Source organism: Xiphias gladius, chromosome 12 (assembly GCF_016859285.1).
Source record: "Xiphias gladius isolate SHS-SW01 ecotype Sanya breed wild chromosome 12, ASM1685928v1, whole genome shotgun sequence".
Lineage (NCBI taxonomy): Eukaryota > Metazoa > Chordata > Actinopteri > Istiophoriformes > Xiphiidae > Xiphias > Xiphias gladius.
The window spans coordinates 18,833,846-18,904,431 of NC_053411.1; the positions used below are offsets into that span (position 1 = coordinate 18,833,846).

Sequence of the window (70,586 nt, forward strand, 5' to 3'; positions counted from 1 at the left end):
TGCTCCATCACGTGCTTTCCATGGCAGGACATTGCTTTTGTCATTATGAAGTCCAACATAGCTTTGTCCATCGTGGGCATCCGTATGTGGGTACCTCTGTCGGCGAAGTCCCATTGTCCTTAACGACAAGTCAGTGTTGTAATGCAGCATGGACACAGGGTTTAAGGATCGGTCAACCAGACTCAAGGTCTTTCCATCGGAGAAGGCTGAATAGGTGACTGAAACAATCATCAGGTGACCACTGCACCACAGCGGTTGCCATAGTTACACAGGGACCTGAGAAGATCACTTTCCTCCTCAATGGTATTGCCTCTATATGCAGTTTCTTTACTTTCTAAAGCCCCATTCGGACTGGATTGACATCACAGGGGAGGTGGGGAACGAAATACTCGCTGTACTCTTTGGTAGTTTAACCCATCAATCCAGATGGCATTTTAACCATGGTGAAATTACAGAGTATGGTTTTTAATAGACAAAGACATGAAACACATGTTGATATCATTCAGTGTGACTTACACGTCGAGGATATCATCATCTCCGATGTCCACTGCAAATAAAAGGTCCATAAATCTGCTTAGAAATCATAAAAAAAAGATGCTCCTCATAAATGCAGAACCTGCCTGAGAATCTTCACGTTTTAAAGTTTCCTTCAGTATCACAGTGATCCAGTGACAGTTGTCTGTACATCCATGGCTACACTGCAGACAGGAGCTGCTAATATCTAATTAAGCGTACTTTTAGTGGTGCCAATTCGCCGAAAAATAAACAAATTTATGCTAAAAAATACTTGGCTCAAAATGTTTTCTGTCGTCATGTTGGTTCCCAGAGAGGCCTACAAGTTGGTGTTATCATGTTTCCATCTATCAGATAAGCATAAACATCTTTGACTTTCTGGATGGGGTTTAAATTAGAGTAGGACCAGCCAGTTCACAGATAAGCAGTAGGTATCTGTGGCCGTAATTTTTCCTGGAGTAGGGGTGAAATATTACCCACATACGTGCTGTGGACGGGATTCAAATCACTGACCAGAGCAGGTAATGTTGAAATCGCCCCCCCGAAGCATAATCCAGTCCGAATAAGACGTCATTTGAACATTCCCACTTTCAAGAGTTCTGGTTCAAGCAATTATCTGCTGGTACAATCTGACAAAATCACTGCACACTCTTTCTGTCATTGGCTACTCATTGGTTACTCTCTGGTGTCTTTTCCAACACACTTCAACATTTGGTTTGGATCAACACACATTTGTGAAACTTTCTAACACAGCTTACATGATAAGCTGCAGAAACAAGTGCACTATGTGGTAAGAGTTGTAAGAAAAGACAGGACACATCTCACCCTTACACTCGATTTTTACTCCCAGTGAGAGAGCATGGGAGTGCATCTTGCTTAAACCAAATACCTGACATCATGACATGGACAAAGATAACAAGATGACAAAACTATGTTTTCATTTCTAAAACCGACAGAATTAAAAAGTATTACAAATGTGTGATGGCATACCTCCGCCAAGCCTGTTGGAAATTACTCGTCTCTTTTAAAAACTACACCAGCCCTTACAATCATTATATTGTTGGTGTTGGGTAAAAACTTCAGATCTCCAACATGTCGACAAAAAGTCTGTTATCTTCCTGACCCTTATGCATTTTTTCAGTTTGTCTGCAGGGTTTTGGAGAGATTTTCAGCGGCCAAATTGTGTTGCAATTGCCCAAACCACAGAGCGGCGGTTCAAATTACAACATGACAGTGACCTAAAGTGGAGTAACAAGGTTTTCACCCAACAACGACAATGCCTTGCCTTGTTGTCAACCCTTCCTGAAGCAGTTGTCCTGAATTTTCTGGAGGGGGTTATTTACACACAGACTCTTGCTGATGAAAAATATTGCTCTTCACTAATTTCAGATTCTAAGGTGGTTAGAAATACACCAGCATGTACAATACAAATGTTACTATCTCTCTGTCATTGACAAAATATACTCTACCTTTATGTCTCTCCGTCATAAAATATCAATTTTGACATGCCTATCAATCTGACAGTGTACAAAACATTAATATGTTACAACAATGGCCTAAAAATAAATTGTACTCACTCAGCTTCCCTATTCTTTAACAGGATTGAGGTTACTGTCATTTTTAAAGGCCCTGAAAGACCTTGACTTGTTTGGTGATTTTTGTAGGATGATGTAAATTGAGTCTACAAATCAGTAGAATTAAGGATTCTGAATGATAAACAAGGAGAGGTGTATATATGAAGCGAGAGATGCACAAAGTGGAAAGTAATTTCAGAGTTTAGACAGGGACTGAAAGTAGCTTGGGTGGTGTCTAGGACGTGTTGTTGCATCTGACCTCAAATTCAGAGAAAGACACAAAGACTTGAATGATGACGTGTTCCCGTCTCTGTACTGTTTGGTGCTTTGTTTCTGTCTAACAGCGCCCATTGTTTATTCCCATTTATGCAAAAGCTTTTCTCTGCCGAAACGCCGACGCAGAGGAAACCAACTGATCCTTCCACCCCGAAACCTTCCTTATAGGATCAAGTTGCCACAAACACATCAAATCTGAGAAGCTGTCTCTCCTATTTCATAAACTACCCACCTAATTCTGCTTTCCTGACTGACTTCTTCATCAAAACATTCCCTCTAATGAATGAATCAGTCTCCCTCTACCAGAGTGAATCATCCTCTGACATCAGTCTCTTCATTTCAAAAACAGCCAGTTTGTCCATGTTTCCAACCCCCCGTCATCACCCAAGACGAGCAAGGTGTCTTCTGCTAAATGTTCAACTATTTATAGTTGTTCTTTTCTTTTTCATGACAGATATATAAGAAAGACAACGTAATTTCTGTCACAGGTATAATGCACCCTAAGGCAATCGTGTACACAGTCTTTATGCCATGTCCATGGGACGGAAGGCAGAGATGGTAATGATTCAGCTTGTGAGCGTTCACGTCAGTGGAAAACTCAACACATTAGTATGACTAAAGAACCGGTCGTGTGAGGGTTAAAAATCCTGTGAATGATCAATACAGCACTATATCCATATATTAGCATGTATGAATTGAATGACAAATTTCGGGTGTTGTGACATGTCCATGTCTGTTTGCTTTTTCAGTCACTTCTGCACTATCAAGTCCAAAATTAGATAAATTGGGAGTTTTCAGAAAGATCAGAGTCTCCCTGGTTTAATTTTGACTTGGATGTTGATGTGAACGCTATTTACAAGTTGGTAATTATGGTACTGCCAATCAGACAATAACAAATTGCGTTTGTATCTTTCAACAGACCTGAACAGTGAATGACTGATGGTCAATTTGTGTCTTATTCTGATTGGGACCTAATTGTGCCCTCCCTGATTTTGCATTCAGAAAGGTCAGCTAGTTAGCTAACCACAGTATCTTTTCAAATCTGCTGCCGGCTAGTTAGCAAGCTTATAATGACTAGCAGTTCAGGTTAAAAGTACCCTGTGGATTTTTGACCGCTAGTAATGGTATGGGACAATGTTTTTAGACTGCTAGCTGGTAATTATGAATGGAAACGATGCAGGTTAAAAGGGGGGGGTCCAGCAATTTAGTATCGCACTTCCATAAAGTTAAGGGACCTGCAAGAGACAGATTACAACAATAATGGTTATAAGCGATGCAGCAGTGGGCAAGATATCCTGATATTTAGTTTCTTGTATGGGTCAACTTAGAAAAACACTGGATTCCACACTTCCCATAATGCAACTTAAATGGCATCTTTCATTGTACGCTTCCTGCCTGGTGAACACCTATGTCTTCTAAACTCCACACCGCTAGTTCGTAACACAGGCTTTGTGCTGGAAATTTGAAGCCTGTATGTGTAAAACTGGTGGAGTGCACCTTTATAATAACACTGCAATCATTTTATCAGCAAGCGAATTGATTAAACATATTTTTAAAGCTTCAAGGATACACAGAATGTGCTGTACTGATGAAGAATGAATGTAATTCCACAGGGTACCTTTGTGTGACTCTTCTGAAGTGCCAACTCAGAGTATTTTGGAAACTAGAGCTAAAGATAAGACAGTTAACTGTGTCACCTTAACCTCCACAAACAAATCTATGTAATCAGAACGTTCACTCTGACTGAGAACATTACTGAATGGATCTACAGACACATCACAACAAGCTGTTTCAGCTAGCTCTCCGTTCGTAGCCTCTAGTAGGAATTTAGCTATTCTTCATAAAGAGACAAGTCTCCAGTGTTACTCTGTTAGGGTCAAAATGGGGAGCAGGGGTCCTAATTTTTCCTGACATTTTACAAATAGCTGACAACTGTGCTGTAGTGCAGAGGCCGTAAAACTTTATCAACCTTGGATGCAAACAACTCTCCTCCTATTAAAACACACCAGTACTCACCGTTAGAGAAGCCTGGAACCACGGCCAATTAAAATACCAACTCACAGTTGAATAAACAGTGTTGAGTTGAACTAATTCTTCCTGTTGCAATCTCTTCCTATGATACATCCGATACCTGTGCTGGTCTGACTAACAGCTGCTGAACAAGCAACATTTATTGATATGATGCAAGTCCTCAACATCTGCGTTCACAAACTCCCCGTTTAGAGAACGATCGCCAAAAACAGTTTTAAGGGTGGACGCCGTAATTTGCTTTCTCTTCGTCCCTTGTCTGGATGACGAATGGTTTGATTTGCCCTTTTCTGTCAATCACACTGTCTCCATGACAACGACGACTTCGCCACTGTCCTCCGATGTTGGCGTGGTGGTGGAGGCGGGGTTGCACAGTGTAAGTCCTTCCCCTGTGGTTATCTGACCCCTGGCAGGGCAGTCCAAACTATCATGGAAATCAGTGTTTCCACTTCCTTTTTTATCTCTCTCCCCTCCTCCTCTCCTACCATCTTCCTTCCTTTCCCCCTCCTTCTCTTCCTCCTCCTCTTCATCATCTTCCTCCTCTACTCGACACCTGCACACCTCAATCCCAGAGTCACCAGTCAGCCGTCGATGTCTATACTGGCTTTCGTCGGCTCCCATGTCATCATCGTCATCATCATCGTTGTCCTCCTCCTGCTCCTCCTCTCCTTCCTCCCAGCTGGGAGGTCCTGGTTCAAAGACATCCACACAGGGGGAGAAGAGAGTCTGTTTTGGAGGGGACTGAGTGGCACGAGGTGATGGGGAGAGCGAGGAAGCATGGCCAGAGGAAGATCCACCTTTGTCAGACTGGTGCGAAGCAGTGAGGGGGTCCAGGAGTAGAGCTGGGGCTGGGAGGGAGGTGGAAGGCAGAGCTGGAGGGGAGGGGAGAAAGGGAGGAGAGGGAAGGGATGGGGGTGAGGATGGGGAGAGGGCTGAATGGGGTGACTGAGAAGGAGCAAAAGAAGATTCGGACTCTATGGTTATAGCTGGGCAGGATGAGGAGGAAGAGGAGGATGCAGGTGTTGGGAGGGTGAGCACTGGGGCAGGGGGGGACAGTTTACCTGATCTGGAAGCAACGCCAGAGCATGATCCAGAACCAGAGCTAAAACCAGCCTGGATACCCAATGGTAATGGACCGATAATGTCTGACTCTGACAACTGAGACAGGCCGGCGGGTACTGCATCCGTATCGAGACAAGAGACAAGAACAGCTACAGCCCCTGGGTTTTGGCGCAAGTCTGACATTGGGTTGGGAGGAACCAGGGTTAGGCCTGACCCGGGTGACAGCTCTGGGTCAGGTCCAGGTGAAGAGGGTGCTGCATCTGTGGCTAGGGTAAGGGTTGAATGTGCAGGGGTTAGAACATGGTTAAGTGTGGAACCTGGAACAAGGGTCGTTTTAGTTTGTGGCTCTGGCACTGGGGTAAGGTTTGAAGGTACGGACTCTGGAGCTCGGTAAGGTTTGGCAATACTGGTTCTGCAAAGCGGGTATGGTTTGTTGGTACTACATCTGGAGATTGGGTAAAGTTTGTAGGTACTGTATCTGCAGCTTGGTTAAGGTTTGTAGGCACTGGATCTGGAGCTTGGGTAAGCTGTGAAGGTACTTGGATTGAAGTTTGGATAAGGTTTGAAGGTACCAGGTCTGAAGTTTGGGTAAGGTTTGAAGGTGCCGGGATTGGCACAAGGCTAGGATTGGGGTCCACAGTTGGGAGACCAGCAGAGTCTGTTATCATGGCCAAAGTTCTGTCAACATCTGGGGATGGTACTGAGGTTGGGCTACCAGGAACTTTGGTTGTATCAAAAGTTCTTCTTAGATCCAGGGTTTCTAGGGTTAGGTTGGCTGTAGGTCTGTCAGAAGTGCTATCTGTTGGGGTAGATGGGCCTGATATTGAAGGGATTTTTGGGGCAGGGGCAATTTCTGGGCCCTCAGGTGTGCCCTCAACGCTTATTATTTGGATGGAGGGGAGTGCTGTGTCAACAACACTTGGACTAGGGAGTGTTATTGAGCTACAAGTGCTAATTATCGTGGTACACTGTGTTTTATCACGCTGTTGCTTTATGGGAGATGTAGTTCCAATAGGAAGGGCCACCTCTGAACCAGGAGAGGGCGGAGGCTGAGGAGAGGCCGCCCTGGTAACAACGGCCACAGTAACAGTCTGGCTGGGAACCGATGAGTCTGTGGCAACAGGTTCCTGAACCCCCGGAGCATCTGCATCGCTGATGTCAATGGAGACCGTGGCAACCATCCTTTCAGAAGCAAATCGTGTTTCATTTACCTCTAGGCAGGTAGCCGCAGCAGTGATGGTTTCCATGGCAACATCAAGTGTGTGGGTCGCGGCCTCGCTGGGCGTGGAGGCGTGGCTTGTGTCAGTCTCATAAGTGATGGGTGCCGATAGGGAGGAGCTACATGGAGAGGAGGGGCAGCAGGAGTCACAGGAACAACTGGAGCTACAGGAAAGATGAACACTTATCATTCATCTAAATTTATGGACACATGAGCAAACAATCCCTTCTCACAGAGTTTGTGGGGCTTCGCACCCTAAAAAAACCAAAACAAAATATGTCAAAATGTTCTGCTCATGTCAAAGAAGCTTGCTGTCATCGATTTGAGGTATTATGGTTGTTTTTCAGTTCAGGTAAAAGCAGTATTTAAATGATAGCAGCAGTAGTTGTGACAATAGCAACAGTCTCAATTATATCACCAGTAGTCTTACTAGTAGTAGTAGCATCAGTATTAATAGTAGCAATGCCAGTAGTCACAGTAGTACTACCTGTAATCAGAAGTAGAAGCAGTAGTAGTGGGTCTTGCCATTGCAATAAATGAAGTAGTAGCAATAGTAGTAGTGGCCTCAGTAATGCCAGTATCTCTTTTCATCTTGCCAGTAGTATCAGTGAATTCAACAGCATTGCAGTGCCAGTATTACTAGTAGTACTGCCAATAGTGTTTAGAGCTCAGGAAGGGAGATCATCACTGGTACCAGAATTCCCAGTAGTAGGGCTACCAAGTGTTCCAGCGGTGTTAACTGTATTCCCTAGAGTGCTACCACCATTCCCAGTAATGTCATCAGTAATTCCGGAACAGCTAAAATAATTTCCAGAATTTCCATTACTACTTCATCTTTCCCTGTGGTGTTCCTACTGCTTGCAGTCGCATTTAAGCCAGTACTCCCAGCAGCGTTAGCATCATTATTACCTGTTATCGGAGCTGAGGGAGGAGGGACCATCGCTGAGCGGCCGGTGTAGCAGTGGACCATGCTGTGTGAGCAGGTGGGGGTCGACGGTGCGGGGGGGCTGCGGGTAGCGTGGGGTGGTGAACACTGAGCTGTAGGGTGGAGGAGGGGTGGAGGGCTGAGCTGCCACCTCTTCATAGGACGGAAGCTTCAGGGATGCCAGGAAACCTAATAACAGAAGGGGAGTGAGGTTAGAGCAAAGCAGTAGCTGCTCGCTTGGAATTCCCTTTTTTTGAATGACTTTTTTTTTTTTTTAGTATTTTTGGGCATTTTTGCCTTCATCACATAGCAGTCGGTAGCGAGGTGACGGGAAAGTAGTGGTACAGTCACATTACACTTCCGTTCAATGAAACTGCCCCACACTCGGCCCCTGAAGAAAGGATGTGATGTCGTGGTTGTGATAAATAAATATTGGTCAGAGCAATCACAAACTATAGACTAGAGTTTGAGAGCAACACTGCAGTTTGTAGTCTGGTAGTGTGATCATTTACAAAATATGGTGATGAAACACACTGGAATAATAACTTCTACGTTTCCAAACACAGTGTATCAGTGTTTCTACTGGTTGACCGAGCACAGAAGTGCAATGTGACCATACCTGACAGCAGCGCTTAGGTACTTTTAAATAACACAGTGACATCATGTCCCCATATTCCTAGCAGCTCCATAAATAAGATAGGAATGACTGAAATCATCAGCGGAATTTCCCTTTAAGACTGAAGCTGAACTGTAGAATTCCACTAGCTGACAAAACAACTGGCGGCACTGTGTGGATGATGGCTTTAATCCGTCCACACGAAAAATCAATTTCAGGAAATACGAGTTTTTTTAAAATCAATAAATAATGGGTGTAAGCCATCTTCAGCAAAATGCCTTGTAAAAAACTTCAAATCAGTGTAGTCAAGCACTGTTGCAGGACATAAGGGGAATGAAAAAGCTCCGCTCATAAACATCAGCAGAATTCCCCTTCAGACCAAACTCCACTGGCCTCCGAGCTGTAAATTTCCACTGAGCCATCAAGGCGACAGATTAGAAAACGGCATGTCACTTGACAGCCAAGCGTCAAAAACGTACAAAAAAAAGAAAAAGAACTGGCTTCATTGTCTTGTGTTGAAACAGGAGTTGAGCAGCGACAGACAGACAGACAGACGGTCTTACTGAGGTCCAGCATGGAGGAGGGGTAAGAGCTGGCTCCGTGGTACGCCAGCAGGCTGATCTCTCTCTGCCTCTGCTGCTGCTGGACTCTCAGTTTGGCTCGACGGTGTCGGTAGGCACAACAGCAGCTGAACAGGATGAGGACGGTCCACAGCAGCCAGAACCCTGAACACAATATTGCGGACAATATTAAGACAAAAACACTGTTGCTACTGGAACTGCTACAACTCTATCAGTCTAAAAAATGTATATGTGGATCCAGGGACAACGGGTGCAAGTTCAGCTATGGGTCAGGAAGTTCCTGTAGTGGAAAAACACTAAAAGATACCGAAGATGAGTCCCGGATGTGCGTCGGCGCTCTTGTTCCCCACGAAGACTCGAAAAATAGCATAATAACTGCTAACCATGCTAACAGGGAACATGAGTACTACCAGCCCACAGGACAGTACAACCAACTTACACCAGAGCTCGTAGTAGTAGGTGCAGCAGCCGGTCTCTCCGCAGCAGTGTCCAGTCTCACACAGGTATCCTCCGTTTGAGTTGGCCCCGGGGCAGTACCGCGGTCTCCCCAGCAGGGGCAGGCTGCCACCGGAGTGGTACTCCATCGCACCCCTGCTCTGTCCCGGACTTAGCCCCACGCCACCGCTACCTGCTCACCACTAGCCGCTAACTAGCCGTTAGCTGCTAAACACGCGATCCCGGTCAGAATCCAACTACATTTTTAGGTAATTTGTTCTCTAACCGAATTTTGCTTCTGGAGGGGGCAGGTGTTTGGTGCGCTAGCTCTTAGCTGCTAACCTCAAGTAGCTTCAAAATGAGGCTAATCTACATTTTCAGAGCCGGTGAAGTACTGGGTTTGATGGTGCCGCAGCTGAGAGGAGGTCACCGTGAAGCAGCTGTTAGCCCGGCAGTCTCAGTGTCATTTTTTCTGTCAACAAAATATTGAGCTCATCACCAGCAAGACTACAGCAAGGCAGGAACGATGCAGAGGCCTGCGGTTGTCATTCCAGGTCCGTTAGCATCAAAATGGGTACGCACACAAGTAAGAGTGTCCTCAAAGCCGCTGCACAAAGGTTATCGGAGCTGTTAAACCCCTCCTGCCTCAGAGGTCAGAGTAGCGCCCCCTACAGCTGCAGACTCTGTGATTACCACTGTGATGTCTCGCCGAATCTCAACTAGCAATCGCAGGTATTAGTACTGACTACTGCATCTAAATACTACGAGTACTGCGGCTGTAGTAGAGTACCGGCTGGTGGAGCGGGACAGGATGACGGCCAATAGGAGGGCCTGAACTGGAGAGAGAAGAAGAAAAAATACAATAGTTTATTGATGAACAGCACGATGGTACGTCACACACACACACAGCTGAAATGTCCACTACTACAGGCCTGTTTGATATTCATCACTGCACCGGCTCAAACCACAAGCCGACACAATGCTCCCTCTCTGTCCATGTCACACACACGCGCGTTTGTACCTCTATGCTTGTGAGGACCATCACTGACACAATACATTCTCTGGCCCCTAACCTTAAAGGACAAGTTCAAATTTTTTTTCCAAGTCTGTCTTAAAACGATACTCGCATGCCAGTATGAACATTGAAAGCCACGTCGGTCGCTTTAATCGTTCATCCTTATCCACACTGGCAGCAAAGCAAAAGCAATTTCAGTGTAAGTGATGTGGTACAAAGTCCACAGTCCTCGCTCTGTGCTAATGTGATGTATCAGCCACAGCCAATACGAGGCTTCAGCAGTAAGACCTCGCCAAACATAGTCTTGTTAGTGCCAAATTCCTTGTTTTTGTTGCTTTACACTTAAGTATTTCTGCAAATTTTCAATTCGCACATAAAGAAACTGAGATGTAAACTGGCTGAGATGTAAAATTTAGATGTATGTTTCACTGGAAACAGCTGCCTGCTGCATTTGAAAACGAGGCTACACCAGCTTTGACTGTTGAGTGTCGTCACACTGTTTTCACATTGTCATTATTATTAGATAAATACCCAATGTAGTTGTTTTAACTTAACCTTTCCCGTCGTGGTTTATAGTGGAGGCACCCTGCCAAGCCTTCGCTGACATCGAAAGTTATTATTACTTCTCTATGAAATATAATATTAAGCTTATTAGGCAACAATGCTATGTCACAAATACAATGAGCGAGTCGATTGTTTTAGAGCCTTGTCTACTAACTACATTTCGCCTGCAACTGACAATTATTTCATTACGGATTCATCTCCTGATTATTTTCCAAGCAATTACCCACCTACCTACCAAAAAACACTAACTGCAAATATTCACATTCGATAAAGAGTCACCAGAGTTAAATGACTAATAGATTTTCAAAATCGTTGTGTTATGTTTTGTCGATAAACCAGTGGATTAAACAACAAATCGTTTCAGCCCTAAACTACACTGATAGCAAGTTTAGATCTGTCCGGTTCAACGGATTTTAGACGATGACTGATCAATGACATCGTACATGTGCTTGGCGGGAAATGATCAGAGCAACACATCACGTTGGGCACAAAGAAAATCTTCTGACTTGTCTCAAGACTGGAAAAGTTGAGACAGCCAATCAACTAGTACACTGACAGAAAAATAACCTGCAACTATTTTGATAACCGATTAATCATTTCGGTCATTTTTCAAGCACAAATCCCAAAAACGAATAAAGACTTTTGGTCGGACAAAACAAGCAATTTGAAGAATTTCTCACCTAAGTTCACCAACTAACTAATCAATTAGCTGATCGACAGAAACTTAATCTCCAACTATTTTGATACCTGATAATCATTTAATTTGTTTTTCAAGCAAAAATGCCAAAAATGTGACAGTTCCAGGTTCTCAAATGTGATGGTCTGCTGCTTTTCTTGGTCTTATGTTACAGTACACTGAATATCTTTGGTCAGACAAAACGAGACATATGATGAAGTCACTTGGGCTTCATTTGTCACTGTTTTCGTATGTTATTCAGGCCAAGCTATTAATTAACTGGCAATGAAAATTACCAGTTAGTAGCATCCATATAATGAGATTCTTGGGTAAACCCTGACCCTAAATCCTAAAACCAAATCTTGACCCTCAAACAGCCATTTAAATGTCCAGCACAGAGTGAGGACCTGCCAAAACGTCTTCACTTTGCAGAAATGTCCTCACTCCGAAGATTTCATATTAGTCCTCACAATGATACAATTACATGTACACACACACACACACACACACACACACACACACACACACACACACACACACACACACACACACACAGCTGCAGAGTCAAAGCAGAGTTCAGCTGGACTCACAGGAAACGTTAGTGGCCTGTAAAGAGTTTCTCACAAGGCCAAGTTCTGCCTGCATGCTGCAGTGCTGCGCGCGCGCACACGCGCACACACACACACACACACACCGGGGAAACTGCTATGAAATGACTGCCTTTGCAGCGTGGTAAACATGATGGTTTATCATGATGGTCAGTGAACGCAACACACACACACACACACACACACACACACACACACACACACACACACACACACGAATTTATAGATAAACACCATCTGTGTGTGTGATATAATCTCAAGCTAAACACAGATACACACATCGTGGTTTTACTGTGGACCAGGAGCCTGTACACACTGACCGACCGCGGAAGTCCGCGGACGTGTGTTTTCAGCGTGTCTGTTCACAGCTACCCAGCCGCAGACGAGCCCCTCCAGCTGTCGTTAACGGAAAAATCCCCCGGTAGCCGATCAACAAAAACAACCGTACCGCTCCATCCATCCGTCCATCCTCCTCCGTGCTGGTCCGCGGGCCTCGCGGCTGTCGTCGCCGTGATTATTGTTCGTCTGTCGGTGCCACCGGGGCCTCCCGTCTCTGTCTCTCCGGTTCCCCGCCTCCTCGCTCTCCCTCCTCGGTGCGACCCTCCGCCAGCGCCGCCGCCATCAGCGACAGCGGCACGTCAAGTTTCCGCGGCAGGAGGCGGCGCACTTCCGCCTCGTCGCTTATGTGGGTTTCAAAATAAAAGCTGAACGCCGAACTGACAGATGCCTGCCCCCGTTTTCACGTCATGTATGAACATTTATATTAAATCACGGACTATTTATGTTTACATATGTGGGCAAATATTTTGTTTGGAGATCTGTTTTTCATAGCTCTGTGTGTTGATTGTAATTATAGTGTAGGCGTACGTATATTTTCCTAATGTATGTTGTTGGAATGCACGGTGTCGAATGTACCCATGTATTCAGCATAAATGTAAGTATCTGACATATGTGATTTGAATATGTTCATGCTGTGATTATGGCTATAGCTTATTTAATACAATTATGTAACATATGAACTGTAAATACCGAAGCGTCATACTTCATCTTTGTCATGTGCAGTTTTCCGAACGATTTGAAAATAAAATCTTATTATCTAAGATTTGCATTCTGTTACATGGAGGGAAACTGATTTGTTTCTGGCCCACACACATAATATAAATGTGCGTGCATCGAACTGTTCACCAAGTCGTTCAGGAGTGTGTGGGAATGGAAAGGATGCAGGAATAAATGTTGTACAGACACTCTAATGAGTTACTTTATTTACATACAGTATAAGGTTTATGTAGACATGAACATATATAGTACGTTTGATTTCAGTGTATACAGCCTGCTTAGATGGAGAATAATAGGTGATCCACAATCTTTACACTAAACTGTAATATGTATATCTACATTAGAGTTTAGTGTCTCATGTATATAGATATATAGACGAAAATGGAATGTAATAATCGTGACAAGCTTTTATTTTGTAAAGCCGAATCGACCCTTACTTAAACCGGATGTTCCGCGTGTGTCTGTTTTTTTTTTTTAACTCGACAGACCCGCCATTACAGCCGCCAGCCACCGACGGCACCGACGGCCCCGCGGTGAAGGCGCATCGGTCCGTCGGTGGAACCGGTGGAGAAAATAACGGAGCCGTTCAACTGCGTCTTTGTTCCGTTTCATTCGTCCGCTCTAACACTGACGCTGGTGGCAGTTTGTCGACGCCACAGCAACGAACCCGCATCTTTATATCGTGGAGGCGGAAGGAGACGAGACGAGACGAGACGCGGCACCAGTACGACGGGGACGAGCTGCACGAGCGGCCCACACGCTCACATTAACGTGTTATCGATAATAAATCGTAGTAGTGATGATGGAAAAAAGAAAAAAAGACAAGACGGACGATGGATACTCATGGCGGACGCACTGGCACCTGATTGGTCCGAGGTGGCGTTCTGCGGGCCAATCGCAGCGCACGCTGTGCTGGTAGCAACAAGAAGGAACTTTTATTTATTTATTTATTTATTAGTTAATTAATTAATTGTCAAAGCTGCAGGAAAAACAGTTTGAAAGCTCAGTTTCTACCATATACATATACACATATATATATATATATATATATATATATATATACATATCACACACACACACACACACACACACACATATATATACATGTGAGTTTATGTATATTCCATCTTTTTATTGAGGTTCTGAGGATTAACAATGACACGGATTGTTAAAAAAAAAAAAGATTCTTAGTCCGGCCGAGGGACGTCCCACTGTGTCCACTGTGTCCACGACCGGCCGCCGTATCCTGAAAAACCGCTTGATGTGGTCACGTAGGACGTAGCTGGCGAAGCCTGGTCTGTTCTTAACGCCTCCTCAGTTCACAGCGTTAACTGGAGGAAAAGTGGCACCAAAAGAGTGAGAGAATCCTCCATTTCTAGGAAAACGATCAATCTCTTCTGCTGTAAATATCAATTCGGGGATCCAGCACCTCTCCACATAAGACCCCAAACACTCCCGTCAACACACTGAACACAGAAACTAAGGGCGTGAGCTCCTGGATCTACACATCCATTCCCGAGCTGAACCTCCAGTCGGCGGGTGTATTCCGCTTCCGAACGAGGCTCGGAAAGCAAACCTCGAACTAGAACACGGCTCCTGCCCCTGGCGTACACATGGGCTCAGGCAGTTGAAGATTTGTTCACCGTGTCCGGTTACAACCCAAAATGTAAACCTTCATTTAGACCCCACACGTCACAGATGTGAATTGCCTCCTGCTGATTCGTGCCAGACTTCCACTTTAAACCTCTGCATTTGAACCAAATCCTTTACCAGCCGTTGTTATTGTAAGACCAGAGAACGTTGCCTGGTCTGCTAATATTTACATCAATGTCGCATTTACCTGCCTGTCAACCCGTCGTCTTAATTACATGGAAACATTCAAAAAAACCCTTCTCATTCCAGGTGGTTGAAAGACGGGATCTGAAAACTAGAAAGAACCTAATTTACCGTAGGAGGAACATCTACTTTTAGGGGAAAATATGGAAACGTGTTATATCCTTATTTTTCCCCTGTGGTCACTGGATTAAAACGTAAATGACTAATTGGGCTCATATCATTGGTTTTGTGTGTAAAAATGTTGTTCAGTAGCAACCTAGGTTAACACGAGTGTTTACGGAGGAGTCAGACGGAACGATGAGAACGTTTTCGGACCTTTTCATGAGGTGAAATCATCAGAGACAACTTCAAAACGTTCCAGGACTTTCCAGAACCGGTAAAGGAGACGTAAGGCAGGAGTTCTGGAGGAAGAAAAACAGCATGAATGTCGCAGTGGGGGAAAACCACGAAGCCCCGACTGTCCCAGTTTGGCCCTGAAGTAGAAACCAGTCCAAAATTAAACCAGGTCCGCTGCATGTTTCGCTTTTTTCACACGAGGTGGCCCTCTGGTGGCTGGAATCTAAAACTACTGTATGTCACAAGCAGGTATAACCAAAACTACACAGCAACATTATGCGCTTTGTACAAATATGAAGTCACGAGAATATAACGGTAGTTAACAGTTAGTTATCATTACTCACTGTTCATGTAAAAAACAGCCAAATCTAATTCACCTGGATGAAACAGTAAAAATCTTTCTAAAGATAAAGAAAATATACAACAAAATAGTGAAAGTGAAGGGGAATCAGATCTTAATACTGGAGAGTTTTCATTCCAAACCGGATTTCATTTTGTGGCGTTCACATCGTTCGACGCGTCGAACTCCGTTCCCGGAAGGAGATCATCTCCAGACACGGACGAATAAACTGGTCACACAGCTAATAATTTTAACACATCCCCTTGTTTTCGGTGGCTTCGCCCTGACGTTGTCATCTAAAGGCCTTGAATCACGCCTCTGCTAAACTACACACTTTATGTGACGACCGACGCGCAAGCGTCGCACCTGCAATGGAATTAGCAGAAGGTGAAATACTTAGAGATGCTCCTTCACCCTGTGAACACAGGCGGCGACTGTAATAACAACTGTGTTGATTTGGATTCAGTTTTCAGTCTTTTAATGAATATCTATTTATTAGCTTTGGTCCAATGTAGCGATTGGATTTTTGTAAGTTGTAGTCTAGTTTTACAGACTCTGTAGCGACGGCAGCAGCTTTCTCGAAGTTTCAAAGTGCATCGCAGGGAAATGAACAAAGCCAGCGCCTGCCAAGGACCCCTTCCTGACCTCACTACTCGAGTCCAGTACAAGTATCTCAGAGCCGGACTGGAGTCCAGTGCTTGAGTGTTTGTACTAATTGCAAGCGACGACCTGTGGGATTCATTCAAACACGCGGTTGTTGACACTTGTACATTGAAGCAGGAAAAAAAACAAAAACAAGGTCAAGCTCTCTGTCATGTGACATGCTAGTGGTTTAATCTATTGGCTTCTCTGTCTTTATTAAAAAATATCTTTCACTGCTGGTGCATTTTCATCAATATACCTTATCTACAACGATTAGAAACACTAATATATATATATATATATATATATATATATATACACTCTATACTATGGTCTCCACCAGCAGCCGACCCACACCACACGTCTGTAGACTCAAGTTTTAGAGTCCGTTTTGAATGATCTGTGACTTGAAAACAGACCAGAGGTCTGTCGCAGAGGGGGGGTGGGGGTCTAGAGGCCAAGTCCCAGCTGACACTGGGCGGCAGGCGGGTAAACAACCACAAACAGATGCAAAATGACCTAAAATAGACGTAAAACGGCCACGGAGTGTCGTAAAACGACCCCCTTCGCTCCGCTGAGAGATTTGGGTGAACTGACCCTTTAAGCTTCCGACGCTCCGTCGGTCACGTGACGCCACCGGAACACGGGGTTTCCTCGGCGTCATGGCGGACGGTCGTTGAGCGGAGATTGAACACCGGAGGAAGGAGGTGATTTCCTCGGTGTCTGTGCCCGGCGGCCGGTGCAGCGGTCCGGGTTTGAACCGCTAAACCTCCGGAGCGAGTGGCGGCAGGAACACGAGGTGTCGTGGTTCATCCGAGCAACAGTTGGGATCAGAAACTCGGCGGGGTTTTCAGACTAAAGACTAAAAATCGACCGGTTCTCCGTGTTTTCCACCGTCTGCTGTTGTGACAGATGCTGGTCTACACTGTTTGAAACCCGTGTCAGTCTGGGAAACCTTTATTTTGTTTGTGAAAGCCACATCTAGACCACAGGAGACCAAGTCTAGATAAAAACCACTATACCCAGACCGGTTTACAACTCGTAAAAACAGTCTTTATGCTAATCCAGTCCAGATTTGACAAGTGTAGATGTAGTGTTTTTCTGATCTAGACCAGGTCCGGTCTGATCTGGATGGAAAAAGCAGTGCAGTCCCCCTTTTTCTGTTTCCACAAACATGAAGCTGGATTTTAAACCCTCTCCCTGCTGATCTGGTCCAGATTTGGCAGGACTAGGTTTTATTTTTCTTCCATAAAGGTCTCACAAGTCTGATGTAGCCACGTGGATGCACAGATTTAGATGTAACAGAAGAAGGGCGTCGCTCGTTGGGGAACTTCTCTGACTTCTCCTCCGCAGGTCGAAGACGAAGAGAAACGCCAGGCAAAGAGGAGGCACCATGGGTCCTTCGGGACAGGTGAGTAAAACGACACCTGTGGGGACGTTACCGTTAATCTGACGAGGTTCTCCTGCCTCCCGTGGCCATAACTCAGTAATGATCACCGTTGATTTAGAGCTGAACAACATGGGGAGAATGATGATGATGACGACAGCTGGAGTGGAGGGAACATTCGCTCTGCTGAATCCGCCATTCAGAGCGCGCCTGTCGTCGGTTTAATCCAGGTAGTTTCACCTGCCAGGTGACACCCTGAAGCATCAGGGCTGCTGCCATGAAGAGAAACTGTCTTCAGCTTCAGTGACCATCGAACGGGTCATTTAATGTTCAAACTTATCTCGAACCATAAGGCAACACTTCATCCTCCCGTTTACTGAAAAATTCAAAAGTCCCTCGTGAGACATCGACTGTTAATTGTTCTGATATACTTTTTTTTTTTTATAAATTGGCAAACCTTTTTTTTTCATGTTCGACTGACACACACAAAATATCTGCTCGTGCATCTGGATCCATCCTTTTTATATCAGTTTTTACTTTGAATCGATGAGAAAACACTATAAATGAATGTGTGTGTGATACATTACAGCCAGCAGGTGCGTTCCCTGAGGTGACACCGCCCTGACGCATCTTTCCACCTGTAACCTGGACTCTCTTCATGTCTCATATGATCAGTTGGTCTTTTTCCTGCTGGCTTCAGTTTTCCCAACGGGAAAAGAAACGGCGCCGGCGTTCAGGCCCTTTGTGTCTTTTTTAAACCACGGGGCTCTTTGCAGATTAGTGTCTGTTGTGGGTAAATGCGTGATTCCAAACGCCAGTGTTGTTGACTAACGCTGGTCACTCACCAGTCTGCCCACTTCTGCCCCAGTTCTCCTCACAAAAACGTTGTAGTTCATCTTCAGAGAAGACGAGCGCATTTTGAATTTAATAACACATGAATTACCTTTGCATGAACCCTTCCACCACCTGGAGACGGGCAAACGAGCCGACCAACCAGCTGCTGCAGCAGAGAGGCCGTTCTCCACTGCTGGAGACGTCATGCGTCTTAGTGCATCTCAATAGATCAAAGTCACTGGAGGAATCGAATCCTGAGATGCCCAGAGGTTCCCACCCCTACTCCTCCCTGGCTCTTTGTCCTAATGTGTCTCCGTTTTGAAGTGGACCTGAAAACTGCCTCAGAGAAACAAGTCCAGGTCGGGATCCGGTATATTTAGATGAATACTTTTGAAAGTCCGGCTTCGTCATCATTTTCCCACAATGCCAACCTTAAAGTTGGTCTTCGAGGTGTCGTCAATACCCTGTGACGGGGGACGCGCCGATACCGATTCCATTTACCCCAACCTGAAATCTGTAAGCCTCACTGTGTGGAACTCCCTGGAATCATTTTATCCATGTCAACGAGAGGACGGGGTTTGTTGTGGGACCTGGTTTTGATTCAGTTCTAGTCTTTTGATGAAAATGTAGATTACTTTTCTTCAGCGACATGTTCGTCTCAGTTTTGTCCAGCATTTCTAACTTTTATGTCTTCTAAGCATTTCGAGGCTACAGTTGTCGTCGTCTTTGTTTATAGTTACCATGGTTACAGGTGCCCTTCCCGTCTATCGCAAATTTAGAGGCAAAGACACTTGTTTACCTGCTGTCGCCGGCCACACGGTGTCCTTGTCGCTCTGCTCCGCAGTAAAACATCACACCAACTCTCGTCATGAAAAATAGGTCGTCAATAATTAATGTCATCATTGAAATTTAACACCGTTTCTGTGGCTCTAAAACTCGGCCACAGCCTGCTGAGACTGAATAAACGTAACTGATAAAACACTGACTGTTGTAACAACATTGATTTTTAATGTGTATGGGTCACGTCCGGCTGAGACCTGATCCACATCGACGTCGAGATCGATCCGGCGGATTAGATCAGTGGTTACAGGTGCAACAGACTTCAGTCACCTTGCGATTTCACGTCACATCACTTACCATCTGTCTGATTCTGTCTGTCACCATAGAAACCGAGAGGCAAAAGGAGACCCAGACCTCACCGCTGTCAGCAGTGTGACAAAGCCTTCACATCAACACAACACCTGAAAGATCATCAGAGTGTTCACACTGGAGAGAAACCGTATTACTGTGACCAATGTGGGAAAGCTTTCACTCAGCTGAGCAGCTTAAGAACTCACCAACGAATCCACAGCGGAGAGAAACCGTACCACTGCGACGAGTGTGGGAAATCTTTCACTCAGTCAAGTACGTTAAAACTCCACCTGCGCAGGCACTCTGGACAGAAACCGTACAACTGTGAGCACTGTGGGAAGAGCTTCTCTGATTCATTCTCATGTCAACAGCACAAACACGTCCACACTGGTGACAAAACTTTCCAGTGTCAACTCTGCTCCAAATCCTTCCTCACGCAGTCGAATCTGACGAGACACCAGCGTATCCACACGGGAGAGAAACTCTATCCCTGTGAGCTGTGTGGAAGGAGCTTCAGCCATTACTCTTCATACACAATCCACCAGCGGATCCACACTGGAGAGAGACCCTACCAGTGTGGCTTCTGTGACAAAACCTTCACATCATCGACCAACCACTCTGAACACCAGCGTGTCCACACGGGAGAGAAACCGTACAGCTGTGACCAGTGTGGGAAGAGTTTCAGTCATATAACGACCTGTTTGCTGCACAAACGAGTCCACACCGGGGACAAGCCGTACCGCTGTCAGCACTGCAGCAAAAGCTTCATCACGTCGTCGAACGTGGTGTGACCAGTGTAAGAAACACTTCACGTTCTCCAATCAGCTGAAGAGACACCGCTGCATCTGAGCACTCAACTGAAACGTGATGGATGAATACGGGAATCGTGTTTAGTGTGTGGAGTCATTTTAATTTACTCCTCACCATACACTCAGTGTCCACGTTATTAAGAACCTCATTACAGTGTCACGCGATCAAATGCAGCTGTTTATGATGCCTGTTACGTTCAGTTTTTGTTGACGCTGTTATACAGGTGTTCATTCAGTTCATCTGTTTTAACACTGAGGTCATCATCGTTAGTAGGGATGGTGTTGTGCTGAGCTGAGGTGTTTCTAATACTCTGCTCCCTCATGAATGTAAACATGGAGGACAAAAAAATAGAAACACCTATAACTCATAATGTAGTCCAGTACACACTGTCACCTCTGTCAACGGTGACCTCAGTAATAAACACACAGTTGAACTTACTCTTGTCTGACAACGTCAACAACAACTGATGATAAAATTCAGAAAGTTGTGAGGTTATGGCAGAGCTGTTGTACTGTTACATTAGATTGTACAGGTGTACCTAATAAAGTGGCTGCTGAGGGCATAAGAAGCATAACCCCGTTTGTTATTGGTATTACATTTAAAACAGTGCTGCACTGTTATATCAGGGATGACCCTTTATTTTGCTGGTCCTGTAATTTCCTGATAATTCATTAGAACTGTGTAATTTGGTTCTAAATATTAGAGCTGAAATGATTAGTCCACTAATCGATTACTCGCCCAACAGAAAATCGTCAGCAGTTTTAATAATCAAGTAATTGTCACTTTTTAAGAAGAAACCTGCTGTTTTCTGCTTCTCCAGTCTGAGGTTTTTCTGTTTTTCTTTGTGATTTATGATACTGAAATGAATATTTTGGGGCTTTACATTCTTGGTCGGACATAATATGCAATTTGAAGACGTCACCTTCGAACTTTTGATGGACCTTTTTTTTTTTTTTTTCATTTTCCTAGACTCAGCGATTAAGGCCCGCAACTCTCAATTAATTATTTTGTGTATAAATTGTCAGACAACAGTGAAATATGCCCATTATGGTTGTTCTGATTGACCAACAGTCCACAACCCACAGATACTGAGTTTACTGTCGGATAAAAGAGAGAAGAGCAACACGTCTTCACATTTTAGAAGCCAAAATGAGGAAATATTAGTTGTTACTGCTTGAAAATCTCACTGAAACAATTAATTAATCACCGCAAAAGTTGGCGATTACTTATCCATTGATTGTTTAGTCTAAAACGTCACAAAACATTCATATTTTGAACCAAAATTGAGGCTGTAGCTGTGAAATGTTCTTTTATTGTATTTTTCTTTAAAAATGTTGTCAAAAAAATGGGTTAGAATGTAAAGAAATTTTATTTAATCTGTCGACCTTTTATAGATTATTTCAATAGGGCGAGCTCATGATCCTTTGCTGAAAAAAATTGAAAGACGTCCCATGGCGTTCCAAAAATAGTCTATTAACTTATGTTGAAATCTTCCCCGTTGTAAACCTGTTTATATACTTTTGACTCCGTAATGTATCAAAACCCCAATAAACAGAGTTTTTAAAAAAAATGGCTTTAACTGATAATTATCACAATAGTTCAACTAGTTGATTAATTGACGAGAAGACAACACATTCAAAACACCATTGAAACATCTTACTGTGATACTCCTGAAGCTGATCCTACGTTGAGTCGTCTGCTTGAGCGTAACGTCTCTACCGAGCTGCTGTGATGCACAGGTGGACTCCATCTCTGTTGTGGGGGGGTGCAGAAGAAAAGTTCCTCTTCAAAGACATCGGCTTGGACTCTGGGAACTTGTCCTGGGATTTTTCACTATTTATTCATCGATCAATCACAAAAGTGACTGACCCATTGATTATTTTCATGCTTGATTAATCTGCGGGTTATTTTTTTATGTTAAATGTCAGAAAATACTAAAATATGACCTTTATAACGGCTCTGAGTCTTGTGTGACATCTTAAATTGCCTTTTTTGTCCAAACCAAAAGACCAAGAAATGCAACAAATCTTCACGAGAAGATGGAATCAGAAAATTTTTGGCATTTTTGCTTGGAAAAAAAAAAAGATTTAAACGATACATTGATTAACTAATCAGTTGACTAATTTTCTGCTTCAGCTCCAGATCGATTTATTGACAATGAAACAAAATGTGTTAGTGTTGCGATCGCCAGCAGGAGGCAGAAGACTGGAGCTGACTGAGGAGAGAGTGGAGAGGTTATAGTGGTAATTACAGGGTTAACAAGCGGGGTAACCACACACACACACACACACACACACACAGAGAAAACTAAATCACAGGTTTTACTCTTCACACATGTTGTGTGTCTATAAACTGAGGAATCTGTTGAGCTCACAGTAAAGCACCAATCAGGTCTCCGACAGCACTGCCCGTCAGTGTGTGTGTCTGTGCGTGTGTACCTCCGAAACAGATGTTAAGCACACAAATCACCAGACAGGTTACTGCCCCTCTCTTCCTGTTCCTCTCTTCCCTGCAGGTGATGTTGTTGCAGGTCGGAGGTGAGAAGTCGGAGGTGGAGCGTCTACACCTGCACTCTGAGCTCCTTAACGACGAGTCAGTTAATACAATGATCAATCGGTCGCTTCAGTTGAATCGAGCCACACCGCTGCCGGACCAGGGCTACAACCAAAGATTTATCATTGATTTCTTATTCTGTTTCTCTAGAAAATGACAAAAACTTTTTTAAAAATTCCAGGTTATAATTCCCCACAGATCGCGGGGACGTCTTCAAATGTCTTGTGTCGGAACCAAGAGTCCGAAACCCAAAGAGATTCTGTGACAAAGAAAAGCATCAACTCTTCACATCTGAGGAGCAGGAAACAACAAATCCTTGACATTTTTGCTTTAAAAATCACTAAAACATTGAATCAATTGTCACAATAGCTGCCAACTAATCTTCTGTTGATCGCCTGAACTGGAACGTTGTGTTTTATTCCTCAGCACATAAGAAGCACAATTGTAAATAATAAGCTGATTTATATCAGGGATGACACTTTGCTGGTCGTCTCATATCCTCAGTTATTTTCTAGGAAGTTTCCTCAGTCAATTTTATTAATTTTCTGCTGGGTAAGTAATGAATTGAACTTTTTAATATCCAACCAATTTAAGTGTTTAAGTTGTTTCTTAAGGAAAATGCTCAACATTAGTTACTTTCTGCTGCATTTCTCCATCTTCTATCACATTAAGTGGACAGTTTTGGGCTGTCGGTCAAAAAAAAACCAAAAAAAAAACCCCAAGACATTCAAAGACGTCAGGTTGAGCTCTGAGCACGTGTGATGGTTTTACTATTTTATAGACTTTTCATATTAATTGATTCATCGATAATGAAAATAACCATTTGCAGCCCTAAAATAAAGTTGTGAGCAAAAAGTAGCAAGATGTTTAGTTTTAATGAAATGTCTGACAGGATGTGATTTCACCTGTCACTCAAACAGTTGGGGCGGGACGCAGAGCTTCTGTCACTGGTGCGACGCTGATTATCACAGTTCATTACACAGTTAATACCCAACTCTTCTTCTGTTTATTCAGAAAAGTGACCTGCTGATGAGAAGAGCGAACGAAGAGGCACAGTGGTTGATTTAGATTCATAATAAGTTTATCAGTACAAATGATCCATGTCAGTATTAGGCTGAAATACATTTACAAAACCACCAAATAACCAACTCATATATGTATTAAATGTTGGTGACGATTTGACTTATCTGTTTACACACAAGAAATAAAAACATAAAATAAAAACTTTTTTACAACTTTTAGTTGTAAAGCAGCTTTTACAAACAGGAAATAAACAAATTTAAGCTCACGATCATAATATTACCACAACAATCTGTTTATTCAAAACCACTGGTCTAGTTCTTCCTGTTTCTCGACACAGATTTATGATTTTGGTGGATAGTTCTGGAGAAATCCGATTTTTCTACGATGGCCTCCATGTTTTTCCGGTTTGAAAATCTAAAGCAAAGACCGGTGAGCGGTCTGTTCGTCCCGTCGGGTGAAGTGCTTCCTGTCTTCCTTCAGTCAGTTAAATCATTTCTGAGTGTGACTCCCCAGAGATCAATGCAGCTTGTCGTCCAGACGTGTGCTGTGCATAAGTAATCTGATCGGCCCCCTAGTGGATAAACTTCATTAATCCTCCAGATACGCACAACGCCGCCGTCTACATGAACCTGTTGGTGAAAAGCTCATTTATCCTGAGCTTTATTTGTGTCTGAGTGAGAGCGAGAGCTGCCAGTCATCTGTTTTACAGTTTAGTCGAAAAGGAAAGAGTATAAAGAGCAACGCTCGTCGGCCATGTTGCATCACACAAACAGGTACAGTAGCTGGGAGGCGTCGTTGTGGGGAGAAAATGCTGCTTTTTCTGCTGCCATTAAGACGACCGGACCGAAGAGCAATCATTAAAAAAAAAAGAAAAAAGCAAATCAATGTCAAAGTCTCACCTGCTTGAAAATGAGGGGAAAAAATACTCAAGTTAAAAAATAAAAACCCTCTTGGAATATCTAACATGGGAACAAAGTTCAGTTTGACTCTGTTGAGTTTTAACCTGCCGCTTGACTTTCATCTGCACAGCAAACGGCGAAGGTCGTCTTTTGACTCTGACTGATGGTTTCCCAGTCAGAGATCACAGGATCTTCAGCCCCTGTCATTCTGCTGTTTATATTTAGTCTGCGGGGCGTTAAAGTGAAGCTCTGCCGCTGCTGCTGCTCCAACACAAACCACATCAAGAAAACAACCAAAAACATCTTTTCTAAAAGTTTCTCAGAAAGAGATGGAGTCTGAATAATACGGCAGAAATGGTTTAACAGCTACGTGAGGTTACAGGATTCAAAGTCAATGGGCTATGACACGAAAAAGAGCAGCACGGTCCTTTAACTCGCACAAACCGACGACCGCTCAGTGTCCTTGTATCGCAGTGATGTCATCGACACGCCCCCTGTCTCAGTGTGACATCATCTACAGCGATCTGACCACGACGCCCCCACCTCCGCTCGGCCTTCAACAACACACACACACACACACACACACACCTGTCACCACCAACGACGACGCTGACGCTTCACACAAAACTCAACATTTACTCGTGTGTGTCTCTCACCCTGTCCAGAGAGTGTGTCGTCAAGGTAACCTGCGTGTGTCTCCAACCGTGTCCACCTGTCCTGCTCCAGAGGGCGGGGCTATACCTGCAACAGCCAATCAGGAGCAAGATTTCACACAGGTGATTCCAACTCAAGCTATTTTATTAATTAGAGAAGAGACTTAACTGTTTTTTCTTTTTTTACAGTGACGTCTGGTACCTTTGGCCGTGTCCCTTTTTCCTGACGAAAAGCTGCAGCACGCCCACATGATGCCCTGTCAGCCAATGGGAGAAGGAGAAACACAGGTCGCGGAGGCTCCAGGGTGGGACGATTTGAACGGCCAATCGGGCGCCGCGGATGCTCCTTTGTCCCGCCTTTAGCTCTGGGACAGACAGGTATCGCCCACCTGAGGCAAAGTTAATCAAGATTATAGTTAAAATTCTGTTTTTTGTGTTAATACCATCATTAGAGCTGAAACTAACTACTTTTTTAGTTTAGTTTGGTCTATTCCATATCGGAACTCTGTCAAAAAATGTCAAGAAAACCAAAGAAACTTAGTTAACAACACAGCTGGTACCAGATGATATTTGGCATTTGTATAAATTCTGCACAAGAAGACGAGCAAATACCAGAGATAATTGGCATGTACGCTGCAGTGACGCCACATGACCTCATAAATAGTTTTATGGTCAGAAACCCAACTTGAATTTTTTCAGATTTTATTAATTTTTGTGTTCTCTGTCTTAAAGGTCGTAGCCCAAAGCCTTGAAAAACAAAATCAAGTGTCTGCTGTACAGTGAATTTTCCTGTGTTCATACTTGTTTTCGGGAATTTTCATATGTTAGAGCTCAAACTCGTAGTTGATTAATCGATAAATCAATTGGCAAAAATATCAATATGCAACTATTTTGATAAATAATAATAATAATTGATAAAAGTAATTTTTCAAGCAAAAAATGCCAAAAAATCATGAGTTCCCGCTCTTCTTGCTTTTCTCTGTTTTGAATCACAAAACGGTCATTTTGGACAGTACAGGATATTTGAAGTCGACACATTGGAGTCTGAGAAATTACGTCTCATGACTAATTTTTTCATAGTTTCTCTCCTGGACATTGTGTCGGGTGTTTCCAGTTTTTTGTCCTCCCTATTTACACACACGAAGCGGTCAGAATATTAGAAACAGGCAGTCCAGCACAGCACCGTCACTAACTACAAGCTCAAAGCTAAAACATGTAATTAACTATATATTTGAGCTTTGAACTAACAAAGTGGGAACCACTTCATGTTAAGGCCCCATATTTAGCAAGTATATGCACTATATAACAGACTTTTAATAAGTATTTATCAGCGTCTCTGTTAACAGCTCTAACTCCTCCTGTGGACACACGTCAGTGGAGGCTGCTGGAGGAACAGACGATGAACGACAAATATATGATTAGTATTTTATCATCAAAACCGTTATACGTCATATATTATTAATATATTGATCATGTATTAATCACTGAAACAGGATATATCGTGTACTGTATGAGACATGTTTGTTTATTACCTGCAGGGTTGTGAGAAGTTTCCCAGTGTAGATCTCCCTCTCTGTCTGACAACCAATCACACACTCCGTGATCGAAGGTACAGTGGAGCACACCAGCCTCTACAACACCAACACACACACACACACACACACACACACACACAGCTGTTTAAATGTCGATAACAAACGCAAGCCTCACAAAGCAGGATTAGTGGGTTTAAATCTGGAGCTGAACTGAAACTCCCCCGGGATGTTTACCAACTGACCATTACCTTCCTTTTTTCTTCCACACACGTCTGTAACAGCCGTTGGATTGTTTCCAGTCTGTCTGATCACCTGACTGCACCGTGCTCCCGGATGGCAGATATTTATTATTAACGGTGGAAATGATGGACAAAACTACCAAAATAAGAGCCAATGATAAAACCAGGTCCAGCTGCTGTTGACTACGTAAAGGTTTGGGTCTTTTTTTTTTTTTCCCAAATAATACACGGCGTCAGGTAAGACGGACACTTTCACATTTTCAGGCCCGTGAAGATCACCAAAACGAACACACACTTACCAGGATCATCTCTGGCATCCTCGGCGGTGATTCCCAGGTCGATATCAAACTCCCACACATGGCTGTGGTCGGGATGTCGAGGAACTGCAACACACACACCCGTACAAATATATTTTTAAAATAACGACAATTAAGGCTGCAATGATTATTTAATTATTGATTTGCTCTATTTATCGTTTACTCTTTCGGTCTATAAAGTGTTCTCTAGTGCTCCCAAAGCTTCAGCTGACATATTTAAACTGCTTGTTTTGTCTGATTAAAAATATTCAGTTCATCCTAGATGAGAATAAACAAAACAGATATTCACATTTGAGAAGCAAGAAATGGAGATTTTTGACATTAACGATCAATTAATCGACTAATCGTTGTAGTCCTAGTTTATGTGTGTGTGTGTGTGTGTGTGTGTGTGTGTGTGTGTGTGTGTGTGTGTGTGTGTGTGTGTGTGTGTGCACGTCCTCACTGTGCACGTCTCCTCTCTGTTTGTGTGTGATGTCCTTGTTCACCCTGTTGTTCAATGTGGTCGTTACCACGGAGATGGTGGTGGGAAGTGACGTGGTTGTCGGGGCAACCGTGGTGACTGTTGTGTCCACTGTAGTAGTAGTAATAGTGGTAGGTGTTGTTGGAGTTGTAGTAGGCAGATGGGTAGATGTAGATGTAGTCGTGGTAGCAGCTGTTGTTGTACTTGGAGTAGTAGTAGCAGAAGAAGTAGTGGCAGGAGATATACTTGAAATAGTTGTAGTAGCAGTAGTGGAAGGAGTAGTAATAGTAGTAGTAGTAGCAGTAGCAGTAGCAGCAGGTATTAGAGTGGTTGGTTTGGTGGTAGTGGCAGTTGTAGAAGTAGCTGGGGTAGTTGCTGCTATGGTAGAGGTTGTTGTGGTGGTTGGATGAGTGGTAGTAGTAGCAGTAGTAGTAGTGGTAGTAGCAGTAGCAGTAGTAGTAGTAGCAGTAGCAGTAGAAGTAGCAGTAGCAGCAGTAGTAGTAGCAGTAGTAGCAGCAGTAGTAGTAGTAGCAGCAGTAGTAGGAGTAGTAGCAGCAGTAGTAGGAGTAGTAGCAGCAGTAGTAGTAGTAGTAGCAGTAGTAGTAGTAGCAGCAGTAGTAGTAGTAGTAGCAGTAGCAGCAGTAGAAGTAGCAGTAGCAGTAGAGGCAATAGTAGTAGTAAGAGGAGGAGTAGCAGCAGTGGTGGTGGTGGGAGTTGTAGTTCTTGGTCTTTGTGGCTCCAGAGTGACTTTGTAGACAGCTGAAAGAAAACAGACTAACTCAGGACACGAAGCCTGAACTTTGTCACTGACTTAATGTTTCTATTAAAATCTCAGATGTTTTATTTTTGTGAATATTTTTGCCTTTTATTAGACAGGAAGTAGAGTAGAGTGAAAGTATAAATGGACTAACACATTGTTGATTTTGCTCTTTACATTAGATTTTTGTCCCCAAATTGTTGCCCTTCAGATTGTAAATAGTACTGCCCTACAAAGGACTACAAATGACAAACTACAGAAAAAGTGAAGAGTTTGAAGTGTGAAGGCTGTTTAGCTAAAGTGTGATTGCTACTACAGCTGTGAAGCCTTACTTTTATGCTCTTTTTAGGATGAGGATTGACAGTTAAAACACACACAAAAAAAAAGATACTGTTCTCTTTGTTTGGGCTAGTTCATCTGTTTTATCTTTTCTCCATTATGATTTAGTTGCTGCCTTTTTTATGTAGTATACCAACCTCCATTACAAACTAAGATGTTGGAGCATTTCAAATTAATTTCTAGTCACAAGAAACGGGTCAGAAGGTGGTGGAGTGTTGCCCCTGCAGTTTGGTTACTGCTGATTTTACATGCTTGTTGTTTTTTGTAGAAGTTAAAACATTTCTTTATGAAATAAAACAGATGTCAAAAAGTCAGACTGTGGGCTTAACTCAGTTTTGACCAAATATGCAGTTACTGCGTTTTGGTTTTGTGGGGCAGAGCGGAGATGACGGGAAGATTAACAGCTACCAAAGGTGCCTTGAAACGAGGACAATGCAGTTACACGGTCAGCATCTTAAACCCAGGACACCGATATTTAGTGAAATTCATGATGCAAAATTGATGAATTGACAAAATAACAGTTTTACAAATGTCCAAATATTTTCCAGGTGACATCCCTTTAGTTTGTACTTTTTGAACGATCTCTCTTCGGATTATGACCTACACAACATCCTGTTTTATCAGCTTGATAATGAAGTAAGACACCATCAACATGACATTTCAGTGGAGTTTGTAGAGGTTGTGACTTGGGCTCAGACTCCGGAGACGTGTTAAATGTTTGAGACGAGGAGGCGTTGTTACCTTTGCAGCTGCCTCCTTTACACCTGCACTTTGGAGAGGATGGATTGAGAGAGCAGAACGGCCGAGTGTCCTTATCTGGTAACAGAAATAAAGTTATTATACTTGTTTGCTGCTTAATGAAATCATTACTTATTGGTTGGAGGTTGGAAACCAGCTCTTGGCATCAGAGAACAGTTTTAAGAAGAAGAAGCACAATCGCAGCCAGAAGTTTCCGAGGGGGACCTGATTTGTCTCTCTGACAATGGTTAAATGGAAACTAGTTGTGACTCGGTGACAGTTTGGATTTTTATCCGACAAGTTAGACGTGAAAATCCAACCTCTCCAAGATTTAAACACAGCTGTGGAAACTGGCTTCAAATGAACTCTGATGAACATCAGAGTGCTTTGAAACCTGAACAGGTAACATCATCGACGCCGGGTGACGTGTAGTGACTTCAGTTCAAATATCTATGCTTTCTATTCCATAACAATAACATGATAAACTCATTTCTAAAAACTTCTGACGAGCTGATGTTTTCGGGGAAAAAAAGATGTTGATCCAACAAAAGCAATGTGTTACTTTAAACTGCATCATTTTACACAAATATGATACAAGAAGTCAAAACTAACACAAAATCTGAACCGTTTAAGGGCAGATTAATACAAACACTTGCAGCCTCACCGATGCAGATGTACCGTCCATTGATGTACGTGAGTTTGAAGCCGAGATGACATTTACACAGGAAGCTCCCAAACGTGTTCACACACTTCCTGCGATGAGGACACACACCGCGGCCCGACGCACACTCATTGATGTCTGCAGAGAAAGAGAGAGAGGTGGAGGATAAACTACGCCTCAGCCAGTGTTTCCTTATACAGGAGAACTGACTGACCGACACAGGTGCGTCTGTCTGGTCCCAGCCGTAACCCTGGCGACGGACAGGTGCATTGGACCACCCCCTTGGATACCTCACAGCCGTACTGACAGTTGGCATGGTAACAGGTTTGAGCATCTGTAAGCACACAAACACATCAATGCAAAACATTAATAAAAACCTGAAATACTTCAGTGGAATGAGTTTACGATCAGTTTTGAATTGAACTTTGACCATTTCCACATCACACATTCTAACCCAAAGATTTTTCTTGAAAATGTTACTGGAAATCCTTAAATTTCCAAAGATTGTGAACCTGTCAGGCTGATGTTGGTGCACTTCGTTTAAAAGGATGCACAAGACATCTTGAATATTTCCAAGTGATGGAAATGTGCAGCCATAACAGAAAAACACAGTCTTGAGCCTTGCTTTAAATATTTCACTCAGTGCTTCAGTGAAATTGGGAAATTGTCCTTTAACAGATAAAAAAAGGGGGATAACTTGGTAAAAAGGTCCAGGTTTACAAAGTGTGTTGGCTTTCCATGAGCAAACACAACAAATGCATTTCCACTGATGATTCTACTTTTCTCTGATCATTTCTTTTACAGGTGTATGTTGTGAATATTAGCACAAAATCCTTGTATGAAATTTTAACTAAAAACAAAACAACTTTGGAATAAATCCCCTAGATTTGATTAATGCTTTATTATTTCTATTTATATGAATCTGCTGTTACAACTGGAGCCTCAAATTAACTTCACATGTAGTTGAAATCACGTTGGGAAGGGGACAAGAGAGAACAATTAAAGTAACTTATCCTTTAAATTTCTCTTTTCCTGGCATCTCGTGGTGCCATCTTACTAAAAGTTACATGATAAGTCTGGAGATTTTCTTCTATCCCTCCTCTTTCTGTGGCTCTCAGCTCTGAGCCCATTGGTTCCTACTGAAGATGGAAATCTCTAAAAACACCTCACTAATATATAGTTTCATTTTGTCCTTTTAAATTTCCTAAAACAGCTGCTCACTATCGTTTTGGTTTTTTTTTTAAATCAGACAAAGGAGGAAATAGAGCATGTGTCGGGGACTATTTTCAGCGGTGGATTAATCCACATCTGGTGCTGTAGGGAGTATTTGTGTCAGCGGGACGGTGTGTGTGTGTGTGTGTGTGTGTGGGACTGAGTCTAAATAAACCACAGAGCGTATGTTGATGGTGATGAAGGCACATGTCACCCAGTGCTACCGTGTGACTCACTGTGAGGCTCACAGGAGCCAGAGATATGGGGCTGTGATACACACACGAAACTTGTGTTTTCTGGGAAGAACATATTTATATTTCAATGTAGGGGATCGAAAAAAAAGTTCTGTATTGTTTTGGTGTCGGTACAAAACTCAGAGGTTCCATATTGGCAATAGTATCAAAACATTTCAAACAGTACCGGCCCTGACCTGTGGAAGGTGAAAAGGAAAGGCAGAAGCCTCACACAAGGAAAACTAAGTGATAATCAGAGAGTCCTCTCTGACTGATAGACAGCGCTACGTGATGGCTGACTGTCCACTTATGTGTGTGTGGCAACTCACTCCTGCAGCTGCCGTCCGGCTGCAGTGTGTATCCGTCCAAACAGTAACACTTGTAGCTGCCCAGTGTGTTCATGCAGCGATGCTTACAGGGCCGAGGCTTCAGACCACACTCATTCAGATCTGAAACCCAAACACACACACACACACACACACAACAGACGTGGGAGAGGGCAGGTAATCAAACATTAAACTGAGAACAGTCTTTCGCTCTGTTTTCACTCTTCTTGTCAACTTGTGGGATTAACCTTTGACTCTCAACGCTGTTAGTCACGAAGAGCATTTTGTGTGTGTGTGTGTGTGTGTCTGTGTGTGTGTGTGTGTGTAGTGTTAGATTACAGAGTTTGTGTATGAAGCCCCAGTATGAAGCCAGATGTTGCTTTATAGTCAGGATATGACTCATAATGTAGCCTCTAATCAGTAGATTAACACTGTGGGTGTAGGTGGGTGGAGTTCGCCTGCATGTGTGCATTCATCTAAGTTTACAAACAGTGGTATATGTGTGTGTGTGTGTGTGTGGGGGGGGTCTTCAGGTAAAACACGCCTTCGCAGGTCAAACAAGCATGAAAGGAATGTGTCTCTCTCGCTTTTTTTTTGTCAAAGCCATGATGAGAAATCAAATCTCTGTGAAACTACAGGGAAAAAACACACACACACACACAGTTACCTTGGTTACAGGCCTTGCCGGTATATCCAGGGTGACATTTGCATCTGTCTGGTTCGACACACTCTCCATGTTTACAGCCCTGCTGACAGTGAGCTACACACACACACACACACACACACACACACACACACACACACACACACACACACACACACACACACACACACACGGGTTGTTAATATACATTTTAGGGAGTAAATCAGCTGTATAAACAAGTGCTTGACTGACTGAAGATCAGTTCTCAGTCCTGCATCAACATCTGAAAAAAAAAAGCATTTAAGTTATTTAAGTTATACTTTATTGTCCCCACAGAGGAATTTGTCAAAATGCACAGCCCTCACTTTGTCCAGAAACTTATTCAGAAGTTCATCTTTAGCTACTATGAGGCTTCAGCAGTCTGAGTTAATCAAATCAAGCCTTTACAGTATACATTTCCCTCTGTGTGTGTCTCTGGTGAGCTGCAGTGGAAGGGCGGTAACAAAAAGAGAGATTGTTTTAAAAACTGAAGCTTCACATCAGCTTTAGACATTTGAAAGAAGGACGACCCTGGTTTCTGTCCCCCATCGCTTACATTGGAATCAAATCAGGATGTGACCATTTAACATCTTTTAACAATAATTCCTAGCAATGTAATTCTCATTTAATGGGACCTGAACCCATGCGTGGATTACTTAACGGGCCCGGGGGCCTCGGCCTCTGTATGAAGTGACTCTTATCTATTTACTGTTTGAAAGTCACGTAGCTCAGTTACGAGACGAACGGTGCAACTGGGTAGAGGAGGGTGGGGGGGGGGCTTTTACTTGTCTGTGCCCAGGGGCTCATTGTCTCATAGTCCATCCATGACTAGACCCAGATAAGTGACAGAAAACGTACAGATGGTTTAACCAGTTAAACAAATAATGAATTTGTTAATTAAAGGTGTTTGTCCAGATACCTGCCCTGCAGATACCTTGTAATTCACAGTGCGTGAACGCCAGACAAAGATATGAACGGTGTTGATGACTTGTCATTAACATGTTTTTTGCACTGGTAACAGGTCGCTGTAATGAAACGTGTCGATTCAGCGCGTTTCATTCTAAAGGTGTAAAAATTAGACTTAAGCGCAGTGGTATCTACCACCACATTGGTCTAGATCTCACCGTCACCAGGTTTCAGTGGAACTAATTTCTGTTTCTGAAGAAACAGTCCCTGGAGAGACTGTCTCCAGTGTGTTCTGTGGATTATCCAGAGGAGCGGGGACACTGTTTCCAGAAAGACATGTTGCTGTTGGATTTTTAAAATGTTTGTGGCGCTCACAGCATTGAGCAGCACTACATCACGACCACCTCCGCCCTGCCGGAGAGGAGGCAGACAGACATGTCAAAGCCTGGAGGGGTAAAACCAGGACAATCTGCATGGACAGACACCACGAGAGGGGAATTAGACATAAAGTGAAACTAATGGCTGCCCGGTAGGAAGGAGGTCAATCTAGAATCTGAAGGGACGATCAGGGAGGGAAGGTAAAACCACCAGTACGGTCTGTTCAAGCTGATGCGATAACTTCTCAGGATGTAAATGTCTGTGTTTGCGTCCTCACGCTGACAGCGTCCTCGATCCATCTGTCTCCAGCCCCAGCAACACTCCACGCCGTTGCCATAGCGACAGAGGCCGTCGGACAACAGCGCCCGGTCCGCCCACCTGCAACACACAATTACACAAATATACTCTATAGTCACGTTCTCTGTAAACACTTCAGACGTCTATAGACGTCCTTCTGCCGCTGCTCGCATCATGTGATCCTCTGGGCGGCTAGAGTTTAAAAACAAGAGCAGCAACTTAAGTTAATTCTCTCTGGACACCAACCATACAGAAATAACAGCGGGGGCGAAATCTAACCTCGTGTAAAAAACCTGCACACTTTTCAGAGTCACAATTTCTCCGCGGCTGCAGGAAAACGTGCGGCAGAAGCACCGGCTGTTTAGTTTATGTCGGCCGTGCTAGTTTAGACTGGCTGAAGTGCGTCTATACGTTCTCGACGTCTCCTGTTTCCACGTGCCTGTCTGAACATGAATTATATCAGTGGGAGAGGACGAGAGGGTAGGATACCTGTCCTTTTTCCACTCCCTCGCATACTTTCCCTCTTTCCCGTCACGCTCTCTGCCACTTCTGTCGTTATTCCTTCTTTGCTATTTTCTCTTACATTTACTTCACTTTATAATTCTGCACACACCCTGGATTTTCCCTTTTCCTGTCTTCAGATAAATTTCGGTTTCCATTTCAAGGCAATTTCTTTATGAATGAATGCATACGAAGTATTGCTCCGACTCACCCTTTTTGTCTTTTACTCTGATTAAATTCGGTTTGATAACACAACTATCACTGAGCTTTATCTGCTCACGTCTAATCTGCTTGAATCTTCTGGTCGTAATTGGCCATTTATGCAGCAGTCGGCCTCTGAGCCACAATCAGCATCAGATTAATGAGTCCAATGTAAAACGTAATCAGCTTAACAGCAGTTAGAAGTGAAAAGGAGTGAGGGAAAATCTAAAGAGGTCAAGTATATACAATAGATGCAAAAAGCACAAAGAAGGTGGAGGTAAAAATCACTTTCTAGAATCACAAACATACCAATGAATAGTGGATGTTTATAGGTCTGTTGGTAGGTGTAACCTTTTCTGTGTCCCTTAACAGGACCAGACATAAAATGTGTTATCGTTGTTGGTAGAATATTAAGGAAAACTAGTTTAAGAGGCAATAAAGCAAGTTAACGACACAATTACAGCTACAGGAAAACATTTTTTAAAAGTGTAGAAAATGACTGTTCATTCAACAGACGCTCTGTTGAAATCCTTGTATCCTTTCATTCAGAAATGGTCAAATACAGAGATAGATTCCTGACCTCTCATGATCCAGGACCTGGCCCTGGCTCCGTATACAGAACCAGGATACCAGAACCAGGCTGACCCGGGTCAGCATCTTCTTCACAAACAGAGCCACGATCCAGGTTGGTGCAACTAACTAGCCCGCTCTGGTCCCGGTCCGGTCCGGTCTGGGACGGAAAAAAAACACAACCCAAAAACAAAGAGAAAACTAATGTCCACCTTCGGCAGCGGTTTGAACCCGTGGACCCGGTACCGGTATAAACGTCAAAATGTAGTTAACAACGGGGAAACAGACTAGCTAGCGACTGCCCCAGATCCGAGACGTTACAAACGCGCCGTTATTTAAATGAACCGGAACCCGGTAAGTCCTTCTCCCGTGGGGCTGAAATGTTACAACCGAAAACACGTCCAACACCGGATTCCCGACGCGAACAACGAGCGGTAACTAAAACGAAGCGGGGACCGAACTGAAAACAAACCGTCGTGTCGGGGCCGTCCGGCTCGCGCGCCCGCACCCGAGCGGAGAGAGTCGCGCGCCCTCGAACGCTCCGGAGTTTGAGAGGGATTTTAAACAAGTGCGTCCTCGTGCACTCGGTGATTGGCGGCTGGAGGTCGAGCCGTCGGCGGCCGGTTGCCGGCGGAAGCGGACGGAACCCGGGGGAGACGGGAGGAGGTTTGCTGTTGGATTTGAACAGGGACAGATTTCGCTTTCATCCTCACACCGGCGTCGGCGTGCGTGAGCGCGTGAGTGCGTGTTTTCGGTCATGTGGACCGTAAACATCCCGGAAATTAAGTCGCAAGCTGCTGAAAACACGTAACCTGTCTGTGTGTGTGTGTGTGTGTGCGTGCGTGGGTGCGTGCGTGTGTGTGTGTGTCTGTGCGTGCGCGTGTGTGTGTGTGTGTGCGTGGGTGTGTTTGTGTGTGTGTGTGTGTGCGTGCGTGTGTGTGTGTGTGTGCGTGCGTGCATGTGTCTGTGCGTGCGTGCGTGCGTGTTTCCGCTACACTCGGAGCTGACATCCTCGCTGTCAAACCGCTCTGGGAGTCATGGGCCGAGGACACACACCTCACGGGAGCACGGAGGGTGGGGCCGTTGCCTGACGCTGACATTCACGTCCAGGTGAACCATAATACACGCGGAGCACAACCGGTCATAAACAGCGGGTATTCAGAGGCCGTGACCCGGCCGAGAGCGGCAGGAACACGCTGCTCCATTACGGGTCAAAAGCCCTGAAGTTGAAATCCAACTCCAGCAAAAGTACACGGGTCATTAGCAGCAGCGTCCCGAAAGAATCCGAAGCCGAAACGCCCGTTATGCGGTAAAATGGCCTGAGATTGACGCGTGATTCTATCCGACTTTACGAGATTGACACTGCGTTAGTTTTAACCGTCTCTCAGACAGGTAGCGGGTTCGGTCCCCACCCAGAGGCTGGGCCCATCCAGAGTTTCCCCAGGTGAGTCCGAGGGATCACGACGGTCGCGACAAGTCACACAAATCGGGTTTTGGCTCTTCTTCTCTCCCTCGGCTGACCCAATGGGGACCGGTGGTTTAATGTGTATCAACAGTGGTATAATTAAAAGGAGGAGAGGCCAGTTTGGTCGCAGACTGCACCGCCAGAGGGCACAGCTGTTCATTCGGGAGCAGACGCCTGGACTCATCGCTCTCCCTCCCCCAGTCTCCAAAGGTCTCTCCTCCAGAGCCTCTCCTCCCTCGGTCCGGATTCGGCAGCTCGGATGCTGCAGATGTCCACGACCTGTCTGTCCTTCAAAAGCAACATGAAGAAACAGCAAGGCTTTTGGTTTCTGCTCTGGGTAAGACGTGAAATCAAACATCTGCTCTTGGCTCCTCTAAAATTATTCATGAGAAAAAATGGATTTATTGAGATGTTAACTGTCTGAAATGTATTCGTTGTGATTTGTGTTTAAATTCACTTGAATTAATTAAGGTAAACAATCTTAACTGTGGTAAAATGACTGTATTTGATGTTATTATCGGTAAATGTAGCTGGAACGATGATCCTGATGCTGCCTCGAGTGCATTTTAATTTGAAGATATGGCTCTAAAACACTTGATTTTTACTGTAGTCGCACTAAATTAGACAAAATTACCTTTACCCCGTTAGAAGGTCGAGAAGAACAGCTCTCCGAGTGCAGCACAGTAGTTACTGCGAGGAAGATTAAATATATAATATTGAGGAGCAAACATGGGTGCAGCAGCGAAGGTTTTTTATTAAATTCTCCAGCTTTCATTGTTTTGACTTTTTATTAATCCACATGAATCCAGATGTTTGTTTCTAAATAAAAAGCTTTCCCTTACTTTTGTTTGCTCTAAAAACAAAAACACGATTTAAAAGACAAAATGCGTCTTTGTTGGCCTGAATTCTTTTCTAAGTGATCGTGCACTGTACATGTCATTTTGTGTCGTCATGTGTTGGACAAATCTTCTCTTCCTCTCTTTAGTTCCGGCGACCCAGATGTGACTGTGTATTTGTGTGTGGTTGGGGTGGACCTCTGTTGCTGGATTATTTTCGGACGGCGAGTCATTGGTCTTTTGTTTCTGGTCATCGATCACTCCTTTGTGTTATGTTCTGATCTTTCCAGGTGTATGTTTGCCGCATTGGTCCCGCATGTTGTTGGCACGACTTGGACAACAGCGAGTACGACTGCTGGCCTCTTGACGGACCCAACGAATACAACATGATCGATTGTGGAGGTGAGAAACTGACTGGCTGATAACTTCAGTCGGTTCATGTTTTATTGGGAACTCAGACTTTTTCTCATTTCAGGTTTAGCGTTATCGGGTGATTTTATGTTCAGATACATTACTGAGATGTTTCATTATCAGTCTAATGAGACAAAGCAGGCTGGGAAAGTGAAAAGCAGCCTGTAGACTTTCAGCATTGAAGTTATAGTTAATTTAAAGCCCCCGAATGCTTGGCTTCAAATCTGAAGTATTTCTCTATAACATTAAACATTCATGACTAAATAAGCATATTTAGATATCAATGATTAAGAGTGTAACAGTAAAAAACGAATCTGCTTCATCTGGACTTTGTAGGTGTGATTTTGACCAGATGTTACTGACGGTAACCAAACAACGCACCGCCCTCGGATTCTGACTCAAACGATGCTAAACTCAGACCGATGCACAAAGAAAAACGCAAAAACAGAAATCTGTCGGCGAAATAACCCAAACTGCAGTAACTTCAGCAGAAAGCAGCAGGATCCTAAAGCTCACATTTATGTTATCCCCATTTCATCTTGTGATCAGATTTCAATATGCAAATCAGTTGGGCAAGGCTGGTATTGTCTCTCTGTGTCGCCCAGGTCTGGAGATGGCCTGGGTAGTCCGTCCTCCTGAGACGGTGAAGAGTGGCGAGTTCTTCAGCGTCACATACTCGGTAGCGGCCCAGGACTCTTTCTACCACTGGGCTATCGAAAACCACATCTTTACACACAGGTTAACTCACCTGTTTATACTGGTTACCTTAGGGTTTTACGGGATTTAAGCTCAATTCACTGACTTACACACCACTTTGCACTAGTTTTAGACTGAATTTAGACAGGACCTGTACATTCTACTGAGCTCGGAACTGGTTCTTATCGTGGTCTGAACTGGTCTGGTGTGTTTATATGTATAGTTCCATAGTAAATGCTGAAGCAGCTCAGAGGTTCTGCGAACATCACGACTGTCCGGCCAACTGGAAAGACGCTGACGGAGAAAACTGCTGCATTCATCACGCTAACATCCACTCCTGTCCATTGGGATACATGGTACACATTTGAATGTTTATCTTTTTTTAATTTTCTTTACTTTTTCTTACTCACTCTTTGAGCTGTGGCACTTTCTGATAGTTTACGATAGTTTCTAACAATCCACAGCTAGCTCCCACGTATTAGCTAATGTGATGTTGATGGATTCCAGTAAAAGCACAATTTTACCAATTTAAATTATTAATCATTTAAAGTATTAGTATTAGTAAATACAACTGAGCATTTGTGGAACTGAATATGGTCTATTTTGGAAAAGCTTTGTCTGCTAAATTAAAGTAATTTGATTTACAACTCTAAACTACATCTCTTTAGTCTTAAAGACTGAGGGTTTCAATAACATTCATCATGCAGTTGTGCTAACAATAATGGGCAGATACCAGAAACATTAATGTTAACACATCCTGAAAGAAAAATCTTCATCATTGACCAGTAACTCCAAATATTTTCCTCCAAAATGTAGTGGGGAAAATGGTGAAAGTCTCTCAAGATGTTGTATGTAGTATGTAGTACCAGGAGTATGCTGCATGTCGCCGGATTTTTAATTTTCATCTGCAGATATTTATTTAAAAGTGCCACACTTTGACTAAATTGCATTTTCAAAAAAGATATTAAACCAATAAACATTAAAAGAACTAACTTTAAGACATCAGAGAGCATCTGTGGCCCCTGGATTCCCGACGATGGAAAAATCTTCACACACACAATCTCTACATCCGGCAAGATGACCCAGACCAACTGGACTGCCAAGGTAAGTTATTTTTATCTGTTTAGCCCGATATCAGATACAGTTTCTCCATGGGCTTTAAAAGGCCCCCAGCAACAGCAGTTTCCAACGCAGCTGAACCTCTACAAAAACTCCCCAAAGTCTTGAAACATGAGGACAAATTGAAAAAACTTAGAAGGAAAAGCTCGACAATTTGGGCAATACACTTATTCGCTTTACTTGCCCTAAGTTATATGTTCAAATTGATACCATTCTCATATCTCTCCAGCTAGCTAAGTTAGCTTTGCACAGACACTGGAAACAGGGAGACAACTAGCCTGGCCATGTTCAAAGAGACTGAGCCAGCACCTACTGGCACCTGTAAAACTCATTAAATAACAGAGATCTTGTTTCTTTAATCCATACAAAAACCAAAGTGTAAAAACAAAAAAATCAGCGTTTTATGGGCAGTTACGCGCTGAACGACTTCTCCCTTGGTTGGTGGACAACTGGTACTTTTTTGCTTCCTCAATTAACTAACAGCATTAGATCACGTCGTCAGCAGCAGCAAAGGATGTATCCTTTACTTGTACATGAGCAAAATTCTCAAAATCAAGGTAGAGCAATACATCTTACATTGCCATGAATACAAGGTGCGTCATGTGTGATTGGGAGCTCAGTGTGTTAAGAATATAATCTAATTCAAACTGACCAGATAGATTTTGTTATTAAACAGTTAGTATATGATAATGGCTCTATATTATTCAATAACCTTAAAATGATCGTGTGCTTTGCTATTCTAAGATGCACAAGAAAGATCCGGCGTATCATAGTGCATTTGGAGAGTAATACAGTTGGGGTTTTGCTCCCTCATTAATAGTCTTTGTAAAGGCAGGCCTACAAAATACTAATCTTTCCCAAATTAATGAAAAAGAATGAAAAATTTACACCATTATCTGCAGACGATACACTACTTCATGTCACTAATGTTTCTATCTCTCTTCCAAATTTCAAAGGGAAAACCTAATGGACTAGTCAATCATTAGTCCTGATGCCAATTAATAGGACAATACTCATCACCGAGGTCCCTACACACTAGGGATAACTTTAGTTATTGTAAGGGCAAACTCCCAACTGTAGGCTTCGGTTAATTTGATGTTAAATTCAGGACCTGGTTAGTCAGGACCTACTAAAACAAATGCTCTGTCTTGCAGGTGGTTTTGCTCCATGCTGGTTTAACCTCACTCATCGCTCACATACGAGTTGGTCGCATGCAGGTTGCTCTGGAGGCCAAGAGCACCGTGCTACCAGCTGTAGGTAGGTTATATTTGTGTATGTTCCCTCCCTACTTCCTTGCATGACCATAGAAACAAATACAATGGACATCATGAGACTGACAAAGATAGCTAAAACCTAATTTTACCAACCACATGGGGATAAATGTAGGTCAATTTCATGTTTAATTTATAAAACCTTGGTGTAACCGTTTTCAGTCATTTATCTGGGTCTGGATCGCGGTGTTAGCCCAAGTGGCCCAAATGTCCTTCTGCCCAAGCACATCCTGCAGCTCCTCCTGGATGATCCCAAGGTGATCACAGGCCAAATGGGATATGCAGTATAATCTCTCCAGTGTGTTCTGGGTCTGCCCCAGGGTCTCCTCCCAGTTTGATGTGTCCAGAGAAGTCCACAGAAGGGTGTACAGGAGGAGACCCAATCAGATGTTTAACCATCTCGACAGGCTCCTTTCAAAATGAAGAAGCAGTGGTTCTGCTCCAAGCTCCTCACTCTGTCTCTAAGGCTGAGTCCAGACACCTTACCAAGGAAGCTTATTTTGATTGTTAGTTCCTCAGTATCCATCTTTGGGTTATAACCCAGGGCTCGTGACCATAGGTCACCTATGAAACACAAATTTATCGGTAAATCGATAGCGTCACATTGTGGCTCAGCTCTTCGGGGGACAGAGATTTCAGCTACCATCAATGGTCATATTACCCTCATCGTATTGTCCAGTAGTCTCTCCACTCCAAACATAGAGTTGACATTAGCGAAAAAGAGAACAGGTAACAACTTAGTCCTCTTTCCTCTCCCATCTTAGTTTGTGGTGATGGTGTCTGTGATGAGGCAGAGCTTTGTTCCACCTGTCCAGCTGACTGTGGTGAATGCCCTATGACCCCAGCCACCAAGCTGGCCATCGGTCTGCCGCTCAGCCTGCTCTGCCTCTGCTTCATACTGACTGCTGTCGTGAGAATTTACACAACACAACACAACACAACACACTTATGCTAACGGAATCCCACCAAATACTCAGTATCAATCCATAAATATCAACCAAAGAATCTGTTTCACGTAGTGGCTGAGGTACCAGAAACAGAGGCTGTTGTGGGACGAGAGTTGGATCATCGACTTCTCTACAATAAAACAAGGTACTGTAACAGTCCAGATCAATGTTAGTAAATGGACCTCGAATTGAGATTATTTTGTCAAACTACAATTCCAAAGGTCAAGAATGAACTTTCACACTCAGGTCTAGACTGGTCTAGACTGATTTGGAACTCAACAGGTCTGAAAATGGTACGTACAGGTCAAGAGTTGATCTAAAGATGTCTACAGCTGGTCCAAAACTGAAGCCAGTCAAAACAGGTCTGTAAGATGTAAACTGTTCCAAATGTACAACGGCGGGTGTCAAAATTACTGACCATAACATACATGTATATATACACACATATACGTATATACATATATATATATATATATATAGAGAGAGAGATATATATACACACACACACATTTGTTTTACTGTTAAAGGTCATATAAAGGATAATTCAACTATACTGTGTTTTTTATTGATATTTGCTGTTCAACTTAAATCAGGTTAACCAAATGAATTCATAATGCTTTTAGAAAAACCCTTATCTAGAGTAACGCTTCCCTCTCTCTCTCTCTTTCTATAGATCAGGAAGCTCGTATGACCTTGGGCAGTATAATGAGTGTACCGGTAGGGAACAGTGGTGACAGTAACACCAGCTGCATAACTGCTCTCAGCTCGTGTACGGGACAACAAGGGACCAGAAAAACACTGTTCACCTGCACCGGCATATAGTATGCTACCTGTTTGAATACCCCCTGTTTACTTGGACCTCATTTAAGATGGCAATACCCTTTGATACTGCCATAGAAATAAGAGGGGAAAAAAGCAGTTGAACATATGCCAGAAAAAAGTTTAATATGACTGTTCATTCATTCAAGATGTTTCTAGACTGTTTCCTTTTTAAAAAAATATAGTTGTGGGCATATTACATATATATTAGAGATTCAGCAGCAAAGAAATCACAGTGCATGAGGGGAAAGAGAGATGGGGAATGGCATAGAACAAAGGTGACTGACTGATCTTAAACTGGGGAATGATAGTCAGTGCTTTCTACCCCCAGGTCAGTAGGGAAAGTCTACAGTGTTCTTCCATGATGGAGACAGCTGGCCGATAAGGGTGTTTGGAAGTACATTAAAAATAATTTTCTTCTCCAGTGACGGCAGGACCGTGGCCATCAAGAGGATTCAAACAAAGACTTTCTCTCTGTCCAAAACCATCAGACAGGAAGTCAAACAAGTCAGGTGACACACACGCACAAACGCACTCATCCTCCTTCCCCATTCAATACAACTCGGTCACATTGCAAATAGGGTTTTTTGGCTCTCTGTCTTTCCGTCTCCAGGGAACTCGACCACCCCAACCTCTGTAAGTTTATTGGGGGGTGTGTTGAGGTACCAAACGTTGCCATAGTGACAGAATACTGCCCAAAAGGAAGCCTTAATGACGTTCTTCTTAATGAGGAGATCCCGCTTAACTGGGGCTTCAGGTAAACTCTCAAACACGCCAAGTCTTATTTAAGATTTAAAAAAAAAAAAGAATTTAAACTGAATGACACCAGTTAATCTGGGTATGGAAAATAAATAACTCCAGTTTTATACACTCTGACCGTGTTTGTCTGCCAGGTTTTCCTTCGCCACAGATATCGCGAGAGGGATGTCATATCTCCACCAACACAGGATCTGTCACGCTCGACTCAAGTCTCTAAACTGTGTCTTAGATGACCGCTGGGTTTGTAAAATAACAGGTAATATGAACTTTATGCTGAGGTGATCACTTTGTCCAAAAAAAATCGAATGAAAATAGTGTAAAAAAGTGGAATAGTGGTAAAAATCAAAAACTGCGAAACCTATATTCTACTGTTTATCAGACGTATCATCTAACATTGCGTTACATTTTACATCAGAAGTGTAAACGCTGACATGTGCTCTGTCCTGTCAGATTACGGACTGAGGACGTATCGCAGGGATGACGGGGCGGAGCCACTTTCCACTTATCAGCAGAGGCTCTTGGAGGTGTACATGCCACCCGAATTTCATAACTCTAACATGGAGCCGACGCTGGCTGGAGACGTGTTTAGGTATTGCACATAAACTTGTTGTAGGCGGACTCGTCTCAGGAGGACTAAGCGGTGATTTACATGAATCCCCTGGAGACCTCAGACCTTAATCGTAACCATGACCTGCCTGACTCCAGACTTTATCGTAGCCTTACCTAAACCAAAAACCCAGTCTTCAAATTTCAAGTACCCTAAAATGTGTTTAATCTCACCTTGTGGGGACCTGTTTCATGTACCCAGACGGGACACGTTTGTACAGGATGTGTGCCCACAATGTGATTGAACACAAATATACCAACGACACAGAGTACACTCAGTAACTTCTGTACGTCTTCCCAGTTATTCCATCATTCTGCTGGAGATAGCCACTCGCAGCGACCCCGTCCCCGTAAGTTACAATCTGACGGGTTCACTCCGCTGTAATTCTGCAGTCATTCTTTTTTGTTTTTTGGAAAAATAACACACTGAAGGACAAGTGTATAAATACCAAATTTTCAGGTCGAGGAGTCTAATCTGGAGTGTTCCTGGTGTCCTCCTCTACCTGAACTGATCTCTTGTAAGGCCGATAACACCTGCCCATGTCCTGCTGACTACGTAGAGGTGTGTATACGCTGTCTAATCTGCTTTTGACCAACCATCATTTAAAATGTTTATGTTTTATGAATGTATCTTTGTTTTGAATTTTTTAAACATATTTATCTTTTGTTTTTTATTTTTTCACATTTATCATTTCTATTTAGTGTCTGCAGTTGTTTTGATGCTTGCTTAATGAATTGCACTAACTTCTATGAAAGGTGCCATAAAAATAAAGTTTGACTGACTGATCGATTGCTTGATGGATGATACGATGATATAAGAGTGATCATTTTATAATTTGTTTGTTTGTATACTAAGTTGTCAGCTAGAACGTTGAAATAAGATTATGTTCTGTTTTGTTAAGTGAACGAAGAAAAATGCTAACAAGAAAATATTAGGATATTATTCATTCATTTGCCTTTGCTAAATGCTGAGGTAGGTTTCGTTAAACATGAAGGTTACTGGTAAAAACGCAGTGAATGCAACATTTTCAATTTCAACACATCTAAATGTCTATTAAAATAAAACAATAATGTTACTTTGGTGTAACTATCAAATATCTATTCCGTTTTTCTCTCTTTTGTCCCATGCGTGTGTCCATAGCTGATCCGGCGATGTCGCTCTCATAACCCCACCCACCGACCAACCTTTGAACAAATCAGGAAGTTTGTTCACCGAATCAACCCCGTTAAAGTCAGTCCGGTGGACATGATGATGAACCTGGTAATGAGCTGCATCGGCCACATACCAGACATCCGATTAATCGTAATTTAGTATCACTTTGCCTTATATTGTATGTGTTACATACGTTATTGGGCCATATTTTATTCAGTGCATTATATTGTGACTTTATATCATTTACTTTCAAACACACAGCAACAGTGTGAGCTGTCTTAGCTTAAAACGGACAGGGGGAAAAGGGATATTGAACAGTTTCATTTCATTCTGGTTTGTTTTCCTCCCCCACATGAGCACGCATCTCATAATGGGAAAGCTGTCTATACTGTATTGTATCATATGAACTGTTTTTAAAATGACAGCTCATTTTAATACGAAGGTACGACTCTCTGTGTTTCAGATGGAGAAGTACAGTAAACATCTGGAGGTGCTGGTGACCGAGCGGACTCAAGATCTGATGCACGAGAAACAGAAAACTGACAGGCTGCTCTACAGTACGATACACACGCTTGTTCATTATGCCGGTTTGGTTACTAACGTGATTCATTTCTGTCCAAAGTTAAACCTGCAACACAAAATGACATATGCCAGTCATGTATAATTTCATTATGTCGATTCATGCTTTTAACAATAATAATAATAATAATATGATTCTGATGACATCAGTTGGAAAAAGTGCCTTTAAATGTTTCATGAAGAATGAAACTGTTTAAATATTCACTCTTTTTCCTTTATGCCTCTCAGGTCCCATCTTACTGTGCTATATGTGAATATTGTTTTAATATTTTTAGTTTGAAATTCATTTATTCTGTGACATTAAGTGTTTCCATTCACCTGTTTTTATGCAAATTTTCCATCTGCAAAATAACAAAACCCAATTATTTTCCACCACAAAAGTGGATGGAAATCCTCATACGCTCACTTTTTTTTTTGACCATTTTCTGGTAATCTGGTTTTTATGTTTGGATGTAAACTTGACTGATTTGTCAAATACTCCAAGCTGCCACTTGGACAGGTGTCTGTTGTAAAAGAGATCACATTTCTCAAGAGATTTTTTGGTTGAATGAAGGTTAATTAAAATGAAAACGTTTGCATGTTTTGATTGCAGGTATGCTTCCTAAACAGGTAGCTGACGACCTGCGCCAAGGAAAACCGTCACAGGCTCAGAGTTATGTCAGCGCCACCATCTTCTTCAGGTAGAGACAGAAGGAAATAACAACTGTCTGATCAACAGATTGAGAGTTTACATGTGGTAGTCATGATCTTCCAATTTCAAATATAGACATATTTAAGTAACTATGTCCCAAGAACGTGTACTGTATGTTTGAGGAGATGTTATGTATGAGTATAACTATATATTAGGCGTGTGTGGGTTTTGACAAAGAGAGAAACAGATTAATTAAATGATAATCTTTTGTTTCCCCATGTACTATACCTCCTGTCATTGTAGAGTAAGGAAAAATCTAAATTAAGATGTCGTCAAAGCACTGTTGGAAATTTCCCCTGTAAAGTTTACACTTTAGTAAAGTTTAATTTAAAAATCTCTGTTGAAGACCAAAGAGGTGAAACTCTCCTGCATTTTACTGCAAAAACAAAAATTAGACAAATTTTAGAAGAAATCTGAACATAAATCCAAACTTGTGGATCAGAACTTAGTTTTTTCTTCTTTTTTTTCTCACGAATCATCTGATGACCCATCAGATTTCTCTGGTGACCCTTCGGAGGATTCCGACCCCTAGGTTGAGAAACATTAGACTAAACTGGTTAACTAAACTAGGGGTATTTTTACATTGTGGTATTGGTACTTTTACGGAAGTAAAGGCCCTGAATACTTATGTGTGCAGTGATATCGTGGGCTTCACTCAGCTGTCCAGCAGCAGCACTCCTTACCAGGTCGTGGATTTCCTCAACAAACTCTACACGACGTTTGACGACATCATCGACAACTACGACGTCTACAAGGTGGAAACCATTGGAGACGCCTGTGAGTGACACACACACGTTTGTACTTCTTTCTTTGTGTTGACCCTCAGTGACATAATGCATTCCCCGGCCCCTTAACCTAACCTGAAGCCTAACTCTTACCTAACTCTAAAAACAAGTTTTAGCAGCCCTTTGAAGATCTGTCCCGAAGTGAGGACCGGCCAAAAGGCCTCACTTTCCAAAAATGTCCTCACTCCCAAGGTCTAAAACTGAAACTGGTCCTCACAAAGATGGATGTACATTATTGCTGTCTCCATCACATTATATTCCCAGTCATGAGTGCCTCACACTGCTCAGCCTCCTGGGCAAAGCTTATGCCAGGGTGCTGGAAAGGAGGCTCTGACCGATTGTCCAACGCCGGATTCAGGCGGCGTTCTGGAGGAGCGGTGTGGATTTTGTCCTGGCCGTGGAACAGTGGACCAACTCTTTACCCTTGCAAGGCTACTTGAAGGCTCCTGGGAGTTTGCCCATCCAGTCTGCGTCTGCTTTGTTGGCTTCATCAGACCGTGACTTTCAGGATGCGAGTCAGCTCCTCCAAGTCTAAGTTGGTCATGGTTCTCTTCAGGAAAACGACGGATTGCTCCTTACGGGCTGTGACAGTTTCTGCCCCAAGTGAGGGAGTTTAAGTATCTCGGAGTCTTGTTCACGAGTGAGGGTAGGATGCAGCAGGAGACTGACAGGTGGATCGGTGCGGCGTCAGTAGTAAAGCAGATGTTGTACCGGGCCGTTGTGGTGAAGAAGGCCCTGAGCCAAAAGGCAAAGCTTGCGATTTACCATTCGATCTACGTTCCGACCCTCATCTATGGTCATGAGCTTTTGGTAATGACCGAAAGAGTGTAATTGTGGATAGAAGCGGCTGACATGACTTTAAGTGGGTTGGCTGGGCTCAGCCTTTGAGATAGGGTAAGGAGCTCCAACATCTCGAGGGAGCTCAGAGTAGAGCTGCTTCTCCTTCGCATCAAACAGGGCCCGTTGAGGTGGTTTGGGCAACTGATTAGGATCCTCTTCTGGGCACATCCACCTTGTAGGAGACCCCGGGGGTAGACTCAGAACGTGCTGGAGATTATACATCTGATCTGGCCTGCGAAGGACTCGGTGTCCCCCAGGAGTAGCTTGAAATCATTGGTGGAGAGAGGAAGGTCTGGGCAAAAAAAAACAAAAAAACAATTTCAACAAAAACTAATCATTGTAATGTTTATGACGGTAGCATTTATTGTTGTATCACTGTCTGTGTGTGTGTGTGTATAGATATGGTGGTGTCAGGCGTGCCCCAGGAGAACGGGATCCTCCATGCCTCAGAGATCGCCAGCATGGCTCTGGACCTGGTGGGGGTCTGTCGCACCTTCAGGATCCCTCACAAACCCAAAACACAGCTGCAGATACGAGCTGGGATACATTCTGGTACACGCAGACGTTGTCGGAAAACTTTTTACAAATCAAAATATATTATTTAATCTATTTTGCCTCTCTATTAACGTCCTTCTTTGACTCTTTAGGTCCAGTGGTTGCGGGGGTTGTAGGGACTAAGATGCCTCGCTATTGCCTTTTCGGAGATACAGTCAACACGGCATCTAGGATGGAGTCCACCAGCCTGGGTAACACTGCCATGCTGGAAACATCTATACTTTACAATGACTGTGGATGCTACAAAATGTATTCACGCTTACTCTCTTTGTCATCGCCACATGACGATAATGTATCAAAGATATAACAAAAAATAGCTAGACCTGCAGGCAGATATCGTGGGGTCCAATCGCCCGACACAATTCAGAACTGAAGGCGGACGAAGCCATCACGTAACAGAGCTTAAACTTAAGTTGTTTAACACGCATTTGTTTTTATGCGTGAGCAAGCAGAGACGCTCTCCTGCGCGACGCAAGAATCTGATCCAGTGTTAGACCACAAGGGCCAGAGAGTCTGAGTCATTACGCACCTCATTTGTGACATGGTACTATAGGTACTGCAATACTTTTAAGACCTAAGTTCACTGATTTGTTGAACCACAGACAACACGATGTATGACTGTATGTATTGTACACTAAAACTACATGATACTATGCGTAGAATAAAATGTGATTATGAAATAACGTGACCAGAAATTATGCAAATGTAATTAATTAATACAAATGTAAGTGTAATTTTGAAGAAGTAACAAATATTTCCTACAGCACAAATAATTCAAATATGAAATGGAATGGTATTCAAAATAAACTGAGTTTAATTTTGAAATATTTGTAAATATTGAAATGAAATATCGTGTTGTTGTCACAGAAATGAACTGACACTAATGGAAGTAATGTAACATATAAATGACCTGTACTTAATGTACGGTGTCTTTGCAGCCCTGAAGATCCAGTGCAGCTCCAGTGCATTTTACCTGCTGGAGGAGATTGGCGGCTACGCGCTGGAGTGCAGAGGGGTGCTGCAGGTCAAGGTGAGTCTCCCACTCCCACCACAGTTCAGTTTTGTCGGACACTGGGAGCACTGGGAGCTGCCCAGTAACACTCTGGACCTGACATGTTTCTACCAGGGGAAAGGTGACATGGTAACTTACTGGTTGGAGGGGAAGAAGACTTCTCTGGTCTCCAAGGAGGTCAGCCCGGTCACCAAGACGACCAAACACATCACCATGGAGACGGAGAAAGAGATGGAGAAAGAAGAGGAGCTGTATTCATCTATGCCGGGGATTCTGAACGACGATCTGCTCCTGGATCCGGCCTGATCCGGATCCAGGAGTTCATCAGATGAGTTCAGATGAGTTCATCATCTGATGCGATCGCTTCAGTTGTCTTCAGCGAGTGACCACAGTTAGCCTGAAAAGTATGTATAATGTGTTGCACGTTGTTATATGTTACATGAAAGCATCGTTTTATTATCTGGAATTAATCCATTGGACAATAAGAGTCCCGCAGCTAAAACACGTTATCATAACTGACAGCGAGTGTCCATAAATCTGACTAATAAAACAGAACGTAAACATAACATAAACCTACAGGTGTTGACAACTGTCACCTTAAATTACATTTTCATTTGACTCAGGCTTATTACCTTTATTTTTATCTCTCCATTTTTAGTATAGGAAGAATCCTCCGTTTTCTGATCTGCCACTGTTTGATCTTGCTGATAAAACTCACCTCTTCCTCCAAGTTTACCTGCTGCCTTGATAAATTCGGTATGATGTACGTTTCCACAGCACTAAGTCATCAGTACAACGACAGATCATATTGTAGTCACAACCCTGCTGCTCTGAGTGTCTCTTTTTAAAACTACTTCTGTTTTCATTCACTAATTATTTTCCATCAGTTCAACGTCGCTGATTTTATTGTCTCGTGTTAAGGTACTGTCAAAGAAACGTTTCACATTAAAAGCCTAGCAGCGGCTTACAGGGCATAATCCATCCCTTTAACGGTAGGGTTTTAATGTGAAACGTCCACAGGAAGTGGTGAGTTTCACTGACATAAAGGCCCAGTCCCACCAGCAGTGACATTTTGTGGTGGAATCCACCCTGGGGGAATTGCCTCCTTTCTAAACTTTCGGGTCGAGTTCCTCTTTGACGAACTTTGGCAGGTGAATTTTTGCCTTTGACCAATCACAGACCATCCTGACAGAGCTGACCTTTGCGTGAACGGAGAGCTCAAAATGGAGGAAGCTATCGTAGCTTATTCGCTGTGTATCACCATCCAGTTTTCTGATGAAGCTCCTCTGTCAGAGAATAAGCTGCTCCACAACAGAGACATGGTCATACCAATACAGCTTTTCAGTAAACCATGTGATGGACGCTAATCAATAACTTTATTTGCTCCTTATTGAATGAAACGATGAACAATGATGAGTAAATGACAGTACGGGAAAAATAGAAAGAAGCTCAGGGAGCTGTCGGGGCTGACTAGCGCTACCATGTTCCCGCCAGCCACAGTAGATCGCCACCTATCACAGAGTTTATGGAATCAAATATTCTGAGAGGACGCATGAACGGAGAGATTCATTAAATTATATTTTAGAGACTAAAGACTTTTGCCTACAAAGATTTGGGAGAAACAAAACTATATCTATTTTTTTTTTACTATTAAGTAAAATATTTCCTTCACTTGAGGAAAAATACCTTCATTTCTTTCTGTCATGATGGTGTTAAAAATTACACTTCAAGTGATTCCTATAAAATGAGAGCTGAACATCACAGATGATGATGTGACATTGATACAGCAGCTCAGCTGAATGACACTCTTCATGTCCTGTTTCATGCTGTGTAGATCTTTACTTTGAATTCTCACCAGCACAGTGTTGTAAATACTTCTGTGAGTAATGGAAGGTTTATTGTTGACATTAGTCAGTGTTGTGTGTTAAAATGTGCAGAAAAACTAATTTATAGAACAATATATTATTACTCCTGTGTCGATTTACGCTCCATCATGTTTGTGATAAACAGCTGGTAAATAAAGTCTGCGTCTGCACAGGAATAAAACTGATCATTTAAGTTTCTGCGTGTGTTATTTTAGTATCATAAGGTCTTAGGTTCATCAGAAGATTCCTAAAAGTCTGAAACACTAATCAACAAACTAACTTACTTGATAGGCACGGCTTTGACAGCTAACAATTAGGACTGGGTACATTTATTTTATTGAGATTTTCTAATAACTAAACAACTAAATGTTCTGTGTAGACTCTGGTTACTTGTTATATAGATCGTGCAGTTTAATTTCCACGATTGTCTATTTTGGGCCAGATTTTTCTAAAAGAATCACGTTTCTACAATTTAGCCTTTAACTTTTACTTTAAGCAACGTTATCTTCCAAAGAAAGCAGCAGGCCGTTGAGTTTCAAGGACCTGCTGTGGATTCTCACAATTTCACACAAATAACACTTTACGATTTCTCACATTGTCACAGTTTCTCGAGACTTTAGTGTTTTTAGGCAACAAAAAGGAATGAATGAATTAAAATAAAAGCGATGGAGCGTTTCTCCCCCTGATACAGCATTTAGACCATCACATATGGAGATCAAATGAACAGAAAACAGAACTGAGTGGTTAAATCAAATAAACGAACAAACGTGAAAATATCTTAAAATAAATCTAAACGTTTTGTTTGGCAGGATCTGGACTCATGATCTCAGTATTATTAATAATCCATCAAATATATTAAGATGGAAAACTACCTCCTGTCCATTCACTGACTGGTTTAATTAGCACGTCTGCCGGCATGGACGTGTTGTATGAATATTCATGTCACATTGTTGAACAGATGGACAACATGATAACAGATGGACAGAAGGAAGAAGAGGAGGAGGAGGAGGAGGAGGAGACCCGAGAGGGAAGAGAAGAGGAGGAAAACGAGTGGCGATGGACGGAGGGAGATAGAGGAGGATTTAGTAGCTGATTTTATAAACTTTATCGAGGCATCTCCTGCAGTTTGGCAGAAGCTCAGTTCATTCTTCAGATAATAAACACCGTTTATTGTGGTGATTATATTGATTGTTTTAATATCAATATCATGAGAAACTGTCCCCTACTAGAATGTGGTTTTTCGAATATTGGACGCTGGAACAAAAAACCCTTTAGATGAAGTTTTTGAAGTAGCAAAACTTGACATCACCTCCTCAAAATTTAAAGAGGGGAATTCAAACCACATACATTAAGGATTTTCAAAGTAAAATACTTACATGCTGTTAATTCTGTGGGTTTAACCTTTAGTCTTTAGCAGTGATGGAATCTCACAATCAGGCGTTTCGTAGTTTGTAAGATTAAACCCTTACAGCCCGTCTTTACTTCCATGATCAGATTTTATGTGAGCATCCAATTAACAAAATAATAAATCTGAACAACCACAGCTGCTCCGAGCTTCCATATTCTCCTTTACTAAAATTAGATTCTATATTTGACTTTGTATTTCAATATATTTGTTCATGTGATTAATAGAGAGGCGAGCACTGCCGCCTGAGAAGAGTGGACAGTTGTGTCTGTGCGTTACGTGCGCTCATCTGCATTTGAGAGGGTTAGTGCTTCGTAGAAACTCCTGTCACCACCGATCACAAATGCAGAGCAGAAAACGCATTATATTCAATCACAACTGGAAAACCTGCGACTTAAAACAGAAGTGATGCGGCTGTTTCTGAATCCATCACTTCGAGAGCGAAGAAATCAGATCAGCGTGAGCTATGTTTTTTCCAAAACCGTTCAAGCGGATCTCCACGACTCGAACCACAGCATCAGGGTTTAATTATCCACCCTGAGAAAAAGGCCCTGGGGCCCCAAACCGGCGAGAGGACACAGAAGAGCGGAGGGAGGACACCCTGGTTTTTAATTACAGATGACAGAGAACGTGTGTGTGTGCTTGAAAAGGTTTTAATAGAATGAGTACTCACCTAAAGAGCCACTCCTCTCTCTCTCCCCTCTCTCGTTCTGTCTTTAGCTCGCTCGCCCTCTCTCTCATCCCCCAGTCACCCTTTCTGCAGACAGCATTTACATATCCGAGGATCAAACACATCGTTATAAAACAAGCCTGTGTGCGTGTGTTTCAGAGCGTTTAGTTACTGAATACATCAGACGACCACACACACACACACACACACACCGATTCCATTCATATTGATTCTTTTGTTTAAAATAAATCTATGACGACCCTCCATGTACAGAGCCTGGAAACAGTTTCAGCCCAGCTTAGAGTCTTATTTTTTTCAGTCACACTGGAGGAAAAGAGACTTTTTGACAGAGAACTGAAAAAAAAACATTTATATCTTTAATAACAACATGAAAACAAATCAAGAGAAATACATGAGAATTAAGAACACATACAACAAAAAATGCATTAACTAACATGTGGTCGTCCTTGTATTCTAAGATCTTGGATAAAATAAAACACGGAGAAGTCTGACAATTTATTTGCTCTCTCGTCGAGTCAGATGTTCAGATCGATACCGCATTATTACATAAAAACAGATCCTCAGCTGCAGCGACTGTCTCTGATGTGGACCATCACACTAATGAGCCTGTAAATAAAGCACCCAAGAGTTCACCAGCGAGCCTGAGTCCTGTCTGAGCCTCAGTGTTGTGGTCTCGGGGTTTTCTTTACTGGCTGATCACTGTGCAGAGACACCGGACGCTTTCACCTCTGACCGTCACTCGAACTCTCCTGCGGACCAACGTGTGGTCCGCTCATTTGTAGTGTGAAATCAAAACAGAACAACCCCAGTGCTTTAGGACTTTTAATGTGTTTTCAAAAAGATAAAACCCAACTGAGTCCATCTACTGATCATGAACTGTGAAGGAGCTGATTTTATAATAAGCATATTTACTTAAGATCATCGGGTAACTATGGTAACACATTCTGCGCATAAGTCATAATTATTGCTACTTGATATGACTTATTATTCATGATTGTCGTTCGAACATGTACTTTTGCTTTTAATATATTTTAGATTATCTTCTGTCTTCTTCACTGATTTTGTTAAGTTCTCCGAGACTCGTGAATCTACAGCAGAAAGACATGAGGCAATAAAAAAAGCAATAATCCAATCGTTCTCCAATCAATTCACAATATGACTCATTTTAAATTTGACATAAATATCAACCATGAAGTTAAAACCCAACAAACCACAGTGACACTGGACCTTAATTCATTTTTCATGTCAACAGAAATGTTTTATACGTAGCATGTTTGGGCAACGTAATTAATTATTTTACTGTAACATATTTGACCATATGTGCATTTTAGGGCTGAAATTAATGATTATCTTCATTATCGAATGATCTGCAGATTATTTTCTCGATTTATCGACTAATTATTAATCCATAAAATGTAGGCAAACGCTGAAAAATGTCCATTATAGTTTCCCAGAGCCCAATTTGAAGTCTCCAAATTGGGTTTTTTGGTCAAACCAACAGACAGAAACCCCAGAATATACTGTTAAAACCACAGTAGGCTAAGAAAACCAGCAAATAGTCACATAGGAGAGGCTGAAATCAGTGAAACTTTGGCATTTTTGCTTAAATAACGATGGAAATGATCAACTCCTTATCAAAGTAATCACTGAATAATTGATTTAGCTGTAGTGGACTTATTGTAGAGCCTCTGAACAAGAGTATTACAGATGTAATAAATAACACGTAGGCTCCTTGGACTTTTTCATCCTAATCATTTTTCTGATCACATTTACATCACGTGAACGCGAACAAAACAAGACAGTGGGATCATCTCTTTGAAAAGGGGCTAATGAGAGTCTGTGGAAAGTAGGTCTGTAGTCAAGCGAAGGAATGGTGGCTGCTCTTCCACCAGTCGATCGGTCGCATCGATCACCCAGTGATGCGAGAACAAGAGCCACTGGGGGATATTCACTCAAAGCCTCAAGCGTTAAACGGGAACTGTGACGGAGCATCCTAACGCAGACAGAAATGAATAAAATTATGGGAGCTGTACAAATCTGCCCTTACACTGAGCTCTGTGAACTTCAGTTGAACCAGGTCTGCAGCAGGTTTCAGTTCATCCTCAGATACAGTGACCTCTAGTGGCATTTAGGCGATTTCTACAGGACACAGCAACAAAGTATGAGAAACGATGCTGTTCCAGACGACACAGGTTTAAACCCGTTTTATAATAAGCAACAGTCCAAATCAAAAGAACGAAAATTCTGCGTCTGGTTTGTGCACAAACACTGAGCTGTGCCGAAGGTCCGATGTGCTGTCAGTCTTCCTGGAGGACGGCGGTCCGCTTCTCCAGCAGCCAATGAGCTGCAATCCTGCTGGCATAGATCACATAAGACCAGGACAAGACCACGACCGCCAGCAAGACCTGAAAGACAAGAGAGAAAAAGACCGCAGACGCTAAGAGAATCATTTGGATGAAATGATGAATGTAGCACAAAGACATTTTCAGTTAAATTCGGACAAACTAGAAACTGAGAACAGAAAAGTGTCACTGTGACCACATTAAGATTTTTAGCTGAAGTGAAAATGAATTTCTTATAGTCTCCGGATTGGTGGTTATTGATCTGATTCACTAGATTAACCGACTAATCGTTTGGTCAGTAAAACATCAGAAAAGAGTGAAAAATGCCCTTCCCAGAATCCTTCAGCCCAATGAGACATCAACGAATGTCTGGTTTCATCTGACCGACAGTCCCAAGCTAAAAACAAAAGCTGCTAACCGGTGCTAGCTGATTGCTAGCTTGCCCATTAGCGGCTAGTTTATCACAACCTCTCCGGTACCTGAGAGCAACGTGTAACTGAAGGCAGGTGTAAATAAAGTACCACAGAGTAGATCCTGTCCAGATCCCGTCTGCTTAATGTCACCATCTCCTCATTTAACCCAGATTTAACCCGCCGAAACACAGATTTTTTTTGTTTTTGTTTACACCGCTTCGTTCCTCCTCTTCTTCATGAGTTTAGCGGCTGCGGTCAGTGGCCGTTTAACGGACAATAGCGCCATCTTCTGCTTCGGAGTGTTGACCGCAGATTGAATCACTGTCTTTATAATAAAATAATAGATCACAGCCTTCCGGGGCTCTTCTTTCTCGCGTTTTCTCTCCTGGTCATTTTAACACACTCAGTGTAAAGTGTGTAACGTGCGACAGACGCTTTTACCCGGCTGCTCTCACGGGGCAGATGGACGTTTTCTACTCAGACCGCTAGGTGGCAGCACCGAGAACACGACCGCTACGCTCGTGTTGGGAGGGGGGGGGGGGAATCAGAAACACGATGTCTCACTCTGCTTCGTTTTTCGGGAACCACGAACACACTTGTGGTCTGTTCACAGTCGGTTGTCGAGGACGCGAGGCTGAGATATGAGTCCATGTTTAGCAGTAGTGGAAAGCAACAACGTACTTAAGTGAAATTTGAGGTACTTTACTTGAGTGTTTCCATTTTCTGATCCTTCATACGCCCAAATATATCGTACTTTTGATTGCATTACATTAAATTGAGGTGTAGTTTCTAGTTATTTCTCAGATAAGATTTGGCATAAAATCAGATGTGATGAGTTCATAAAATGTGTCGCTCCGAGATTAAACCAGTGGTTCCCAACATTTTTGGATCAACTGTGACCTCTCACGAGGAAGCGCCTTTTGCCACATTTCAGACGTTCGCGAGTTGTTGGCAGTTTCTTAGCGATTACCTCTCTAAACGTCTCGCGTGGTTTATACTGAAACACGTGCAAAATTGAGAACTGTGTTTCTTCTTCTTCTGTCTTTTCCCATGAATCATCCGACGACCCCTCGGGTTCACCCGGCGACCCTCTGGAGGGGCCCGACCCCCGGGTTGGGAACCAGTGAACTAAACTAAAAGCAGCTCCAGCAGTAAAACGCTGCCGAAGCCTCCACGACTCAGATTAATCGATTAATCAGTTAATTAAAGTAAACAAATGACCATCAAAAAAAATAAAAAAAAACACAATCTAAGGTGTAAATAAAGCAAAAATCTCAAATCAAAAACAAATAAGAAGTACATCCTATCCTCAACTTCTTGGAGGATGTAGTGCCATTTTTTATTTTCACTCCAAGAAAAGAAACAATGTGTATGAAAAGTTTAGCATGAAAAAAATAACATTTCTTATTGTGAGTCGAAATTATGAGATGTTAAAATAAAGCAATGAAATACGAGGCCAGAATAATGAGATGCTAAATAAAACCCACGACAGATGTTTTTATTTATGAAGTCAAAATTTATGATTTCACATAATATTAGTAGATAATGGGTCAAAATAATTTATGAAGCGAAAATGTGGAAATGTGCGTCCACTGTTTCAGGTGTTGTGTTGTGAGTCAGTCGTCCTTTTTTATTTACGATCTTTGGCTAAGGAGGGGGGGGGGGGGGGGGTGCGTTGCTTTTCCCGTCATCCACCGCGGCATCTTTCTTACTCCAGCTGTGGGTAGCTTCGCTACGGACAAAAACGCCCGACACAAATGTCTCACTTTCTAACCGGAGTTTCGATCTGAACGGATCTGAGCTGCGGAGTTCGGGAGACCGACAACGTGGCTGACAGCGGATGCCGCTCACAGTGCGGAATTCTGCCCGGAGGAGGAAGAAAAACCCGGATGAGAAGCTCCCGGAGCGACCCGGGGAGTCGACTTCTGCTCTGGTACAGAGAGCTAACCGTGTTAGCATGCTAACAGGCTAACAGGAATGTTCCTGTGTTTGTTGTTATCTGCCGCAGTAAAACGAGCGTTTACCGATGGTGACCAATGGTCCTGGGTGTTAAATATAAAACTGATAAACGTGTTTGGAAGCGAGAAGAGGAGAGAATATCTGAGCCTGCCGGTTCACTAAATGCTAACAGCTCTGTTCGCTGGTGTTAGCATGTTAGGTCAGTAGCAGCTATAAATGTCAGTAATGTAGCGTCTTTCTCTCCGGTGGTTTGATTCGGTTTTTTTTTAATTTTTCTTAATTTTTTTTTGTTGTAACGGAGAAAGAGAAACCAGAAAGAAACTTAACGGAGGGTGAAGGTAGCTTAGCTCTCCGTAAGCCTCTTCTCCTGCGCCACCACTGAAGAACTAACTTATGGTCCAAACTGAGGCATCATCAGGTGACAAAACTGTCCAGCGGCAACTGTTGTTCCTCCTCATCAGGTGTAGTTTTTGTTAGATACCTTAGAGCCTACATGTACCATTCCTGAAGTCACAGAAACATAACAGAGGTAGCATTAACCAAATCCCCAATACAAGAACAAGACATTCAGCTGCTTCTGATATGATCTGTGGTCACAGTCTGATATGAAAGCTACAAGAAAGTTAGCACTCAGGAAGTGAGAGAAGAATGGTCACGTGATCCTCCTGAATCCATCTCACGGTCTGTTCTCTGTGCTCAGGTGATGGCGCCCACGCGGATGAAACTGCGTGTGCGTCGCCGTGATGGTGCAGGTGCAGCGGGAGGAGGTCAGCCGGCGGAAGAGGAGAGGAGTCGAGAGAGCAGCAGTCGCAGCAGCAGCAGGAGGAAAAACACCAGCAACACGTCCACCCCTGCTGCCGCCACCTCCTCGCCTCCCACCTCCTCTGCCTCAGCCTCGGCGAGGGCGGTGGTGGCGGCAGAGGACGCGTCGCCTGACTCCAAGTGCCCCATCTGTCTGGACCGCTTCAACAACCTGGCGTACCTGGACCGCTGCCTGCACCGCTTCTGCTTCCCCTGCATCCAGGAGTGGTCGCACAACAAGGCCGAGTGTCCGCTCTGCAAGCAGCCCTTCGCCTCCATCCTGCACTCGGTCCGTGCAGAGAACGACTTCAAGGAGTACACGCTGCGACCGGCGCCCGCCAACAGCAGTGTCGCCGCCACTGTGGCGATGGTGGCGGCGATGGCGTCGGCGGCAAGGAGCGACCACCAGATGAGGTTGATGCTACGGAGGCACAGGGTGGCAGACGGCGGAGAGACCACCACGAGGAGACGGAGGAGGGAGAGGGGAGGAAGAGGAGGAGGAAGCAGGAGGACGGGGGTGTGGGAGTGGTATCTTGATTCTCCTCCTCTTCCTCTCCCTCCTCTTACTCACCATCCCGCCATCTCTCCCGTGGTTGCGGAGGACAGTGGGGAGGGAGAAGACGTGGAGCAGCAGAGGATGAGGGGGGGGGCAGATGTGGCTGAGCGTGGGGTGATATTTGAGGGACTGACGGGGCTGGGGGGGGCAGTGGCAGCAGCCCCCAATGACCGGGCCTCACGGCGGCTGATGACCCGTCTGGCGGCAAGGCAGCGGTTGCAGCGAGAAGGCGGAACTGTGCGGCGACTGAGGGAGAGAGAGACTGTGGCCTTCCGCCGCGCCCTCTACCGCTGCGGCATACGGGTCCGCGGCGTCGCCGGGGTCAGCGGTAACCAGGGGCAGCAGTGTGACATCACAGCAGAGAGCTTCCGTCGTAACCCCGGCCACCTGAACAGACTCCGCCCCTGGCTGCGGCGGGAGCTCACCGTGCTGTACGGTGCACACGGCACGCTGGTCGACATCGTCCAGCGCATCATCATGGCGCAGCTGGCCCGCCACGGCCTGGAGGACACACCCACCATCGAAGAAGAGCTGCGACCGTTCCTGTTGGCTCGTACCGACCACTTCCTGCACGAGCTGGTCAGCTTCGCCCGCTCGCCACTTAGTCTGGAAAATTACGACCTGCAGGCGGTGTACGAGCCGCTGGCCGCCACCCTTGAGCTGGACAGGACCAGCAGCCCCTCCGACAGCAGCTCCGTCATCGCCATATCAGAGGGGGAGGAAGAGGAGAGCCGGGCGGGAGGAAGGTCGGAGGAGAGGGCAGGGGGCGCTCACAACGATGTCATCCCAACAGGAAGCTGCCTTAGCCTGTCAGCCTGGGACGACGAAACACCGGGCCCCTCCTACTCCACCGCCGAGTCGTCGTGTTCGCTCGCCCCGCTGTCATTCAGCCCCGCCCCACAGGGGACAGCCAACGAGGAGGGGGGAGAGAAGCGGGAAGAGGAGGCGGAGGACGAGTGTCTGATCGTCGGGTACAAGAAGCCCATCGCGGAGCGGACTCCTGAGCTGGTGCAGCTCTCCTCTGACACCGAGGAAGAGGAGGACAAGGAGAAAGGGGAGGAGAAGACGGGCGAGAAGCTTCCTCCCCTCCCTTCCACCACTCCTCCTCTTTCTTACCTACCCACAATCCCTCCCTCCACATCTCATGCCTACCGCGAGGAGCAGGACAACAAGCCGAAGGAGAAAGATGGCGAGGCGGGCGGGCGTCACTCACGTACACGCTTGTGGTCGGGCAGCTCTGGACGAAGCCTGGAGTCTGTGTGCACGCTCAGCCCGAAGGAGCAGCGGCGGGAAAGCTGGAGAGACAGGAAGCAGTCCGGCAGCGAGGTGGTGAGGGAGAAGAGGAGGAGGAAGAGGAGGAGGAGAGGGCGGGAGAGGAGCGGCACCCTGTTCAACCCAAACCGCTCCATTTATCCCGCAATGATGCGCCGCCGCTCCCACTCCCCCTCACCGTTTCATACCAGCGTTGAGTCCGGTTCGCCGCTGCCGCCCAGCCCGCCCGACTCCAGCTGGGAGTACCACTGCTCCCCTCTCACCTCCTCTGTGTCCTCACCGTCCCGCTCCTCCTCCTCCTCCTCACCCCTCGGCTCCTCCCCGCAGCCGTCGTCGCCGCCACCGCAGACGCCGCCGACGCCCTCGCTCTCCCCAGGCAACGCCTACCACAGAGAAAAACCTGGCGGGAAGAGGAAGTACAAGAGCCGCCACCTGGACAGCAATGACAAGGACCCCACCTGGAGGCCGAGCAGCAGCCTCCGCAGGGAGAAGAGGAGGGAGAGGGGGGAGAAGGAGAGGAGGAGGAGGAGGGGGAGAGATGGAGGGAGGAGAAGAGAGAGGCCCAGGAGGGAGGCTCACAGGGAGAGCGCTAGTTATTGTGGAGAGAGGTGAGAGCAGACGACACACGTTTCTGTTTTGACTGTACCAGTATTCAAATGATTCGAAGTCATTGCTTCAGAAAAGTTTAATCAAATAACAGAAAACTAGTCGACAGTAGTTTTCAGGCGGTAAATTGTTTGTCATTTTGAAGCTGAATCTGGTTGCAGCTTCTCAAATGTGAGGATTATCTGCTTTTCTCTGTTTCCTATCACAGTAAAGGGATTTTCTCTGGGTTCTGGACGCTTGCTTGGACGAAACAAGACGTTTGAAAGCGTCACCTTTGACTGTGGGGAAACTGTGATGGACATTTTTCACTATTTCCTGACATTTCCTAGATAATCTATACATCCTGTATTTGTCGCAGCCAACCCATGCGTTGTACTCTATACAGCAGGGTTAGCTGCAGTTAGAAACAACTCATTGATCGATACTCACATTCCAGGTCAGCACAGTCACACAGAGCTGAAATCGCCAAGAGATTTAGGCTATTTTTTTTTTTTTAAACCCAATAGATCAACTATGCAAAATCACAGAAAATAATCAAAAACAAATTGTCTTTCACTGTTATTTTTTTACATGAGACCAAACTCTTCATGGTCATGACAGCAGAAGCAGCGCTGCAGCCCCAGGTCTAAAGGTGTCTTGTTCCAAAACCCAAAGATCCTCAGTTTACTGTGACAGAGAAGAGCAGCTAATTCTCACACAAAGTTTGGTATTTTTGTTTGAAAAGTGACTCGTATAAGGTCGTGACTGATAATGAGTTGATTCTGAAAATACACTCAGTTGGCAGTTTATTAGGGACACCCAGCTAAACCTAAGTCAGTCTGATCCCACAGTCCTGTAATAAATCCTCCTTCATGAAGGTTCTGATTTTCAGTTTGTGTTGAAACTGTCTCAAGGCGAGTTGATTCAACTTAATGATAATTTTGGAGGCTGCAGTTTGTGCTGCTTTTGAACTGTGTTTCGTTGTACTGATGTTTTTATTTTTTAATTTTGTTTTGTTTTATAGATATATAATGAGGGTAGGCTTAATAACAAACACCTCTGTGTAATGCAGATTTGTGACGGCGCGACTTGAGGCTCTGGTGCGAAATTCTTTTATTTTTTTAAAACTCTGTTTTGTGAGGGAAACCTTCCTACAAACAGAACAGGCAGCTTTATACAAGGGTTTGGGGACGTTGAAACCTGCGTCTCCTCGTGAACAGGTGGCGTTCAGCGGGGCTAATCAAGCGATTTATGACAAGTTTATCCAGGTACGACAGTCTGGTGAATCTGGCTCTCAACACTTGTACGAACCAACCTCACAGGAAAAAAGAGATTTATGATAATGTGGCTCTGTGGAAAAAGTTGAATAAACCCGATAGTTTGAGCTAAAAACCACTCGTTTCCCATCTGTCGTCCAGCAGCAGCAGCAGGAGGTGCAGAGACGACCGGAGTCCCAGCGTGGAAATCATCTACGAGGGCACCATCGCCTCCCACGAAACACAACCTCCCACACGAAAACGCCGCAGGAAACACCACCGCAAAATACAACACAGCAGGTACAGCATGCAGCAGCCATGCGGCTGGAAAATTAAACATATGGTGCGATTAGGTGCGGGGAAAGAAAAACCTTCATTTTCCACAGTAGGAATTCATTTTCATCACTGTTACCTGACCAGTTTTATTCAGAATTACAATAAAACTGTAAAAAAGTTAAGTAACCGATGAAATGAAATAACATTAGATCTGGTTGAAACGTGTGACATTCAGTCCAAGCTCTCAGCAGTTGTAAAAACAGCCAGCAGGGGGCAGCCTGCCACCATTTGTCCCATCGACAGGAAGAAGAATTCTGCTCCCTTATGTTTTTTTATCAAACGAATTCATCGAAAGGTCTGTTTCTCTCTCTGCATTTTAAATGGTGATGGTAAATAGTTTGGTATTTTTAAATGGTAAAAATGAAAAGTTGCTCAGAAGACAACAAGCAGACTACTGCTATGCTACAGTTTTTGTAATTTTGTTGAGTTTCTTCCTCTGAATTGGTCTTTAAAAACGTCTGCGGGCTGTAGTTCCTCACTCCTGAATCAGTCAAAAATGTTAGTTACTGAAATACATAATATTGGGTGGTTAGAACTGGTCACATTAATCAACAATTGTGTTCGCAGCTTCTCCAATGTGAGGATTTGCTGTTTCTGTCGCTGTAAACTGAATATCTTTGGGTTTTAGACTGTTGGTCAGACAGAACAAAAAATGTGTTTGCGTGACGGGTATTTATCAGTATTTTCTGACATTTTATACACTGAGTTGAAAAACAGCAAAATTTTGTTTGTGGTTAGCTGAAGCCTAGAATTGCTTTAATTTCATTGATATCATGGAACCAGACAATCGGATCAAGATAAATCTCAGCGCGTGTCAGTAGGTCAACAGTTTTGGGGTTTTTTTCTTTCTTTATTTTTAAGTTGCTGGCGGCAGAAAGATATTGTTCAAAGAGAGATTGTGATTGAATGATTCGATAAGGGATTCATTGGCTGAGGAGCTTTGCGAAAACGGCGATCTTGCCAACTCGGTGCAAGATCTGAAGGGGGCCCGGCTATGGAAATCAAACCCCTGACGGATAGCGACCGTAATTGTTAGTTTAAACACAACATGGTCACTTGACTGGGGATCAATCAGCTCACTCTGCAGCTGAGAATTCTTGTTTTGTGGTGAACTCAGCAGGACCCAACACTTACGGTTGTAAATGTGGAAGTCTTTGTTTATCCATCAAGAACTTGAAATATAAGGCTGCATAATTTAGGTCCTATGAGGGTGAATGTTGGAAATTCAAAGTTGTGAAACTTTACTAACACGCAGTCTCTCTCTCTCTCAGTTCTCCGGTTATCATCACCCTTGACAGCGACAGCAGCCACGACGCCAACAAAAACAGTAACAGCAGCAGTCCGCTCAGCAGCCAGCAGACCGTTGATTTCTCCGACCTTCCTCCTCTCCCATTGGTGCATTCTGCCGGTGTGGGTGGGGCCTTGGATGCAGAAATTGGCGAGCTTCCTGTTGACATCCTAGATCGAGGATCTGACGGGTCGGAGACCGAGCCAGCTGGCCAGTCTGAGGCTGCAGGCCCCATCGCCATTGATAACAGCGACAACAGCGATCATGATGTGGACGTGGAAAACGTTGAAGAGATTGGTTCACTGCTAGGGTGCGATCACGGACCAATCAGAAAGGCCGATACAAAGGCAACCCCTGCTAATAATCCAAGAGAAGCAACTAGTGTCGACGGTGGCTCTCAACAAACGGGAGGCAACGATTCTGCCCCCAGAATGACGGATTTTCGCAAAAGAAACTTTGAAGTCTCGACCTCTGACAGCTTTCTGCTCACATCCATCCCCAATGACCTGAAGGGAATCGCTGCACCTGGTTGTGACCTTTCTTTGAACTTTGAGCGCAGTTGCTCACCTGACACCAGAAGAAAGCGTTTTCGGGATCCGTGTGAGGCCAGTTGGGCTCATTCGTACCGGGGTGGCTGGTTGGCTGAGACGAGACATCCCAGTTGCGATTTGCCCGAGGAGCCACAGTCTAACGACGTCAGAGACCGAAACCTGGACTTGGACTTGCCGACATGTCATACCTCAAACCCCCTGCCGCCTCCTATTCAGCAGCTGAAGGAGTGCAGAGTCAGAGAGGGGGGTGTGGACATCCCTCCACGCTTGAAACAGGCCAGTCCTGTCCGGTCGTACAACAGAAACACGCCACCGCCGTTAAAACACAAAGATGTCGGGAGTCCACACCTGTCACCCATCTCCCCCGTTGACCTCCACGCACTTCACGCCTCTGTTGACTTCGACCCAGTTGGTGTAAATACTCCCGTTGACCTCAATTCAAATCCCACCGTCTCCCATGTTGACTCTCGTTTGGTTCCTGAGCTGCCCAGACATAACCAGGCCATCCCCCCCATTTCAACGCTGAAGAAACATTTCACGAGCGCTTTGGCATTGAGAGGAGAGCTGCCCCCTACTGGCAGCAATCCAGCCGTTGACATGCATTCTTCCTGTCTTTTAGCACCCGTCGACTCCCATGCAGCTGCTCCCTCCGGAGTCAGAGCATTCAACACCAGCATCCATTCCACAAGTCACAAGCCTCCCGTTGAGACCCATTCATCTTCTGGGTCCGGAAAGAGTTCCACAAGTGCTGATTGCTTACCAGATCTGGACTTCTTGAATAGTTTTCATTCTTCAAAGCTACATTCCAGCCGTGATAGCACAAAGGCAATGCCTTCCTGTGGTCTTAGATCTTCACCCATTAATTTGCATCCTGTGAATTCTTTATCTCCCATTGATTTCCATTCTGCCAAGACCGGCTGGTCCAAAGAGAAACCAGCCAACACCGACTCTACCTCCAGAGGTTGCAGGAATACGACTTTAATCCCGAATTCCTGTCGGGTAGTACCCGTTGACCTCCATCTTTCCAGCGGTGTCTCTGCAGGTAGTGGTGTTTTCTCAGGAGTCAATTCTAACGACACATCACCTGCTGTTTTGGTTTCATCCCTTGATTCCAGGACTCAAAATCCCTCACCACCCACTGACTCCCACTCCTCCAATAAAAGAGAGAACCTGTCGCAAAGGCTTGGAATTAGCTCACTGCCGACAACAGCTCCCAGCGGCAGGTTGTCACCGATTGACCTGGACCCTAGAAGTCCCAAATCTACCGTTGACCTCCACTCTTCCGGTGTAGCTTCAGAAGGACTGACAGACAGCAAGGAGTCGTCAACGGTCAATCGTCAGGATATATCAGCTCTTGGTCACCCGCCACCCGTCAATTTGCATTGTACAAGTCCTTTGCCACCTGCTAACTTACATTCTTCCTACTTTAGCACCACTGCCATAGACGGACACTTCAACCACACAGCCTTACCATCCTCTACCTTCAACACATCACATAGAAAGTGCAGTTCTCGATCCCAAGCTACCGTCGAATCCCGCTCAAAACATCGCAACCACGTTGGTCCCAGCTCCGACCCACAGTTCCCCAACGACAACCGCTCAGCACATGGTCTCCCCGTTGACGCTCATTCAAAAAGCTCTCGGAGAGACTGTCAGCTCCACGCAGACAATCACATCACGTCTTCCCCCCAGTCTGTCGAGAACCAGTGGAACTCGGACTCCTTCATTGAAGCCCATTCGGACTCTCAGTCGGCCGTTGACGAACACTCAGCCAGCAGTGTTTGGACCACACACACACACCCCGCCACGTAGGACACACAAATAAAGAGAGATTTAAATGTATCGAAGACTTAATGGAGAAAATATAAGGAAAGAAGTCTTGATTTTTACCTCTGTTGCTATTTTTGTTTCTAAGATGTATTGTGTTTAAAATTTAACCCCTTTCTGCCCATTTCATCCCTGGGATGAAGTTTGTACCACTGAAAGCAACGTAGCTGAAATAATTACTTTAAAATGTGACTTGACGTTTGTTTTTTTTCTGGAGCTGGGACGATGAGAAACTTGGATGAATCGTCATATTTGATCGAAGTATTGATATAATTTTTATAATCACAGTTTGGCGTGTAAACAGCCCTTTGTTTGCAATAAAGGGGAGGGATAAAAATTTAGTCTTTATTACTAAACTACAAGAAATTTCCTCAACACAAATACAAATGTATTTGCCCTGACGCCAAAAAAAAAAATTCAATTAATAAATAATTATAAATGTGATTATCAAGAAAGTAATTTATTGAGAGAGGAAAAAAATGAACTGCCAAGTTATTTTATTTGTTGATATGTTGGTCCTCATGATAATAATTGTTGATGACTTGATGATTGGTCCCAGCCCCAGTGGAAGGACAAGTCACAGGAAAGTATTTGAGCCCACCGACGACATCGGGTTGCCTCCTGCATTTTTCATCAGTGTCTCGGGAAACACTGAGCCCGCCTCCTGTCTGTCAAACGTATAACGCTGTAAAATGGGAATTTAAGGACGAGGGGGAAAAGGTAACGTCACCAATATCTGCTAACAGGATTTAAAAATCAACAGAAAAGTTTGGACAGTGATGGAGGAACACAGGAAATAAACATCACATAGGAATTATCCTTCAAAAACGAGAGACGGCTGCAGTTTCATCCCGGTCTGGTTGTCGTGTAAATGAGTGAATGTGTGTGTTTACATGTTCTTTAGGAAAAACTCACCAGTTAAAGAAAACTGAATAAAGGTTTGGTCAGAAAGTGAGCCAGTGTTTTGGTTCCTTGAGTGTCCGGTCAACTGGAAGCCACATGGTTCCGATTTCTAATCAGTCACTCTTTAAAATTGCTTTACAAGTTGTAACTAATGGCTTCATTCTTGGCTAATAAATCATTTAATTGATGATGAATAATTTTCGGGTTGGGTTGCCACGTCGTAAAAAAATTCCTGTAGCAGGACACTTGATTTTCAACTTCAGACTTTATGGCTCATGAGAAAAGTGTGAAACCGTTTATGCATTTATTACCTAATAGAGCTGGTAAACAGCAATCGGATCCATTCAGACCCTGGCAAAGTTGGTGCTACTAATGGTTTATTACTGATCTATAAAGCATTAGTAAATGATTTAGAAACAAAGCCATTGGTTTCAGCTTTCAGTCTTCGTAAAGGGTGTATTACTAGGAAATGGTACCAAATGCCAATAACCTTTTCAACTTTTTACCATGTGACCGTTTACATTTGCTCAAGTTTGAATACTTTGAATTAAATGCATTTCATGAATCAGATCCCACTGCTTTCACATTTAAAGATCAGTTCGTGTTATCTAGCATTAAAAATCCCCTGCGAACAGCTCAGCAGCAGCGTTGTCTTTTCCAGGGTTTCTGCAGGGCTCAAGTTAAATTCAAGACCTTTTTAATACCAGATACAATAAAACCAGTAGGAACGACAGGCCTAGAAACATTTAGTATCACATGACCTTTACTTCAGTACTTCCTGCAGTGTAGAGCGGTAAGTTTTAATCATGAATTAAATTAAAGATACCGGGACCTGAATGAATGGATTAAACCAAGCACAAATTATTCATCAAAGTTTTTGGCTAAAATCGACTTATAGTTTATTGGGGGGCAACTTCTCCCAACAGTCTGTGATTGAATACAAGAACGTTAAGTAACTGGTATTACCGCCCACAGCAGACAAGAGAAAATACTTTAAAATTAAGACTTTCTAATAAATTTAAGGCCTTCTTTTGAATTCCAAGCCTTTTAGGTGTTTTGAAGAGACCCTGCTTTCATGAACAATGTACCAGTAACTGGAGAATCAGCTGTAATTTGGAAACACTGATGAGGAACCGCAGGATTTCAAAATTTGAAAAAGCTCTGCTGGGTGCAGTCGGTGTTTCTCACCTCCAGGTGGAGCCAGAAGAACCTTCAGGGTGAAGTCTTTAGTTGGATTTCACTCTTCTCCTCCTCCTCATCACTCCTTCCTTGCTTGCTTACCTCCTCCTTCTTCTTTCCACCTCCCTGTCCTTCACTTTCTCGCTCCCTGCCTCCATCTCCTCCTCTTCTCTCACCACAGAGGATGAAAACTAAGAGGGATAATGAGTCTCCAGGGAGTGAGAGAGAAGCTCTTTCACACTAATTCAGACGATCGGGAGCCGATTAAATGGCTGTTAAACGCACACAATCTGCGGCGGATCCTCGGCGAGTCTTGACTCTGGTCGAAGAAAAAGTAAAGAGGACGAGGCGGAAGGTCGGAAACAGTGTAAAGTATTTAAAATAATGATAGAGGAGACAGAGAAAATGAGAAAAAGGCAACACTTTAAAAAAGTGAAAGAAAGGTGAAGCAAAACTGACTAAAACATGAGACGTCAGTGGTGTGAAAGCTGATCATTAATTTACTGGACAAATGGGTTTTTTTAGTACAGTCAACACGAAGAAGTCGCCGGTTTTCCAGACTAAATGGGGAAGAGATGGGATCTAAGTAACTTCGGCCAGTGAATGATTGTTGGTGGTTTGAGTGTTTTGGAAACTGTTGATTCAGAACGGAGCCAGAAACATCGGCAGGTCTGAGGTGAGAGAGAGGCTACGGTAACTCAGATACTGTGGTGAGCCTGAGAGTGGCACTAGAAGAGGTCACCGCAATCATTAGGACCACCGCAACGTCATGAATGAGTTCGAGGAGAGTGAAGATTATCCACATTTGCATGACTCATGGTGACACCAAGTGGTTGAGAGTTGGGTGCCAGGAGGAGGCCTTCGCCCTG

At 43.8% G+C, this 70,586-nt stretch overlaps 5 protein-coding genes across 8 annotated transcripts in view; 3 read left to right on the forward strand and 2 right to left on the reverse strand.

Moving 5' to 3' along the window:
* Nucleotides 1-12,713, reverse strand: part of LOC120797259 (mucin-5AC-like) — a 15,917-nt gene extending 3,204 nt beyond the window's left edge. Inside the window, exons 1-5 of one of the 2 annotated variants that reach the window (XM_040140777.1) lie at nt 12,541-12,713; nt 9,234-10,065; nt 8,777-8,938; nt 7,582-7,786; nt 1-6,836 (exon numbers count right to left, since the gene is read on the reverse strand). The exon at nt 1-6,836 is cut by the window's left edge and continues 3,204 nt beyond it. In XM_040140777.1, coding sequence (XP_039996711.1) covers nt 5,747-6,836; nt 7,582-7,786; nt 8,777-8,938; nt 9,234-9,378 — 1,602 coding nt within the window. In that variant the 5' untranslated portion in view covers nt 9,379-10,065; nt 12,541-12,713 and the 3' untranslated portion in view covers nt 1-5,746. The other variant, XM_040140778.1, reaches the window with a different exon arrangement.
* A 4,231-nt stretch (nt 12,714-16,944) lies between these two features.
* LOC120797743 (zinc finger protein 79-like) lies at nt 16,945-20,445 on the forward strand. The gene is made up of 2 exons (XM_040141589.1): nt 16,945-17,713; nt 19,690-20,445. Exons 1-2 carry the CDS (start codon nt 17,696-17,698, stop codon nt 20,443-20,445), a joined length of 774 nt encoding a protein of 257 aa, XP_039997523.1. The 5' UTR covers nt 16,945-17,695.
* Nucleotides 20,446-24,195: 3,750 nt separating this feature from the next.
* On the reverse strand, nt 24,196-36,134 carry LOC120797251 (nephronectin). Its single transcript, XM_040140754.1, has 14 exons — nt 35,955-36,134; nt 34,653-34,753; nt 33,077-33,169; nt 32,413-32,532; nt 30,853-30,972; nt 30,642-30,776; nt 29,981-30,055; nt 28,390-28,902; nt 28,126-28,242; nt 27,666-27,749; nt 27,125-27,223; nt 25,795-25,981; nt 25,596-25,680; nt 24,196-25,505 (listed from the first exon to the last, which is right to left on the reverse strand). Exons 1-14 carry the CDS (start codon nt 36,029-36,031, stop codon nt 25,419-25,421), a joined length of 1,893 nt encoding a protein of 630 aa, XP_039996688.1. The 5' UTR covers nt 36,032-36,134; the 3' UTR covers nt 24,196-25,418.
* Nucleotides 36,135-37,693: 1,559 nt separating this feature from the next.
* On the forward strand, nt 37,694-52,112 carry LOC120797313 (atrial natriuretic peptide receptor 1-like). Its single transcript, XM_040140879.1, has 23 exons — nt 37,694-37,746; nt 38,536-38,647; nt 39,262-39,394; nt 39,576-39,708; nt 40,352-40,456; nt 41,626-41,728; nt 42,507-42,652; nt 42,762-42,834; nt 43,363-43,510; nt 43,934-44,020; nt 44,122-44,265; nt 44,402-44,523; nt 44,718-44,856; nt 45,175-45,223; nt 45,334-45,435; nt 46,015-46,134; nt 46,490-46,583; nt 47,198-47,285; nt 47,934-48,073; nt 49,321-49,473; nt 49,569-49,667; nt 50,415-50,506; nt 50,603-52,112. Exons 1-23 carry the CDS (start codon nt 37,711-37,713, stop codon nt 50,792-50,794), a joined length of 2,610 nt encoding a protein of 869 aa, XP_039996813.1. The 5' UTR covers nt 37,694-37,710; the 3' UTR covers nt 50,795-52,112.
* Nucleotides 52,113-58,905: 6,793 nt separating this feature from the next.
* Nucleotides 58,906-68,590, forward strand: LOC120797221 (E3 ubiquitin-protein ligase Topors-like). Of its 3 annotated transcripts, none has more exons than XM_040140676.1 (4): nt 58,906-59,137; nt 59,864-62,400; nt 63,796-63,933; nt 65,241-68,590. In XM_040140676.1, exons 1-4 carry the CDS (start codon nt 59,045-59,047, stop codon nt 67,618-67,620), a joined length of 5,148 nt encoding a protein of 1,715 aa, XP_039996610.1. In that variant the 5' UTR covers nt 58,906-59,044; the 3' UTR covers nt 67,621-68,590. The 3 variants fall into 3 exon arrangements, with proteins under 3 accessions (XP_039996610.1, XP_039996611.1, XP_039996612.1); XM_040140677.1 differs by having other exon boundaries at nt 63,799-63,933; XM_040140678.1 differs by lacking the exon at nt 65,241-68,590 and adding an exon at nt 62,607-62,678 and having other exon boundaries at nt 63,799-63,843.
* The last annotated feature ends 1,996 nt before the right edge of the window (nt 68,591-70,586 follow it).

What these genes read in the sequence shown, in the direction of transcription:
- LOC120797251 (XM_040140754.1), bottom strand. Translation starts at nt 36,031, where the DNA reads ATGCTGACCCGGGTCAGCCTGGTTCTGGTATCCTGGTTCTGTATACGG. An exon ending in AGACAGACGCACCTGTGTCG is followed by an intron (nt 30,777 to 30,852) that starts GTCAGTCAGTTC and finishes CTTTCTCTGCAG; the next exon opens with ACATCAATGAGTGTGCGTCG. An exon ending in TGGACGGTACATCTGCATCG is followed by an intron (nt 30,056 to 30,641) that starts GTGAGGCTGCAA and finishes TTCTGTTACCAG; the next exon opens with ATAAGGACACTCGGCCGTTC.
- LOC120797313 (XM_040140879.1), top strand. Translation starts at nt 37,711, where the DNA reads ATGAAGAAACAGCAAGGCTTTTGGTTTCTGCTCTGG. An exon ending in CTTCTCTACAATAAAACAAG is followed by an intron (nt 42,835 to 43,362) that starts GTACTGTAACAG and finishes CTCTTTCTATAG; the next exon opens with ATCAGGAAGCTCGTATGACC. An exon ending in GGAAACCATTGGAGACGCCT is followed by an intron (nt 48,074 to 49,320) that starts GTGAGTGACACA and finishes GTGTGTGTATAG; the next exon opens with ATATGGTGGTGTCAGGCGTG.
- LOC120797221 (XM_040140676.1), top strand. Translation starts at nt 59,045, where the DNA reads ATGCCGCTCACAGTGCGGAATTCTGCCCGGAGGAGGAAGAAAAACCCG. An exon ending in GCTAGTTATTGTGGAGAGAG is followed by an intron (nt 62,401 to 63,795) that starts GTGAGAGCAGAC and finishes TCTGTCGTCCAG; the next exon opens with CAGCAGCAGCAGGAGGTGCA. An exon ending in CGCAAAATACAACACAGCAG is followed by an intron (nt 63,934 to 65,240) that starts GTACAGCATGCA and finishes TCTCTCTCTCAG; the next exon opens with TTCTCCGGTTATCATCACCC.